Here is a 72,089-nt window from a genome sequence, read left to right on the forward strand (position 1 = left end):
TGACCACCATAGAAAATTTCCTGTGCCTGTCTTTCAAAACCTTTCATATGTTTTAGTAATATGTGTAGCCTTCTAACCTCTACCACTTCAGCCATGAAGTCAAGTTAAGTGTAGACCAATCTTATCTACTGCTCCCCAGGCCACAGTGGTGGAATATGTGACGTAAATTTATGTCATTATATTTATTATGTCCCTGGGATTGTTCAACTAGAAACAGTAGAAAACAATACCTCACTCTTGGTGAAGCTGCTGACATTGAGTATGGGATCAGCCAGGCAGGTATATCTCTGCCTTGAAGTCTGTGTGAAGGAAGCTTGAACAAAGAGCCATGAAGTCTCAGGATGAAAAGGTTTTGACAGCTGTCCAGTCCTTCAGCTATTGTGAGTTAGGATGCTAGTAACAAAAATAACTCAGAAAAGAATTAGGAGATTTCACAGGTTTATGAGACTTATGTTTATCAATTATAAAAAGTATTCACCATTATTCCTTATTCTGTCAAATGAAAATGTAATTATTATTCTTTTAGTATGCATGACATTAATATAGATAGATAGATAGATAGATAGATAGATAGATGGATGGATGGATGGATGGATGGATGGATGGATGGATGGATGGATGGATGGATGGATGGATGGATGGATAGATGGATGGATGGATGATAGAAAGAATATGGGGGCAAAACAAAAACATCCTGAAAAAAAAAAAAAAAACACTAGTACCATTCCTTCTGACTGACCAAAAAAAAATACACTAATTTGTGTTTTAAAAATTTATAAAATATCTTAATTATAAGATCCTTGAAGTCCACATATAATTCCTCGTGTGGTCAACCATCATTAATGGATTTTCCAGATGCACACGAGATGCTCAAGAGATCCGTGGAATATTGACCTCTTCTGATGAGGGATGAAATTAAGGACCTCCACAGAATTACACACGTGTATACACTCACACACACACACACACATACAAAGTGAACTTATTTTCTCTCTTTTAGAACCTGCTGAGGATGAGAGGATAATGGACCATAGAAGTCATTCCTCAGGAACTGAGTTCATCCTCTCTGGGCTAACAGAACAAACTGAACTCCATCTGCTCCTCTTTTTCCTCTTCCTAGGAATCTGTGTGGTCATGGTGCTGGGGAACCTGGGCATGATCACACTGACTGGACTCAGTTCTCACCTGCACACCCCCATGTACTGTTTTCTCAGCAGTTTGTCCTTCACTGATCTCTGCCAGTCCACTGTCATTACCCCCAAAATGCTAGTGAACTTTGTGACAGAAGAACCCCAATTCCTACCCTGAATGCAGGACTCAGAGCAGCTCTACTTCTTTATTATTTTTGCTGTTGCAGAATGTCGCATGCTGTCTGCAATGGCATATGACTGCTATGCTGCCATCTGTAATCCTTTGTTTATAATGTTACTGTTATGTCTTATCACATCTGCTTCTGGCTCACAGTGGGAGTTTATATTTTGTGCATTACAGGGTCGGTCTACAATTCATCAGGCTTTATGTTGGAACTCTTTTTCTGTAAGACCAATGTGGTTAAACATTATTTCTGTGACCTCTTTCCTCTCCTGGAGCTATCCTGCTCCAGTATCTATACCAATGAATTTCTGGTTCTGGATCTGGGTGCATTTCACATATTGACTCCTTCCTTAACCATCCTTGCCTCCTACATCTTCATCATTAGTAGCATTCTCCACATTACCTCCACTGAGGGAAGGTCCAAAGCCTCTAGCACTTTAGTTGTCTCATCTTGGCTGTTACAATGTTTTAAGGTTCTATAGCATTTATGTACCTATAGCCATCAAATGTCAGGTCCATGGACCAAGGCAAAGTGTCCTCTGTGCTCTGTACTATTGTACCAATGCTGAACCCCATGATCTACAGTCAGAAGAATACCAACCAAAAACCAAACCCACTGCTATTGAGTTGATTCCGACTCATAGTGACAAGAATGTCAAATTTGTCCTGAAGGAAAATCTAGAAAATAAAGCATGCTCGTGAATGGAATCTGTGCTACAGTGTCCTATCAGAAACAGGTCCTTGGTTTGCTGATACATGTAATTTGTTCAGTTAATTCTTGAAATTTGTGGGTTCATTGACACTTCTTTCCCCTATACAGTACATGTCCAAAATTGCGCTTCAGGCCACCTCTTTCTTCAAGCCTATATTACAACGACTATATATACAGAAATATGGAGAATAAAAACAAAAACACTCTAGAATTACAAGAACTACAGTTTCATTTTTAAATAATATACAAACAAAAAAGGACTATGATGATGATAATGATAATGAGGGTAACATACATTACTGAGATTTTATAAGATGTCAAACCCTGTACCAAACAACCAAGTGCATCACTTTATTTAATATTTACAATATTCCCCCAGCGCAAGTTCTAGTACTATTCTCCTTTCAAAGACGAAGAAATGAAATCTTAAAGAGTTTGCATAACCTGTCCTAAGTTTCAGACAAAAACCAGTTAAGCCTGGAAACACACTTGAGAAATTTGACTCCATGATTCATGATTTTACTCGAAGTGCTACTTAGGCCAAAGGTAACTGTAGGAGGTCAAAGGACTCCCTAAGGATTCTCTACACACCAAGCATCACTAGCTTCCTCTATGACTGTGCTTCTCCCCACTGAATATGTTGTTGTTAGGTGCCGTGGAGCCAGTTCAGTCGGAACTGAACCATCCTCACGATCTTAATTATGCTTGAGCCCATTTTTGCAGCCACTGTGTCAGGCCATCCCACTGAGGGTCTTCCTCCTTTGTGCCGACCGTCTACTTCACCAAGCATGATGTCCTTTTCCAGGGACTAATCCCTCCTGATAACATATGCAAAGTATTTGAGATAAAGTTTTGCCATCAGGCTTCTACAGAGCTTCCTGGCAGTACTTCTTCAAGGCAGATTTGTTTGTTATTTTGACAGTCCATGGTACATTCAATATTCTTTGCCAACACCATAATTCAAAGATGTCAATTCTTCGGTCTTTCTTGTTCATTGTGCAGCTTTTGAATGCATATGAGGCAATTGAAAACACCATGGCTTGAGTCAGGTGCACCTTAGTCCTCCATGTGACATCTCTGTTTTTTAACAGTTTAAAGAGATCTTTTGCAGCGGATTTACCCAATGCCATAAGATATTTGATTTCTTGATTGTTATTTCCATGGGTGTTGATTGTGGATTCAAGTAAAATAAAATCCTTGACAACTTCAATATTTTCTCAGTTTATCATTTTGTTGCTTATTGGTCCAGTCGTGAAGATTCTGGTTTTCTTTATGTTGAAGTGCTGTCCATACTGAAGGCTATAGTCTTTGATCTTCATAACTTTGTGTTTCAAGTCCTCTTCACTTGCAGCGGAGCAAAATTGCATCATTTTTCTTCTGCATAACACAGGTTGTTAAAGAGTCTTCTCCTATCCTGATACTGCATTCTTCTTCATATAGATCAACTTCTTGGATTATTTGCTCAGCATACAGATTGAATAAGTATGGTGAAAGGATACCACCCTGACGCACACATTTCCTGACTTTAAACAACACAGTATCCCCTTCCTCTGTTCAAATGACTGCCTCTTGATCTATGTACAGATTCCTAATGAGCACAATTAAGTGTTCTGCAATACCGATTCTTTGTGGTGTTATCCATAAACTGTTACGACCCACACAGTCGAATGTCTATGCATAGACCCTAAAACAAAGGTTAACTTGCACTCTTTACTTTCAGCCAAGATCCATTTGACATTCAGCAATGATATCCCTCCTTCCATGTGTCCTTTTCTGAGTTTGGCTTGAGCTTCTGACAGTTCCCTTTTGATGCACTGCTGCAACTGTTTTTTAATGATCCTCAGCATAAATTTTACTTATGTGTGATAAAAATGATATTATTCCATTATATCAAGCACTCTGTTTCATCACCTTTCTTTGGAATGGGCACAAATATGCATCTCTTCCACTCAGTTCACCAGGAAGCTGTCTTCCAAATTTCTCGACAGAGATGATTGGACACCTCCAGTGCTGCATCTGTTTCTTGAAACATCTCAGTTGGAAAGGAAAATAGAGGAATTAAATGGGCAATATAGATTAGAAGCAGAGCCAGAAAGCTCTGAATGTCAGACTCAACATAATTAGTCTTGAGGGCAGTAGAAAATGAAAACATACTGTAGAAATTTTCAGTAAGGGGAAAAAAATGTTTACTTCAATATTTTACAAAGTAAATTCTGACAACAGTAAAAAAAAATGAAGTGAACAAATAGAAATGAAAGCATGATTGAATAATATGAACATTTATTAGTTCTTTTCAGAAATACTTATTAATAGATAATAATAGTTTAGAAAATAAAATACTGCAATCTCTGAGGTGAAGAGCAAGATTGGCTAATTTAATTATTAAGCCAGGGGTGGTGGAAATTCAAACAGAACAAAGCCTAACTGGACAGGCCTGCCCCCACTCTTGAACTATACCAAAGAGAGAGCTTAATTTCAGTGAATCAGTTATATGTAAAGTCTTCTTACTTTGAGAAACTTTTAATAGATACGTAGATATACGTGTGTGTAATATTCAGTTATTCAACAAATATTGACTTCAGAAGAGTCATTAGATCAAAACATTAACTGCCTCATCTCTGAAAAGTAATGGTGAATAATATTATATTCAACATATCTTAAAGCTACGTATTTTAATAACCTATTATATGAAGTGGAGCCCTGGTGGTACAGTGGTTAAAGGGCTTGGCCACTAACCGAAAGTTCAGTGGTTGGAACCCAGCACCCCGATCCACAGGAGAAAGACACGGTCGTCTGCTTCTGTGAAGATGTACAGTCTAAGAAACCATACGGGAGAGTACTACTTTCCTTTTGGGTTTCTATGAGTGGGAATCAACTCAGCAGCAGTGGGCTTGGTTTTCTGGGTTTGGATGATATAAAAAATACATCTTGGGTAGGGGGGGTTTACCAAAAAAAATTGCATCTTTAGGAAATAAATTAGAATTTTTACTTTACAATATTCTGTAATTACAGTCATGCAATGAAAAATTGGATTTTTTTTCCCCTAAGTGCTTTCAAGTAGGAATCAAGAATTTGCTAATCTGTTCTCTTCAACAGAAGAATCAATCCAGGGTCATTTCTTTGGTAAATACTAATTATACAAAGGCAGGGGCAATCATACCTTAAAACTCATAAGGGCGTTCATGACAAAATCAAAGAGGTATGTATAGAAAGCGTCAATTAAAGAATTTCTTACCCTCAAGAAGGTAGCAACCTGCCCCATGTGTGCAGAATAGATACTGTGATTCCCTGGAACACAATTCTGTGTTTTCTATTCTCTGCGTGATATCAAAATTAATTTTTATTATTATAGTTATTGTTAAGAAGCCCTGGTGGCACAGTGTTGAAAGAGTTTGGCTGATAACCAAAGAATGAACAAATCTGTCCTGGAAGAAGTACAGCCAGAATGCTCCTTAGAAGTAAAGATATCGAGACTTCATCTCACATACTTTGGGCATGTTATCAGAAGGTATTAGTCCCTGGAGAAGGACATCATGGGTGATAAATTAGAGAGTCAGTGAAAAAGAGGAAGACCCTCAACTAGATGGATTGACACAGTGGCTACAACAATGGGCTCAGTCATAACCATGACTGTGAGAATGGCACGGAACCAGGCAGTGTTTCTTTCTGTTGTACATAGTGTCACTATGAGTAAGAACAGACCTGACAGCAGCTGACAACATATATATGTACATATATGGAGAGAAAGAAATGGCTCATGTGGTTGTAGAGGCTAGTAAGTTCCAAATCCCTGGGTCAGGCTGTAGGCTTCTCCTGACCCATGTAGCTTCAGGGGTTGATGAACCCAAGATTGGCAGGTAAGCTGGCGGAACTCTGACTCAGAGACTATGAAGGCTGAAGAATACCAAGATTGCCAGCCAAGCAGCTAGCTCAATTTCCAAGAACCAGAGGTCCGGTGAACAGGAGATAGCTGTAGTATCCACAGCAAAGAAAAGCCCTGGGGCTTTCCTGGAAAGTCCACCCATATTGAATGCAGGTGCACCCCAAAAGAAACTCCCTTTCAACTGATTGGCGTCTCATAACAGATCTCATCATGGAGGTGATTACATTATCCAGATCCCATTATGGAGGTAATTATGTCATTACATAGCTGCCAAACTACATCATAATTGCCAAACCATGAGCATCATGGCTCAGCCAAGTTAATACATAATCTTAACCATCACTATTTGCACCAAATCTTTACAGGGATTGACTGAAACGGAATGATGAATGTCAATGTGTTTTCATAATCGCTAGACAATGCAGGGGAAGTACATAACTGAACAGCCCACCACCTATGCACAGCCTTTTGGGAGAAGTAAAAGACACTTAGAGTTTGAGTGTATAAACTATTTATGTCATGACAGGACTGCATTTTCTTCTTTCTTCTTACAAAGAGACCTTTCCTATATAATCAGTGTACAGGGTGATAGAGGTCAACCTGCGGGCTAAAGTTGGCTGGAAAAGCAAATTCTTCCTCCCTCCAGCTGGGCATCTATCCAACTAAAACAGGGAATAACAGAGAATTAGAGAGATTCCCTTTCCATCCATAACAAAGAAACAAGTGGGTCCAAGAGCAAGAGTGAATCTGGTGTCACTGGATGGGTATACTGCTGTTTGTTCTAAATGTAGAGATTATAGTAGATGGCTACAAATGGAACTGACTTACCGTGACCTCTCAAGATACAGAAAAGTAGTCAAAATAAAGGCATCATTGCTGTATAACGATAAACAGTGTTGAAAATTTAGACTTAGTGTAAATATTTGTTTTCTGAATTTTGACTTATACCTAAGAGAATTAAAGTCTGTGATGCTTATGGCTGATAGAGACTCAGATAGTTTTCCTCAATGATTGACAAATTCAGCATCCTCTGAATATTCCAGGGACCTCAGGTGGCACAGTGGGTAAGCATTTGGCTGCTAACCCAAAACGTTGGGAGTTTGAATCTACCAGCTGCTCCTTAGAAACCCTATGGGTCGGTTCTACTCTGGAACTGCCAATCGACCGGATGGCAATGGGCTTATTTATTTATTTTTTAATTCTACTTCTTTGGCCTGAAGAGCATCAGTAGGCTATGATAGGTCTATTATTTAATTTGACTTCATCTCTAAAATGTTGGAGGTCAGAAGACTATGCATATTGCTAAAACATGTGAAGGGTTTTGTAAGTCAAACATGTCTTGTATAGTTGCCAGTTTTTATACGGTATATTCCAGGTGTGTTTGCTACAGAAGGAAGTTACAGATTGCGGAGATGGGGCTTAGTAGACCACATGTAACATGTTGTTGTTGTTAGGTGCCGTCGAGTCGGTTCCGACTCATAGCGACCCTATGAACAACAGAACGAAACACTCCCTGGTCCTGAGCCATCCTTACAATCATTGTTATGCTTGAGCTCATTGTTGCAGCCACGGTGTCAATCCACCTCGTTGAGGGTCTTCCTCTTTTCCACTGACCCTGTACTCTGCCAAGCATGATGTCCTTCTCCAGGGACTGATCCCTGCTGACAACATGTCCAAAGTATGTAAGACACAGTCTCGCCATGCTTGCTTCTAAGGAGCATTCTGGTTGTACTGCTTTTAAGACAGATTTGTTGGTTCTTTTGGCAGTCCATGGTATATTCAATATTCTTCACCAACACCACAATTCAAAGGCATCATTTCTTCTTCGGTCTTTCTTATTCACTCTCCAGATTTCACATGTATATGATGCAATTGAAAATACCATGGCTTGGGTCAGGCACACCTTAGTCTTCAAGGTGACATCTTTGCTCAATACTTTGAAGAGGTTCTTTGCAGCAGATTTACCCAATGGGATGCGTCTCTTGATTTCTTGACTGCTGCTTCCATGGCTGTTGAGTGTGGATCCAAGCAAAATGAAATCCTTGACAACTTCAGTCCTCTCTCTGTTTATCATAATGTTGCTCATTGGTCCAGTTCCGAGGATTTTTGTTTCCTTTATGTTGAGGTGCAATCCAAACTGAAGGCTATGGTCTTTGATCCCCATTAGCAAGTGTTTCAAAACCTGCATTATGGATTTTGGTCTAAGTACAATACTAGTCACCAGTGTGATGTAGATTTTTACTAAGACACACATCTTCGGTCTACATTTGCAAAGGAAAAAAAAAAAAAGATCCTACGAAACAGAAATTTATAGCCTCAGCTTACCAGGCACAATTTTGGTTAGTAAATGTCATCTTTGCACAATTTTTCTTTTTTAAATTGTGCTTTAGGTGAAAGATTACAAATCAAGTCAGTCAGTCTCTCATACAAAAAGCCATACACGCCCCACCGTGTTCTCCCAGCTGCTCTCCCCTTAATGGGACAGCTCATTCTTCCTCTCCACCCTCTATTCCCCTTATCCATTCAACCAGCTCCTGTCCTTTTCTTCCTTCTCATCTCACCACCAGACAGGAGTTGCCCACATAGTCTCGTATGTCTACTTTAGCCACGAAGTTCACTCCTCACCAGTATCATTGCCTATCTTATAGTCCAGGCCAGTCCCTGTCTGTACAGTTGTTTTCAGGAATGGTTCCACTCTTGGGCTATCAAAGGGTCCAGGGAACTTGGACATCAGGGTCCCTCGGGTCTCAGTCAGACTGTTAAGCCTGGTCTTTTTACAAGAATTTAAGATCTGCATCTCACTGTTCTACTGCTCCATCAGGAACTCTCTGTTGTGTTGCCTGTCAGGGCAATGGTTGGTGGTAGCTGGGCACCATCTAGTTCTTTGGGTCTCAGGCTGATGGAGTGTCTGGTTTATGTGGCCCTTTCTGTCTCTTGGGCTCATATTTACCTTGTGTCTTTGGTGTTCTTCATTCTCTTTTGCTCCAGGTGGGTTGAGACCAATTTATTTGCATAATTATTAATACTGTCTTGATGCTCAAAAGTTAATCAACCTTTCTGTGCTTCAGTATCTTCATTCATAAAAGAGGATAATGCATATAGATAAACACGTGAGGACTAAAGCCTTAGAGTACTTCAAACATTATTTGATGTACAAAGCCAAAATAACCCAACCTACTACAGTGGAGTCAATTTCAACTCAGAGTAACCCTATAGGGTTTCCACGGCTAAAAACCTCTATGAAAGCAAGCTGCCACATCTTTCTATCTTGGAGCCAGTGGTGGTTTTGAACCACCAAGTTATTGGTTATCAGGTGATGTCTTTCATCACTGTACCATCAGGGTAAGTGCTATCCAAGTGTTTATAAAATATGTATTAAGTTCAATTTAGACAAATTTGTTTAAAAATAGAGTTTTGTATTCGTAAGGGTATATCCTAACACAACATGGTGTTTTGCACATGGTTAAATGAATGAATGATTTAAATGTATAGCATACTAAATGTAATCATTTTATGCACAAATAAGGTACAAATTAATATCTGGGTAAGTGTAGGCAAATTACCTCTCTGTGCCTCAGCGCCATTATTTTTTTTAATGGCATGATATACTAAGTTAAGTCACACGAAATTGCTACTTGATTCAATCTATTACTGTCTTCCACTTTGGGCTGGGAGAAGCTTAAATGAGCTAATAAATGTAACAAATTTACAGTTGTATGTGGCACATAGTAAGTGTTCAATAAAATATTCTTCACAACTACAAAGAGCAACAGTAGCAAATACAATGAACTATTTCTCTAAACCTTAAATAAATTGAAAAAGATTAAAATTATGGCTTCAAATATTTCAGAAATTATATTCATTTTGGAAGCTGTTGTCATGAGGACCGTCTAGAACAATGTCCGCCAGACCGTAATTTCTGGTCAATAACCTAATGAATGAGAATATTACTACACAAGGACGCTAATGAGAGCATCATAATAAGAAAAAGAAAATTTTAATTGCTCCTTTTTCCCAGTAGCTCATCTCTGGTGGACAGAAATCTTGAGGGACCTTCTGTCTGTATGTGTTTGATGAGACCTCTTATATATCCAAACGCTAGATAAAAACATGCCACTTTGGCAACTGTCTCAGGTGGCACTACAAGGGAGCTACACTAGGGAATCATGACATTTGATTCATAATATTGACACGAGCAACTCAGAAACTGAGATCTGCATTCTGAGCCCTCAGCAAAAGAGACCCAAAAAAAAAAAAAATTTTTTTTTTTTTTTAAGAGAACCAAGGGGTCTCTATTTTCAACTGCCACCACTGACATTACTAAGAGCTATTTCTTTCAGAGGGTACTTGGTCTAAAGTATACAGAGGACCTTGGCTAAGCATTCCACACAGAGAAAAGGTGAGTATCTGAATCCCATGTCTTGTAGAAGCTTTTAATCTTCATGAAGTCTTACCCTCCTTACAACAATATAGGAATTTTCTAAAGCTACCTGTCAAATGGTTACTCTTTTTTCCCTGTAATGCATTCAAAGACAGAAAACTATGTTTTTTCATATTTCAGCATATCCTAATTTCAAATATGTTTATCATTAGCAAGATTCCAATGTGGTAGTATACGTTTTGCAGAAGAGTTGAGAAGAATGCAAATATGGCACGGAAAATGCTTTGTTGTTGTCTTTCTTGTTGGGTGCCATTGAGTCAATTTTAAACGCATATCGATTCCACACAATAGAGCAGAAGTATCCCATAGGGCATTCTAGGCTTTAGTCTTTACAAAAGCAGATTGTCAGGTCTTTCTTCTGCAGAGCCACTGGGTGGGATTCAACTGCACAACTTCCATTTAGCAGTGAAGTACTTAACTATTTTACCACCAGGGCTCAGATCATTCAACATTCCAAGTTACCAGAACAGTTCTTTGGATGTTCAGAGACTGGTCAGTACTAAGACCAACACATAAAACAGAAACAAAAAAGAATTAATCTCATCTGATGTTTATTTGCATGATCTATAAACTGGGACAACAGAGTCTTTAACTTCCAATGTAGAGCAGGTACAGGGAGGGAGAATTGGAGATACCTGAATAATAAGACTTGCATCTATTTCTCACTGCATAAATAACCACCTATGTCTAATTACTTCTTCTCTTCCTTCATAAAATTCCCAGAGGGAAATGGCAGCAAGAAATCACTCCACAGTGACTGAGTTTTATCTTTGCTGGGTTAACTGAAAAGCCAGAACTACAGCTGCCCCTCTTTCTTTTCTTCCTAGGAACCTGTGTGGTCACAGTGGTGGGGAACCTGGGCATGATCACACTGATTGGGGTCAGTTCTCACCTGCACACCCCCATGTACTATTTCCTCAGCAGTTTGTCCTTCACTGATCTTTGCTATTCCACTGTCATTACCCCCCAAATGCTGGTGAACTTTATGACAGAGAAGAATACCATCTCTTATCCTGAATGCATGACTCAGCTCTACTTCTTTGCTTTTTTTGTTATATCAGAATGTCATATGTTGGCTGTGATGGCATATGATCGCTATGTTGCCATATGTAAGCCATTGCTTTACAATGTCACCATGTCTGATCAGGTCTGCTCCTGGTTGGTAGTTGAGGTATATATAATGGGCTCGATTGGCGCCACAGCTCACACAGTTTGCAAGCTAAGGGTGGTTTTCTGCAAGGATAATATAATCAACCATTATTTCTATGATATTTTTCCACTACTGGAGCTCTCATGTTCCAGCACTTATACCAATGAAGTGGTAATTTTGAGCTTCAGTGCATTTAATGTTGTAGCACCAACCTTGACCATCCTTGGCTCCTATGTCTCCCTCATTGCCAGTATCCTGAGAATCCTCTCCACTGAAGGCAGGTCCAAAGCCATCAGCACATGCAGCTCCCACATTTTGGCTGTACAACCTTCTATGGTTCTGTAGCATTCATATACTTGCAGCCATCAAACATCGGCTCCATGGACAAAGGGAAAGTGTCTTCTGTGTTTTACTCCATGATTGTGCCAATGCTGAACCCTATGATCTATAGCCTGAGGAATAAGGATGTCAAAGTTGCTCTAAAGAAAATCACTGAGAAAAGATCATTTTGCAGTAGCAAATATTTAGAATTCTTGAAGAAGATCCAGTAAGGAGGGAGTTCAGAGACAGCAACATATATTCATAAACAGTGAGATTATTGCCATCACTTGATTTTTTGGAAGAAAGGTCTAAGGATACACTAGATACATAGTGTCATGTGCAGGGCTGTCACATGCAGGGCAGCATCAATTGTAGGAAGTCTCAGAGGTCACCAGTAGTAATCCACATTGCCTCTAATCATTTTTAAACATCTTCAAAGGCCTTTGTGTGGCGAGATTATAATTTATATACATGGAATTTGGCACTTTGTTAGATAAGATTTACCTATCATAGTACATAGAATGATCTGTGTGGTCTGTGTCCTTTGATCTTAATACTTTATGTATTATCCCTTGTTTACCAATAAGTGTACAAACAAACTCATCTGGAAAAAAAATCTGTAAAATAAATAATTTTCAATCTCTTGAAATCCATGTGTGCATAATTTTTATAGTATTATTCCTGGCATTGAATGAATACATCCAGTGAAAAGCTTTTTTTTTCACACTGATGGGTGATAAATTGAAATAACTGTTTATAAAAATTGTATATGTTTCAGAGGATTTATTTATATTTATATAGTAAAACTTCTTAAAGAAATTATAAAAAATAATTTTTTGTTAGATGATACAAATCTTTGAATGACATGAAAATCAGTCTGAACTTCATTTATAGACCATGGAGAATATTGATGATTTTTAAGAGTTTAATATCAGTAAAATCATTGTGAATCTCTGTATTACTATGTGTGTTAATGAAAAAAAGACCAAAAAGAAAGTGAAGCTAAGGAAGTAAATTATGGCCATCATTATGGGAATGAACATGTTGAGCAAATGAAAGATATTTTAGAGAGAAACTCAATAAAAAAACCACACCGAACCCACTGCCCTCGAGTCGATTCCGACTCATAGCGACCCTATAGGACAGCGTAGAACTGCCCCATAGAGTTTCCAAGGAGTGCCTGGCAGATTTGAACTGCTGACCTCTTGGTTAGCAGCCATAGCACTTAAACACTACATCACCAGGGTTTCCAGAAACTCAATAAGCTGTGACTAAAACAACAACACAACATTTATTAAGTTTTATTAAGTTCTGATCAACAGCCAATAACGGTACTAAGCACTTTCCAGGTTTAACTTAAGTGTGTTTCACACCACTACCTAGAGATAAATATTAACATCTTTTTTTTTTTCTTTTAGAGGCTTGGAGATTAAAAATTGCCCAAGGCCACACAGCAATTTTGTGGTTGAGCAGAGATTTGAATGCAGCACTGCGTAACAATAGCCCATTGCCTTCGAGTTGATTCCTACTCATAGGAATCCTACAGTACAGAGTAGAACTGCCCCATAGAGTTTCCAAGAAGCAGATGATGGATTTGAATTGCCCACTCTTTGGTTAGCAGCCTAGCAGTTAATCACTGTGTATATAACAGTCCAATTAAATTTATAAAATCATGAAATGCTGGACTTGAAAGAGGTATTAAAGATGACATATCCAGTGTTTTCTGCAGTGCTTTTGTTCTTGAACAATACAAGTGCTAAGTGGTTATGCAGGCTGTGCTTGAACGGCACTAACTGTGAGTACTTGGCTGCATACTAAGGCAGCTGATTTTATTCCTGGTTACGTCTGACTGCTAGAATGTTCTTACTTCTTATGAAAAAAAATATGTCTCTCCATGGTTTCCAGCAGTTTATTTTACTTTAATCTCTTGAAGATACACAAAAAAAGTCCAAAAAAATTAAAAAAAGCCATTGTTGTTGAGTGGATTCAGGCTGCTATCCACCCTATAGGACAGAGTAGAAGTGCCCCCATGGGGCTTCCAAGGCTGTCATCTGTACAGAGCTGACTGCCACATCCAAAAGTCTGGACACAACAATGTCAGGAATGGAAGGGGGGCAGTGTTGTGACAACTAGAAATGGATCAAGAAAGTCTGGCATAAATTGGAATAAATACCTACTACTTGGCTTGCTAAGTCATTTGGTAGGCAAGTCAGAGTTACAGTAGTAATGATGTTATACTCATATTTGTTTATTCAATAGAAATCCACAAGGACATTAATCATGTAAAAAATTGATTAAGTAAGAAATTGAAATAATGTATCAGGATATAGAAAATATACATACATTTAAAATCATATTAAGGGAAATAGATGATTCACAATTAATTGAACTCACTTATTATGGAAAATTAATATTAAACTGAAAGGACATTTAAGAGTTTTTTTGTAGTAGTGGAAAAAAGGCTAATTTTTTTTCCTTTTTTATACTTTTTAAAAAATAGAAAATAATTATATTTTCTCTAAAATTTACCTTGTGATTAAATTGGAACTTTTGTCTGTTTAAGATTGTAAAACTAATTCATGAAACTTAAAGATACAGAAATCATAAGAAAGCAAAAAGATCTCATAATCCCACAGATTATTCATGACAAGCTTCAGTGTCCTATTAATGATCTTTCTTTTATAAATGTGAATGTGCAGACTGTTTTTTTTATGTTTTTGTTTTAACATTGAGAACTGACTCCAGGACATAAGTCAGAGAAGCTTGCCCAGGACGAACAGATGAGAAGAGAGTAGGTCAGAGGAACTGAATTATCAGGGGCCTCCCAGAAAGTAGGGGTCTGATAAAGCACTGGGCAGCTGGCATAGGCTTAAAGGTCAACCAAAAGTTTTCTACACACACATTTAAAAATTTCTAATAAAACATTTGTCTTGAAAGTAATCAGTGACTCAGGAAAGCAGACATAAATTACAGCCACATTTAACTGGGCTGTTTGCTACACGGTCTTGGACACTGGGGCATTCTTGTCCTCAGACTGTAGAACAGGGAAATGAGCATGAGGATCCCTGCCGTGGAAAACACAGGCTATCTTCTCCTGAGATGACAGGCTGGGATTCTGACAAAAATACAGGAGGATGCTTGAACCATCCAAACAAACAACTGCAAGATGAGAGACAAAGATTTTGAGGGCTGGGCTCACTATCAGTTGAGCAAATTCAAAGAGGAAATAAAGATGGAAAAAAAAAAGTGTTACAGCATATTGAAGAAATTTGAGAGTTTTTTTTTTTTTTTTTAGCCAAACACTGTCAGTATATTGGCACTCTAGATCTGATAGATGACATCATTTTAGACTGAAAACAATTTTTAAAAAACTGGACAAAATATATAAGTTAACTGTTTGTAGGCCATGGATGAGTATTACAAAACTACGATTACTGAGTAAAGAAAAACTCATCATCTAAGCTTCACAACAATGTTTGCTCTCTGCTAGGAGACAATTTCCTGACTGCAAAGCAGAAAACTGATGTTCAAAGTATGGCAGTCCCACCTATCTGAAGAGCAAGACCTCACTGACATAGATGTATCTATTATGAAACTCTGTTATTAGGTGCATACGCATTTGTGTTTTCATGTATTACTGATGAGTTGACCATTTTGCCATTGAAAAATATTCTTCTTTGCCCCTGGTAGATTTCTTTTTCTGATATCTAGTTTCACTGGTATTGATACAGCTATTTCAGCTTTGTTTTTACATTGTATTTTTTTTCTATCTTTTTACTTTTTAACTCCGTAACTTTATATTTAAAATGTCTGTGTGTGTGTGAATGTGTGTGTGTGTGTGTGGTTGGTTATTTTATTTGTTTAGAACTCATGTACTTCTATTTTTTTTTTCTCCCCTGACATTCTCTGCTTTTGAATTGGAGTGTTTAGATTATATTTAAAGTAATTTTGATACGATTACGTTTAAACTTACCATATTGCTACCTGTTTCCTATTGGTAACAAAAATCTTTTTTTTTTTTTTTTGTATTCTGTTTTCTCTCTCCTATTGGCTTGTTAGGATCCCCAATGGTACAGTGGTTACGAACTCGGCTTCTAATCATAAGGTTGGAAGTTTGAATCCACCAGCCATGCCTTCAAAACCCTGTGGGGCAGTTCTACTCTGTCTTATAGGGTTGCTACGAGTCAGAATTGACTCCATTGCAAAGAGTTTGGTTTGGGTTTTATTGGCTTATCAAAAAGTCCTGGTGACCTGGAGACGAAAATGGTTAAAGGATCTGCTTCTGAACTGCTAAACTCATCCAGCAGCTGCACTAGAGAAAGATCTGGTGATATGCTTCTGTAAAGATTACACTCAAGAAAACCTTTGGGGCTGTTTTATTCTGCCACATGGGATTGATAGGAGTTGAGATCAGCTTGACGGCATCTAACAACAACATTAAAAACATTGACTTATCAGTTATGCCTTTGTTTTTATTTTTGATGACTGATAAAGGTTTTACAACTTTAGTTTATTATAGTCTATTTTCAAGTAATATCACACCATGTCATGTATAACGTAGGAAATTTATAGTATACTTCTACTTATCTCCTCCCTTGATCTGTACTACAGTTGTTAACCATTTTACTTCTACTTAAGTTACAATATTTATAATACATTGTTATTATTATTCAATAGTATTAACCTTTCAAAGAACTTTTAAGTTGACAAAAATGCCTTTTATATGTCCCTATAAATTTGCTATTCTTTTTTATATTGTGTAGACAGAAATTTCCATTCTGTTTATTTTCTTTGTGTGAGAAGACGTCCTTTAATATTTCTTGAAGTTCGTGCCTAATAGAGGCAATTATTACTTTTTTATTCATGTAGAAATATTTTTATTTTCCAAAAATCACTTTTTAAGTATATTGATAGTTTGCATAAAATTTTAGGTTGATTATTATTTTGTGTAGTACTTCAAAAATGTTTTCCCACTGACTGCTCTGACAGCAATCACAATAGGGGGCCCCAATCAGAGCTGGAGAAAAATGCAGCACACAATTCTAACTCACACACACACACACAAAAATGACTAAACTTACTGGTCTGACAGAGACTGGAGAAACTCTGAGAGTCTGACCACCAGACACCCTTATAGCTCAGTAACGAAGTCACTCCTGAGGTTCACTCTTCAGCCAAAGATTAGACAGGCCCATAAAACAAAACAAGACTAAATGGGCACCCAGCCCAGGGGCATGGACAAGAAGGCAGGAGGGAAGAAAAAAGCTGGTAGTGGGGAACCCAAGTTCAAGAAGGGGAGAGGGTTGACATGTTGTGGGGTTGGTAACGAATGTCACCAAAAAATATGTACATTAAATATTTAATGAGAATCTAATTTGCTCTGTAAACCATCTGAAATACAAAAAAAAAATTTTTTTAATTTTTCTCATTTTGTTCTGACTTTTATCTTTTAAGAATTAAGATATCAAATTGTTGTTCCTTTAAAAATAATAGCCATTTCTTCGCCACATTTATAATTTTCTCTTTGCCTTTACTGTTTTAGTAGCTCCCCTCTGATATACTTCAGTGTGGTTTTTCTTTTCATCATTCTTGGGATTTACAGTGGTTTGTGAAGAGGATTTGGAGCACTTACTGCTGAAGATCAAAGACTACAGCCTTCAGTACAGATTGCACCTCAACATAAAGAAGACAAAAATCCTCACAACTGGACCAAAAAACAGCATCAGGATAATCAGAGAAAATACTGAATTTGTCAAGGATGTCAGGGAAGCAGCAATTAAGAAATCAGATAACTTATTCCATTGGCAAATTTGCTACAAAAGACCTCTTTAAAGTGTTAAAAAGCAAAGGGGTCGGGTAGAGGACTAAGGTGTGCCTGTACCAAGGCATGGTATTTTCCATAGATTCATATGCATTCCAAAGCTGGATAATGAATAAGGAAGAGCAAAGAAGAATCGATGCCTTTGAATTATGCTGTTGGTGAAGAATATTAAATATACAATAGACTGCCAGAATAACAAATAAATCTGTCTTCAGACCTAGAGTCAGCAGAGTCCTGCTTCAAACATAATGTGTGAATTATGGGCTAACATAGCAACAGAATATTTGAGTTTAGGATTCTCCTGGAGAATCCAAGATATATTGCTATATTATTTTGGGAATTAAAATGTAGTTTGGGTTGACTTGTGGAAAAGTCCAGTATGATAGAGAAATTTTGTTGTTGTCATTGTTAGGTGCCCTCGAGTCTGTTCCCACTCACAGAGACCCTATGTACAACAGAATGAAACACTGCCTGGTCCTGTGCCATTCTCACAATCTTTGTTATGCTTGAGTCCATTGTTGCAGCCACTGTGTCAATTCATCTCAAGAAGGGTCTTCCTCTTTTTCTCTGACACTCCATTCCACCAAGCAGGATGTCCTTCTCCAGAGACTCATCCCTCCTGATAACATGTTGAAAGTACGCAGACGAAGTCTTGCCATCATCATGTCTAAGGAGCATTGTGGCTGTCCTTATTCCAGGACAGATTTATTCATTCTTCTGGCAGTTTGTGGTACATCAAATGTTCTTTGCCAACACCATAATCCAAAGGCATTGATTCTTCTTTGATCTTCTTTATTCTTTGTTCATCAATAGAAGGATTCAGGAAAACAATACAAGAAAAAAATGACAGAATAATCACACTGCTAGAAACCATACAGAAACAGAAAATAGAAATTCAAAAGAGTAACAATCAAATTTTAGAATTAGACAATTCCGTAGAAGGTTGTAAGAACAGAATATAGACAAGGGAAGACAGAATTAGTGAGATTTAAGATAAATCCCTTGACACCAATTTGTCTGAGGAAAAATATGAAAGAAAAAAAAAAAGTGAAGAAAGCCTAAGAATTATGTGGGATACTATCAAGAGGAAAAACCTCTGAGTGATCTGAGTACCAGAACAGGGGAGAGTAACAGAAAACACAGACAGAATTGTTGAAGACTTGCTGGCAGAAAACATCCCTAATATCATGAAAGACAAGAAAATACCTATTCAAGAGGCTTAACGAACACCATACAGATTAGACCCCAAATGAAAGTCACCAAACTTTCTAAAACCAAAGAAAAAGAAAGAATCTTGAGAGTGGCTAGGGATAAACAAAAAGTCACCTACAAAGGAGAACCAATAAGACAAAACTCTGACTGCACAGTAGAAACAATGCAGGCAAGAAGGCAATGGGATGACATATAGAAAGCCTTGAAGGAAAAAGAAATGCCAGCTAAGAACTATATAGTCAGTAAAACTGTCTCTCAAATATGATTACATTAAGTAATTTCCAGATAAACAGAAATTAAAAGAATTTGAAAAGACCGTGCCAAAATTACAAGACATATTAAAGGGAGCCCTGCAGTTAGAGAAGTAACATCAGAAAACAATCCAAGACTAGAACACAGGATAGATCAGCCAGTTATCAACCCAGAGGATTCACAACAAAAATCAAAGCTAAAAGACTGAAAATAGGGAACCAGAGGCGTCAATATGTAAACAATGACAATGTCAAATCTAAAAAGAGGGAATAAGCAGTGTAATCACAGAACTTCAATATGTGAGAAAGTTAAGGTGATATTAGGAAATAAAAGACTGGTTTAAACTTAGAAAAATACATGTAAATTTCAAGGCAAACAAAAGGAAGCTACCAAATCTACCCATCAAAATAAAAAGGTGGAAAAACATAAAGGCGGGACCAAGATGGCAGAATAAACAGATACTTCTTGTGAGACCTCTTACAACAAAGACCTGGAAAAACAAGTGAAACGTGTATATTTATGACAAGATAGAAGCCTCGAATATCAAGTGAAAAGTTAGAAAACGAACTAAGCAGCAGGGGGAGGAAGAGACGGTTCAGAAGCAGAGAGGAGTTACTGCACCTGAATTGCTGGGAGCCCTCAGGCTCCATTCCCAGGAGCGGCTGAGGTGGGCTGATACTAGCTTTTGGCTGCAGTTTTCCCAGGGAGAAGCAGCCAGCCACACAGCCTACTCACACATCTGGAACCAGGGAAGAACAGCACTCTTGGCAAAGGCTAAGTACTTGCATATATTTTACCGTGCCCCCCGCCCCCAAGCTGACTTCAGGGACTGTTGATTTTCCTGGGCCTGAGATAGGCCCTGGTGAGCACCGAGAGCCATCCTTCCAGCCTTGGAGAAGGAATAAATTCTCAGCTGGGGAAAAAATAAATTGCCAGCTTCACTAACTAGGGGAGCTCAGGACAGAAGCAGCTCTTGTCTAGGCATATATATGGTCCATGGACTTTGAATACCTTTCCCCCCTTCATGGAACTGCGTGCACCTATTTCAGGAGAGTAGGCCCCTGTTGGCAGACTACAATTGTTTCAGCTGTGCAGTGGAGAGATTGGTATTTGATGTTTGACACCACTTTGCCTATTAAACAGAGTCCTCACCTACCCACATCAGGGGCCTAAGGGCTGGTGGCTCCACACAGGCCACACAGCCACCCACGACAGGAGTCCAAGGATAACTGGTACCTCCCAGTCCTTACAACCAAAACGGGTATCCAGAGTCTGTATGCAGAGCCCACCCACCTATATGCTATAGGGAAGAGGCGCACACTTTCCTCAGAGACATGGGGGATGATGCTCAGTCCCCAGCCTTATTCAGAGCGTGAACCCCTGCTGCAACCAGATACCGGTACCTTCACCAATCACCCCTGCCCCTCTAAGACTGTAGGACAGAGCCCGCACTGCACACGTGATTACCAGCTACCGGGACACCTAAGCTGAATCCATACAAGAAAAGTGAACGGACTCCTAGACTGACATACCTGATAACAGCTCTAGCCATCTGGAGACAGAACATCAGAGCTTTAAAGGTGAAAATAATCAAGCTAGCTCACTCATGCAATGCATTGGGGTATACCAATACAAAATAAAGCAAAGCAAGAAGCTACGACACAGTAAGCAAACATAAAATAAACTCATAAAATAACTTATAGATGGCTCAAAGACAACAGTCAATATCAAATCACATAAAAAAAACAGGTCATGATCATTTCAACAAACTCTCAAAACAATGAATCACGAAATCTTCCAGATGAAAGTGCCTTCCTGGAATTACCAGAGGCAGAATACAAAAGATTAATATACAGAACACTTCAAGATATCAGGAAGGAAATCAGGCAATATGCAGAACAAGCCAAGGAACTCAAAGCTAAACCAGTTGAAGAAATTAAAAACGTTACTTAGAAACATAATGAAAAATTTAATAAGCTGGAAAAATCCACAGACACACAGCAATCAGAAACACAGATTAGCAATAAAATTACAGAATTAGACAATTCCATAGGAAGCCAGAGGAGCAGAATTGGTCAAGTGGAAGGCAGTATTTCTGAACTTGAAGATGAAGCACTTGGCACTAATATATATGAAGAAAAATCAGATAAAAGAATTTAAAAAAAAGAAGAAACCTTAAGAATCTTGTGGGACTCTGTCAAGAAAATAACCCACGAGTGACTGGAGTACCAGAACAGGGAACAGAAAATATAGAGAGAATTATTGAAGATTTGTTGACAGAAAAACTTCCTGATATCATGGAAGATGGGAAGATATTTTTCCAAGATGCTCATCGAACTCAACATAAGGCAGGTTTTAAAGGAAAGTCACCAAGACATATTATAGTCAAAATTGCCAAAAGCAAAGCTAAAGAGAGAATTTTAAGAACAGCTAGGGATAAACGAAAAATCACCTACAAAGGAGAGTAAATAAGAATAAGCTCTGACTACTCAGCAGAAACCATGTAGGCAAGAAAGCAATGGGATGACTTATAAAGCATTGAATGAAAAAAACTGCCAGCCAAGAATCATATATCCAGCAAAACTGTCTCTGAAATATGAAGGTGAAATTAGGACATTTCCAGATAAAAAGATAACCCAAACCCAGTAAAAGAAGATTAGGGGATTCATAAAAACCAAACCAAAACTACAAGGAATACTAAAGGGACTTCTTTGATTTGAAGATCAATATCAGGTATGAACCCAAGAATAGGACATTGGACAGAGCAATCAGATGTCAACACAGACAGGCGAATCATAAAAATAAATCAAGATAAGAAAAAAAAATGTTCAAAACTGGGAAATAGCAATGTTATTATGTAAAAGAAGACAACATTAAAGAAATAAAGAGAGACTAAGAAATGAAGTCGTAGATCTTTCATATGGAGAGGAAGACAAGGTGATATAAAGAAACAACAGTTAGGTTTAAGTTTAGAAAAATGGGAGTAAATATTAAGGTAACCACAAAGGAGACAAACTATTCTACATATCAAAATAAAATAGAAGACAAAAACTAGAGACTCGGCAGAAACAAAATCAATAACAAATATGAGGAGAAGACAATATATAAACTACTTAGCACTAAAAATTAAGTGCGAAAAAGAAACTGTCAACAACACACAAAAAAAGACATCAAAATGACAGCACAAAGTTCATACCTATCTAAAATTACGTTAAATATAAATGGACTAAATGCACCAATAAAGAGACAGAGAATGGCAGAATGGGTAAAAAAACAGGATCCATCTATATGCTGCCTAAAAGAGACATGCCATAGGCTTAGAGATAGAAAGAAACTAAAACTCAAAGGATGGAAAAAAATATATCAAGTGAACAACAATCAAAAAAGAGCCAGAGTGGCAATATTAATTTCTGACAAAATAGACTTTAAAGTTAAATCCATCAGAAAGGATAAGGAAGGACACTGTATAATGATTAAAGGGACAATACACCAAGAAGATATAACCATGTTAAATATTTATGCACCAATGACAGGGCTGCAAGATACATAAAACAAACTCTATCAGCATTGAAAAGTGAGATAGACAGCTCCACAATAATAGTAGGAGACTTCAACACACCACTTTCGGTGAAGGACAGGACATCCAGAAAGAAGCTCAATAAAGACGCAGAAGATCTAAATGTCACAATAAACCAACTTAACCTCATAGACATATACAGAACACTCCACCCAACAGCAACCAAGTATACTTTCTTTTCTAGTGCACATGGAACATTCTCTAGAATAGACCACATATTAGGTCATAAAGCAAGCCTTAGCAGAATTCAAAACAATGAAATATTACAAAGCATCTTCTCTGACCATAAGGACATAAAAGTGGAAATAACAGAAAAAGCAGGGAAAAGAAATGAAACACTTGGAAAATGAACAATACCCTGCTCAAAAAAGACTGGATTAGAGAAGACATTAAGGATGGGATAAAGAAATTCATAGAATCCAATGAGAATGAAAACACTTACTATCAGAACCTTTGGGACATGGCAAAAGCAGTGCTCTGAGGTCAATTTATACCAATAAATGCACACATCCAAAAAGAAGGGCCGAAATCAAAGAATTATCCCTACCACATGAAGAAATAAAAAAAAAAAAAAAGAGAGAGCAACAAAAGAAACCCTCAGGCACCAGAAGAAAACAAATAATAAAAAATAGAGCAGAACTAAATGAAATGGAAAACAGAAAAACAATTGAAAGAATTAACAAGGCCAAAAGCTGGTTCTATGAAATAGTCAACAAAATTGATAAACCATTGGCCAAACTGACAAAAGAAAAACAGGAGAGAAAGCAAAGAACCCAAATAAGAAATGAGATGGGCAATAAGGCAACAGAGCCAACTGAAATTAAAAGTATGGCATCAGATTACTATGAAAAATTGTACTGTAACAAATTTGAAAACGTAGAAGAAATGGATGATTTCCTAGAAACACACTACCTACCTAAACTAACACAAACAGAGGTAGAACAACTAAATAGGCCCATACCAAAAGAAGAGATTGAAAGGTAATGAAAAAACTCCCAACAAAAAAAAAGCCCTGGCCCGGAATGCTTCACTGCAGAGGTCTACAGAACTTTCAGAGAAGAGTTAACACTACTACTGCTAATGGTATTTCAGAGCATAGAAAAGGATGGAATACTCCCAAACTCATTCTATGAAGCCAGCATATCCCTGAAACCAAGGCCAGGTAAAGACACCACAAAAAAAGAAAATTACAGACCTATATCCCTCATGAGCTTAAATGTAAAAATCCTCAACAAAATTCTAGCCAATAGAATTCAACAACATATCAAAAAAAAAAAAAAATTCACCATGACCAAGTGAGATTCATACCAGGTACGCAGGGACGGCTCAACATTAGGAAAACAATTAATGTAATCCATCACAGAATTAAAAGACAAGAATCACATGATTTTATCAATTGATGCAGAAAAGGCATTTGGAAAGGTTCAACACATATTCATGATAAAAACTCTCAGCAAAATAGGAATAGAAGGAAATTTCCTCAACATATTAAAGGGCATTTACACGAAGCCAACAACCAACATCATCCTAAATGGAGAGAGCCTGAAAGCACTCCCCTTGAGAATGGGAATGAGACAAGGATGCCCTTTATCACCGCTCTTATTCAATATTGTGCTGGAGGTCCTAGCCAGAGCAATTAGGCTAGATAAAGGAATAAAGGGCATCCAGATTGGCAAGGAAGAAGTAAAACTATCTCTATTTGCAGATGACATGCTCTTATACACAGAAAACCCTAAGGAGTCCTCAAGAAAACTACTGAAACTAATAGAAGAGTTCAGCTAGAGTATCGGGGATACAAAATAAACTTACAAAAATCAGCTGGATTCCTCTATACCAACAAAAAGAGCATCGAAGATGAAATCGCCAAATCAATGCCATTTACAGTAGCCCCCAAGAAGATAAAATACTTAGGAATAAATCTTACCTGAGATGTAAAAGACTTACACAAAGAAAACTACAATATACTTCTGCAAGGAACCAAAAGAGACGTACATAAGTGGAAAAACATATCTTCCTCATGGATAGGAAGATTTAACATTATAAAAATGGCCATTCTACCAAAAGCGATCTATACATTTAATGCACTTCAATCCAAATTCCAACGACATTCTTTAATGAGATGGAGAAACAAATCACCAACTTCATATGGAAGGAAAAGAGGCCCCTGATAAGTAAAGCATTACTGAAAAAGAACAAAGTGGGAGGCCTTATATTACCGGACTTTTAGAACCTGTTATACAGCCACAGTAGTCAAAACGGCCTGGTACTGGTACAACAGGCACATAGACCAATGGAACAGAATTGAGAATTCAGATATAAATCATTCCACATATGAACAACTGATATTTGACAAAGGCCCCAAAACAGTTAAATGGGGGAAAAGACAGTCTTTTAAACAAATGGTGCTGGCATAACTGGATATCCATCTGCAAAAAAATGAGACAAGACCCATGCCTCACACCGTGCAAAAAAACGAGCTCAAAATGGATCAAAGTCCTAAATATAAAATCTAAAACAATAAAGATCATGGAAGAAAAAACAGGGATAATGTTAAGAGCCCTAATACATGGCATAAACAGTATACAAAACATTCCTAACAATGTAGAAGAAAAACTAGACAACTGGGAGCTCCTCAAAATCAAACACCTATGCTCATCAAAAGACTTCACCAAAAAAGTAAAAAGGTTACCTACAGACTGGGAAAAAGTTTTTTAGCTATGACATTTCAGATCAACACTTGATGTCTAAAATCTACATGATACTGCAAAAACTCAACTACAAAAAGACAAATAACCAATTAAAAAATGGGCAAAAGATATGAACAGACACTTCACTAAAGAAGACATTCAGGTAGCTAACAGACACATGAGGAAATGCTCATGATCATTAGCCATTAGAGAAATGCAAACCAAAACTACAATGAAATTTTATCTCACTCCAAGGCTGGCACAAATCCAAAAAACACAAAATAATAAACGTTGGAGAGGCTGTGTAGAGATTGGTACATTTATACACTGCTGATGGGAATGTAAAATGGTACAACCACTTTGGAAATCGATTTGGTGGTTTCTTAAAAAGCTTGAAATAGAACTACCATGGGATCCAGCAATCCCACTCCATAGAATATATCCTAGAGAAATAAGAGCCTTTACACGAACAGATACATGTACACCCATGTTTATTACAGTGCTGTTTACAATAGCAAAAAGATGGAAGCAACCAAGGTGCCCATCATCGGATGAATGGATAAATTATGGTACATTCACAGAAGGGAATATTACCCATCGATACAGAACAGTGATGAATCTGTGAAACATTACATAACATGGAGGAATCTGGAAGGTATAATGATGAGTGAAATTAGTCAGCTGCAAAAGGACAAATATTGTATAAGACCATTATTATAAGAGCTTGAGAACTGTTTGATGGTTATGACGGGGGGAGGGAGGGAGGATGGGAGAGCAGCATGCACTAATTAGATGGTAGATGAGAACTACTTTAGGTGATGGGAAAGGCGACACAAAATACAGGCGGGGTCAGCACAACTGGACTAAGCCAAAAGCAAAGAAGTACCCTGAATAAACTGAGTACTTCGAAAGCCAGCATGGCAGGGGCGGGGTTTGGGGACCATGGTTTCAGGGGACATCTAAGTCAACTGGCATAATAAAATCTATTAAGAAAACATCCTGTATCCCACTTTGGAGTGTGGCCTCTGGGGTCTTAAACACTAGCAAGCCACCATCTAAGATACATCAATTGGTTTTAACCCACCTCCATCAATTGAGAATGAAGAACATCAAGGACACGAGGTAATTATGAGCCTGAGATAGAAAAGTCCACATAAACCAGAGACCACATCATCCTGAGACCAGAAGAACTAGATGGTGCCAGGCTACAACCAATGAATGCCCTGACAGGGAACCCAACAGAGAACCCCTGAGGGAGCAGGAGAACCATGGGATGCCGAACCCAAATTGTCATGAAAAGACCAGACTTAATGGTCTGAGACTAGAAGGACCACAGTGGTCATGGCCCCCAGACCTTCTGTTGGCCCAGGACAGGAACCATTCCCAAAGCCAACTCTTCAGACATGGATTGAACTAGACAGTGGGTTGGAGAGGGATGCTGCTGAGGAGTGAGCTTCTTGGATCAGGTGGACACTTGAGACTATGTTGGCATGTCCTGCCTGGAGGGGAGATGAGAGGGTAGAGGCAGTTAGAAGCTGGCGAAATGGACACCAAAAGAGAGAGTGGAGGGAGGGAGTGCGATGTCTCATTAGGGAGAGAGCAACTGGGAGTCTATAGCATGGTGTACATAAGTTTTTGTGTGAGAGACTGATTGGATTTGTAAACTTTCACTTAAAGCACAACAAATTTTTTTTAATTTACATAAAATATAAATTTAATAAAAAGGTCCTCAGCATATTTGTATTTCTTCAATTACTGCTTTATATTTTGTGTTAGGGGCTTAAGACTTTTAACATTCTTTTTTTACTCTCAGTTTTTTCAAAGCATCTAGTTTAATGTAATGCACTTTATAGCTCTCAGAACTGCAGAGGGGCAAGGTTGCTGCAGCAAAAAGTGGGTTACAATAGGGTATGGGTTTATTGCTGGAGATGGAAGACCAACAGTCTCAGAAAACAGGGAACTCTTCGGTACTCCGGGGGGGGGGGGGGTGGATGGCATTCCGGAAGGTAAGCGCCCGAGGACCAGCGGCCCGGAAGCCTGGGTGGGCAGCAGAGTCTGGGGGGGGGAAGTAGGGCACCGGCCTGGGCGGCTGACAGAGTCATTTTCCCCCCAGGCAGATGCCCGCGGCACGACACACCGGACCCCCGCCCTAGCCTTGGCGTGGGCAGGAGTTGTGAGCGGCCTCGGCCCCCTGCGGCGCCCCTCTCCTGGGCCACCTCTTTGGACAGACACTGACCTTGCTCCGGGCGGCCAGGCTGGCTCAGTCCCCCCGCGGCAGTGCCAGGTGCTGGCTGGGGACGCCCATTGGCACCTGGGCCGAGGGCTCATGGGAGCGCGACGCCGAGTCCCGGCCAGGCCGCCGCCCTCCTGCGGTCCCTCGGCACCTCGCTCCCCAGCGCCGGTGGCCAGCTGGGCGGGGAGGGGCGGGCGCGCGCGCCGCGGCGGCTGGCGGCGAGGGGCGGGGTGGGTGGGTGTGTTGCGGGCGCGTGCCCGGACGCCGCCGCCACCGGCCCCTCAGCCTGCAGCTCCGCCTGCGCCCTCTGCTCCCGGCGTTGGGACCCAGTACGCAGGCCCGCCAAGCGGCCAATGAAGGCAGGAGGCCCGCGGTGTAGAGCCGGTCAGCCTCGGAGCGGCGTCTCGCACCCCGACATTCTGGTAAGCGGGAGCGAGGACAGCGGGACACGGCGGACACGGCTGCAGGCGACCCTCCGGGGACTCTGAGGTGTTTGTATGGGAGCCGCCCCCAAGGTGCCCCTGGGTAGGAGAATGATCCTAAGTGTCTGCTGCCTCTGGCCCCTGCAGAGAGTTCCTGAGGAGGTGTGGAGAGCCGCCCCCATGGAGCACTCCTGTGTGAACGGAGCCTCCCCAGGAGTCTCTCTGTATTTGTCCCCTTGAGCTCCTCCGTGTAACTACGAACCCCCAAGGGCAGTCTCTGGACTTGCCTCTGTGGAAGAGAGTGCCCTGTTGTGAGGATATTCAGCCTGCTCAATGGATAGGCTCAGGTGTCCTGGTCCTGAAACCTTTGGCCCTCAGCCATGTGAGTGAACTTGGAAGCAGACCCTGTAGCTCCAGTCAAGCTTTCAGATGACTGCTACTCTGGCGGATGTCTGGACTGCAGCCTCATGTAAGTCAGAAGCACTCTTCTAAGCCACTCCCAAATTCCTGACCCACATACTATTTTTTGTTTTAGACTACTAAGTTTTGGGGCAATTTCTTAAGCAGCATTAGGTAACTAATACACCCTCCTCAGTAGCAGTGGCCTTCCTGGGGATTAAGCAGCAAGAGGAAAAACCGAGCCCGGTCTGTTAGGTGAATATTAAGATGATACAAATCCTAAGAATACGGTTTAATTCTAGACCAATCACAAAATTTCTGCAAATAGTTCCAGTGTGGAAGTGAAGGATGTCAGCAGGTTGCTGTAAATCTTCTCAAAAACACTATCTGAAAAGGAAATAAATGTGGAGAGAATAGCTCACCGCAGTTCCATTTGAATATATTCGTTTCAAAGCTGACCAATATCCTTACTGCCTGGATTTTTCAGCTTGTGATCTTCCACATATTCTCTAATTACATTCTTATTCTACTTTGTCACATGTATATATGACACTCTCCCCCACAAACATAAACGAGAGGACCTCCCTAGGCCCATTTCTTGCACTCTTCACTTTTTTTTTTCCCCGTATCTGCCCCTAAATGAATCTTGTTTATGCAAAATGTTTCCTATCTCTTTAGTTTCAAAATCTTTTATCTCCCAATCTCACATGTCTGTCTTCAAGCAGAGCTGCTTGCTTTCTGGTGTCGCCATTTCCCAGATTGATTTACTCTCATTTCTAATAGGAATATCATCAGCCACTCCACGCTTCGATCTCAATGGCCAGGTTCTGTCAGAAATTGCTCACAAGCTTTGAACCAAGACCATCAGTGTCCAGCTGGAGACATGATCATCTTTCCCATTACAACTTTTTCCTTCATCCCCTTCCCCCCTTCCCAGTAATCACCTCAGAGACCCACATGTATTTACTAAGTGCTACCAACTTGCCAGGCACTATGCTAAAGAAGTAAATGTTTTATGCTCTTGAGTTCATATACTGCCAGTTTTTGAGCCATAAGGGGCAAATTATAGCTTTGCAGTGTACTTATAGGAGTCAACGTATATTATGAAGTCCCTAGGTGCCTCAAGGACCCTGGTGGGGCAGTGGGTAAGGGCTCGACTGCTAACCAAAGGTGGGCAGTTCAAATCCACCAGCTGCTTCTTGGAAGCCCTATGGGGCGGTTCTGCTGTGTTCCATAGGGTCACTATGAGTTGGAATCAATGGCAACGAGTTAGGTGGCTCAAATGGTTAAACACTCAGGTACTAACTGAAAGGTAGGTGGTTCAAATCCACCTAGGGGCACCTCGAAAGAGAGATCTGGCGATGTCCTCCTGCAAGGTCACAGTCTTTGAAAACACTACGGAGTACAGTTCTACCCTGAAACACATAGGGTCACCGTAAGTGGGAATCCACTTGATGGCCACTGTTTTGGTTTTTTGGTTTTATGCCTTTTCAAAGGTGACACTGACACTCAGTTACTGTTTTTCCCTCTTCTGGCAGTCACATTCTTAGTCCCCCTGCTGCTACTCTATCAAATTAGTTTGTCCATAACCTTTGGGTAAACTGGCCACACTTGTAGCTTCATTTGATCTGAATCACCCAGATGTGCACTGTGCACTCAGAATGTCTGTGTGTGTATACTAACTTTTTTAGAGGTTCCAGTTATGCTGATTTCCCAAAGTCCCTTGGTCTTCTGTGTTAGATGAAGTTGCTATTCCTGAGGCCTCTGCTTCTAGAAGGCAGTTGTCTGCTACCTTGCAAACTTTTACCGTTATATACAAGTGCTGCTTGTGCTACATTCTTCCAGATCAAATCCAGGACGGAAGAGATGCATTTTCAAGTTTTTGGTTACTGCCTGTCTTAGTTACCTCGTGGTGCTATAAGAGAAATCTCACAAGTGGATAGCTTTAACAAAGAGAAATTATTCTCTCACCGTTTAGGAGGCTAGACGTCCAAATTCAGGGTGCCAGCTCCAGGGGAAGGCTTTCTCTCTCTGTCAGCTTCGGAGAAGGTCCTTGTCATAAATCTTCCCCTGGCCTAGGAGCTTCTCAGTGCAGGGATCCAAGATGCAAAGAACATGCTTCCCTCCTTCTCTTCTTGCTTGATGGTTATGAGGTCCCCCTCCTCTCGGCTTGCTTCTCTCTTTTATATCTCAAAAGAGATTGACTCAAGATACAACCAAGTCCTATAGATTGTGTCCTACCTCATTAACATCATGGAGGTTAGGATTTATAACACATACACAGGTAATTACATCAGATCACGCAGTGGAGGACAACCACACAATACTGGGAATCATGGCCTAGCCAAGTTGATGCACATTTTTGGGGGACACGATTCAATCCCTAACAGTGCCTTTAGGTCAGCTGCTTTCCTGTGGGCCAGGACAGAGTGCTAGAGGATATCGCATAAATGCAGGTGATGTTGACCTCTTCTTATCGTTGTGGTTGTGGAAACTGGCTAAATCCCAAAACTTAGCAGCTCTTCCTATGCTCAGAGAAATCACCCATAGCTACTGTATGGGTTACCTGTTCTCATCCCTCCTAGCCTTGATTCACAACTTAGGTTCCACCTCTGAGGAAGCAGAATGGATGTGATGAGCTGGTGACTGTGTAGTTTCTAGAAACAAGTTCTGAAGATTTGGTCTGATGAGCCCCTTTGGGGATACTGGCACTATGATCTCAAGTATACCCTTTGTTTTCTCCAATCATCTTTGCAAAATTTATTCAACAAATATTTATTGAACATTTTCTCCTTGTGATCCTATCTAGATTGTTCCTCCCTTCCGAGCTCAAAGAAAATCTGGAGCTACCTGTTAAACCTACGGTTTTTTTTTCAAGTTTTCGTTACTTTATTGCCGCTGGGGAAAACCTCCCCACCTTCTTCTACAAGATCACTATCAGTTTTGTTGTTGCTGTTGTTTTTAGCTTTTTCCAACATATGCCACGCTTATATCAATTATCAGGTGAAGGCACTCAAGGTTACTTTCCACTTAACATGCAGGACAAGGGAGCCATGGCTTATTAGGAAGGCTGTGGACCCTCCAGAGCTACTTATTTTTATAGAGAGCTGAAGGAGAAGGGTTCCCTAGATGCCTTCTCTTTCCCTATTTTTTCCCTATTTCCTGCTGCATAAGAACGTACCACAAACTTGGTGGCTTAAAACCACACCCATTTATTATGCCGTATTTTCTGTGGTCAGGAGTATAGGCGGGGCTTAGCTTAGTCCTTTGCTTATGGTCGGTCTCACAAGACTACAATCAAGATGTTCACTAGGATGCGTTCTCATCTGGAGGCTTGAAGGTGGAGGAATCCACTTCCAAGCTCACTCAGGCTTTTGGAAGAATTCATTTCTTACCTTCCTGAGGTACAGTTGTTCCAAAGTTTGCACTGAAAAGCACTGGGGGTTTAGAGTTGTCCCTGGAAATAGGTTTGGAGTAGGGGTTAGGGTTGACAGGTGTGGAATCCTGGTTTAACATTAAAATTTGGGCTAGAACTACACACGTAGTCATGCCATGCGTCATGGCCTCTGTCCTGGGGAACCAAGGCCTGCATCTTCATGGTGCCTTGAGAGTGCCCTTGGTGGGTGTGTCTATCTGCTGTGTTGAAGGGGCTGGGGGGCAGGGCCCTGCAGGGATGGAGGCAGTAGTAAATTGGTGGCCCTTGTGGAGATGGGTGCATAGGTGAAGGATGAGGGCAGTAGATCTACTGCAAGCTCTTGACATTTTTTAAGAGCACGTAGAGAAGTTGGTGAGACCAGGGGTATGCACATGAATCCACGGCTGTCTCTATTAAAGAACAAGCAGTGAAACAGAAATTACAAAGCAGAGTTTAGAGGAGGGATAGGCAGGTCTTGTTCTGAGATGGCCTAGGAGAATTTATAGAGGAAAAGGGCTTTGAAGGATGAATTTGAACTGCATTTTTGTTTGTGAGTCTACAAGATGGGCTGTATCTTTTTGTTATGTGTGCAAGTCAGCTTTGTATGTGCTTGTGTATTTCTGCTTGTGTCTACTTGAGTATTTCCGACCCAGGGGGTTCCCTGGTCTATGTAGATGTGTATTTCTGGTCAAAGTTTCTTTGTACTCTGTAGTATTTTTGTGTGGCATCTTTGAATCTGTGTCTTTCTCTTTATGTACATGTGTGACTGGGTGTCTGTGTGTCCACGTGTTATTCACTGTGTGTAGTGAGATCCTAGTCTGACGTCTGTCTTTAATCATCCTTCCCACCCCCCAGTGTACTGCAGCTGCCAGTAATATTTACCTCAGAGATAGGTTTCCCTTCCCGTGGTCTGGATTCCCACGGGTAAGACTATCTGCCCAGGGTCCTGACCCTGTGGCCTCTTTACAGGCTTGACCTTGGAAGTAAAACATTCTGGAAAGCCCCCAGCATGTCCCTTGCCTGGCCATGGACCCAGAGGAGTTACTGTGGAGGAGAGATACAAATCGGGGAAGGGAGGCTGTTGGCAGAACCCATCCCTCCTTCTTGGAATGTATATCTTTGTCTGTCTCCTTCTCAGGGCCCCTTCTTCCCCTGTGCTCTCATACAGACCAGGTATTCAGGGGCCTGACCTCAGTGTCTCTGGGGATGGGAATGGACATCTCTTTGGAAGCCCAGCCAGGTGTGTCAGGGATATGGGACTGTCTCCCAGCACCTTACCTGTCTGCATGGTGCTCTTTCTCCATCTGTCCACTCTAGCTCAAGATTGTCCTTCCTCCTTTCCTATCCCTGCAGTGGACACAGGAACCTTCTTGGCCTTTCTTTCATGATAGCCCTGGCTAATGCCATAGGCCCCTGAGCACAGGTAGAGCATTAGGGCTTGATGGCCAGTAAAAGAGCAGAGGCCCAGTGACCTCTCTCGTGGTGCAGAAAATAGCATCTCAGTGGGGTCTTACCCTCTCACTCCTGTGCTCAGTGTGTTTTTGTCCTTCCCTGGATGGGACAGGGTGAGCATGTACAAAATGAGTCAGGCATGGTCCCTGTCCTCAAGGACTCAGCGATTCACAGGCAGAATGATGTTTGGAGAAGACATGCTTCTCTTACTACTGTTACTCAGTACCCTAAGTTACGTTTATAGAATTCTCAAGTACTCACCCAGACACCCAGAAAGCCCAAAGGAAGGGCTGGAGAAGGTCAGGGCTGTTCACCATGGCATGTTACGTCAAAGGCCCTGCGGTGAACTCCAAAGATCCCGAGCAAGCAATGATGTATTCCAAGCATCTACCACCACTTCTGGGGTATATTACATTTTTGGAGTTTGTGCCCTGCCCTGAAGCATTTATTTTGCTCTTATTTTAACTCTCTCAAGCTCGAGGGGGAGGAGGAAGGTAGGGGCTGTGCTAGGGTTGTGGGATAGGATGAGCAAAGCTACATCCACTCAACAACATCCTTCATGAGTTCATAGGCTCTCACCCTGTCTCTTCTCAGCTCTTGATTTTGCTGAGAGCTCATAATCCTGAAGGTATTGGTTCCAGCTCATCTCATTGGCCCAGCCCTTTGGCACAGGACTTTGGTCAGCATCATGAGCCCATGCTGGGGTGGGGCAGGTAGGAGCCTGCAGGGACCACAGGAAGGACCTGCTCCACCATATGTCAGGTTGTGTGCACACTAACCCTTGTTTCCCACCTAACGCTGTTTTGACCCTTTTGAGTCACTTCCCTTCACTCTTGCCTTCCTCTGTTTCTCTCCCTGTTCCATGACTCTCTATCCAACTCCCACCAGGCAGGGAGGATGTGCCTGCCACAAGACCTCCTTTAGATCTCCTTCGGGGATGCATTAGTAAAACACATAGAAAATGTTGGCATGGCAGGCATAGGGCTTGTGCCTGCCTCCTCTGGTGGCCACAATAGGAGCTGGGTCCCCATGCTTTAGGCACAGAATCCCCATTCTCAACAGGGATACATCCATGCTTCTTCCCATCCTGGTTTTTCTGCATCCTCTCAGTGGACACCTTGTGCTAAGCATCAGAATCCTACAGAGGAAGTGAGTGCAGCCACCACCTCCTCCTGGTTTGATGGGATGGTGAGTGATCCTGGCTTTCCTTAGGAACCAGTGAGGCAGGGGCATCCCACAGTCCCCTGTACCACATCATGAAGAAGCCACATTTCCTGCTCTTTCTCCAGCTCTTGGCTTCTCTGTGGTAGGTCAGAGGAGGACACAGGGATGGTACCTTTTGAAGGCTACTAGGTGGTGGCCAAAATAGTAGTCTATCCCACATGCTTAGGGTAACCTCTTTGTCTTTTTGTTTCCCAGTTCTTTCTTCCTGGCCCCAAACCTCTCTGATCACTGAAGGCTAGGATGCCACATCTGCCCTCTTTCTGCATCGCTAGGCCCATGTTCTTTCTCAGGCTCATAAATCTCAGAGTTTGCTTACCTCCCTTCACCAAGAGCACTTAGTCTGTGGGTTGACTTTCTGACTCTGGACTTTTTTTAATTCCGAAAAACCCAGCTTTTCTCCATTATCATGCCCTGGTCAGGAGCATGGTGTGCTGTGCCAGGTATTCATACTACCATTTACATTCTTTCCCTACTGGCTTCCTTCTCTGGCAGCCTTAGGGCTGGGGGGCAAACCTCTCTACCTTCTACTCTGATCTTCATTCTAGTAGGCATTCCTTCCATGTAGCTCAGAGGCACTGGAGATGGGAAACAGGCAACAGAGCCACAGCAGGCTCCCAGATTGTTTGAAAGATCTTGTTAGTACCAACCAGGGAGCAGAGAGGGGAGATTCTGTATTTTGGTTTTGACCTCTGTCATAGAAACTGCTTTTTCGAATCACAAAAGCACATCTTCAAGGATGAAGTACTGTGGCACTCTCCTAAAAACCTTCCAGATTGCAGGCGTATGTATGTATCAGCCATCAATTAATGATTTTTGCCTGTGGGTGGGCAAACAATGCATTGATTTCCAGACCACTCCTTCTTGTCAGTACTGTTGTCATGGGGTTCAAGATCATCATGGGAAGCTTTGACTGAACTCCACCCTGACCTTTACCCTCAGTGTACCTTAGACAAGGGCCTTGCCTTCCCTACTCAAGTCCCTTTATCCACAGTCCAGGATAGGGCTGGGAGGAGTTATGTGGAATGCTAACACATCTGAACTATGGGTTGAAGGTTATTCTCTAATAGAAAAGACTGTATACGTCCCGCTCAACCTTTAAAATATCACAAGGAGACAAGAAGGAACAAGCAGGCATGTATCTTTGCCTAGGGATATATTTGGGCTATGCTTTGCACAACCTGTACATTAAAGAAAATGACAATACAGGGATTTGATACCCTACAGACTCTTTTAATGAACTGGATCTTCTTGAAGAAAGCAGTGTTTTTCTCTGAAGTAAGGGTTGGGACGTATGGTGGGTTCTCAGGTTGGGTGGCACAGGCCTCTCGAGGATGGTGCCAAGCAGCTGTGGAAGTGGCCTATCATAGAGCCAGAGCAAAGATGATGAGAGTAGTGCCAGAGCTGATTGTCCAGGGCCTCCAGGCCATCCGAGAAGGCCAGGCTCACCTGTTTCTCAGTGGGGAGAGATTGGGCTTCGGATCCTTTGTTGTCTTCTCTGTCTTAGCTTGTCCCACAGGCCTTTGGCTGGGGCCAGGCTCTTCTTAAGACGATTTTTTCGCGTTTTGGTCACTTTCTCCTCTGAGGAAAACATGGATTTCTCATCTACTGTCTTGGAATGAATACAGCTAAAAATGCACTTCACCTTATTTCTTAAGCCAGGTTCTGGAAGGCCAGGGCTCTTCTGAGTATGGGCTAGTCTCATTCCCTCCTCTGGGGTCTCATTCCACAAAGGTTTGTCCTGCAAAGGCTTACCCTGAATTAGTGGGCCCAGCGAAGACTGGCCCTGTGAAGCCTGGGGCACCACAGGCTGGGCAGTCCCAGGAATCCTGCCTGGTTCTGTAATGACATTCAGGTTGTTTTCACTGTCCTCCACATCATTCTTCTCAGAATCTTTCCCCCCAAGAGCCCCTGGAGGTAGTTTTGGGAGCTTAAACTGAGGACAGTACTGAGGACTGTGCTGAGAGGGGGCTGTAATATCAAAGCTCACACTCCTTTGCCAGGGACCTCGGGGTGTCCTGTTCACAGATAACCCTGCTGGCTTCTGGTCTTCAGCAGGGGGTCTGTTTTCTGTGGGTGAGGGCAGCCCAAACCCTGGATTCCATTCTGTAGTGTCCTCTTGTGGTTTCGGTTTCCGTGGGTACTCTTTCTTCACTGCCAGTGTGGGTACTTGGGCCGAGTCATTGGTCTTGCTGGGGCCTTGAGACTCAGGGCACCAGGCCTCTTCCAGGCTGGGGCTGTTCACTCTGGCTTCTAGCTGAGCACAAAGCTCCTGGACATCTGCCATGTCCCTGCTGAGATGTGAGATCTTGGAGACCCAGTGGTTAGAACCATGGGGCCCTGCTCTGGAACTGCCTTGTTTCTTCCTCTCCTGTACTGTCTTTAGCTCAAAAATCAGCTGTTTTCTGAGGCAGGTCAATTCTGGATCTGGGGCATATGGACTGTTTGGTGGGATGTGGAGTTTCTGGAGCCATGTTTTCCCTTCACTGTTTAGACTCCCAGATGCCTCCTGTGTGGGTAATTTCTCTGAGACTACTACAGTTTGGTTCCGAAACTCCCTTGCTTTTATGGGAATTCCCATCTGTATCTCTAGGACCTTTTTTCTCAGATGGAAATTTAGTTTGGTCAAGATGGGTGTTTTGAGTGCCTTTAGAATAACAGCATCTGTTTGACTTTCTAGATGCACCATCTCCTTTGTTTGTTCCTCCTGCACTTCAGCAAGGAATTCCTGTGCACCGTCTGCACCAGTCTCGTCATCTTGAAGACCTGGCCCAGGACTTATGCACTGTTCTTCGTAGGAGATCATCTCAGTCAGAGGCTCTGGTGTGATTTCAACAGGCTCAGGCATTATCTCTGCAATTTCAGATTGGCTAGTGATTGGCAGGCCTGTGGCCTTGGAGGGAGCCAAATAATAGAGATCAGGCAGCCCTGACAGGAAGGCTAGATGTTTGTCCTGTAAATTAGTTCCCAGCTTCTCCACGGGTCCCTTGGGCAGGGATCTGGACAGCTTAGTGTGGTCAATGACAGCACCTGGTGAGGTCTGTGAGGGCATAACTTTCTGATATATCTCAGGATCAGTTGCTGCCTTCAGCTCTAAGAGCTTGTTTTCTGGAATGCAGGGGTACTGAGCTACCTCCATACTCCCTGGGATTCCACTGTCCTGGCAGATAAATATATGGGCAATGACAGTACCCTGGAGGGTCTGCCAACCTTTGTAATCGATGTGTTTCTGCAGTATTGCTGTGGTTTGGGTGAGCAAGCGTGGCATGGAGTCTAACACTGGGGCCAATGTGAGTGAGGTCATGTCACTAACCCCACTGACCTCTGGGGCTGCAGACCAGGAGGCATTCACATTGTCCAAGGCTTTACTTCTCAAGAGCAGAGGCTGTTGGTCAGCACGGGACAGGAGCAATGTAGTGGACTGCTTGATCCTCTGAGACATGCCACCGTGCTGGGGAATTAACTGCTTTTGGAGGTGGAACTCCAGCAGCCTCTGGGCATGGTCCGGGAAGAAGGGTAGTTCCCCCCTGAGGAGTGAGATGGGCTTCCTGGACCAGGAAGATCTCAGGGTCTCTGGAGACGGGGTTGTGTCACCGGTCTTATATTGCATGAGACTCTGGGCATACTGAGATCTCTCGAAAGCAGCTGGCAATTGCCACCTAACCTGGAGCTGCCTCTGCAGCAGGTTCCACTCCAACACTCTGAACTTGGCCAGAGCCCGAAATGGGATATTGATCTGGTTTCGTTGATGGTCAGTTGGAGACACCAAGTTTGGGACAGATGTGGAAGAAGGTGAAGCTGACTGGGGTGGATTATTAGGCAAGAGCGGGAGGAAGGAGTGCTCATTGAAGAAAACAAGAACATTCAAGGGAAATTGGGGTATGTGCCTGTTTGTGGAAATCCCTTGAAACTCAATGTCAGTGACAAGCAGGGACTCACTGGTTAGACAAGAGAAGCTACAGAATTGCTGGCTGTGCTTCTGCTTCAGACGATCAATGTCAGTGACAAGCAGGGACTCACTGGCTAGACAAGAGAAGCTGCAGAATTGCTGGCTGTGCTTCTGCTTCAGATGATCACCTGAGTCTTCAGCCTGTCTCTCAGGCTGTGGATAGAGGCTATTTAGAACTTTAAGGGCTGGAGAGGGCAAGGCCAGAGCCAGAGGGCTTGGGGTTCTCTGGCAGTGGCAGCTTTGGTCTTGGTCCCTGATGGACCACTTAAAAAGCCAGAAGGCCTGAGTAGGCTGGCTGAGCATACAGGAACCCCACGTCTTGTGGGAAATGGTCCCAGTTGTTTCAACATAAGCATTCAAATTATCATTCATAAGCTGCCTCAGGGACTCTTCCACATGCCTGGGGTGTCCCCACCTCTGGAAATGCATCCATTTTTTTACGTGGACCTCAAGAAACCTGAGAAGTTCAGGACTGAGTAATGAGAGGTGGGTGGGGAAGATAGTGACCGTATGTATGGCTATAGCATGTGTCAGATTCGTGAGGTCTGTGGTCAGGAACAGCAGAGAGACATGGGATCTCAAGGGCTGCTGGCCTTGGTTCCCATGGGAAAATTTGTGGTTGCTATACAGCATCTCTTGCTGGCTCACAGGAACTCTGGTCTCCCCAAGGCTTGAAGAAGGTATAGTTCCTGGGTTCCTGGGCACATCTGGCAGTTGAAATCCCTTCCCTAGCTGCAGGTGTTCATCCCAGTGATCTTGGATGATGACCAGACTGGTTGATGGGGCAGCCGTCTGGGTTAAGGATGTCTGATTCGTTAATTGTAACAGTGTGGAGGTTACGGATGCCGGTAAAAGTTCTCTGGAGTTCTTGGAACGCAGTTGCAGACTCTGCTTAGACACTCCAGAGATGGACAGAATTTCTAGGCAAAAAGAGTGTTGTGAGGTCCCTGCCGACGTGGGGGTGATCAGGGTGTTTTTACCTGTCACCAATTGTTGAATATCCAGAGCCGTGGCATTGGAGACCGGATAGTAGAGGTCTCCATATAGGAGCTGCAACACACGTCCTTCTCGAGGAAGCCAGGCCTGCCTGGAAAGGGACGCATGGCAACCGTTACTGATGCAGTGTCATCTGCCTCCTTGGAAGAGTGTGGTCTGGGGGATTGGCCTTTCCTTTCCCCTAGGCCTGTAAGCCCTGGGCCTACCCCTGGGAATCTCCCACTTTGCTTGTTAGGCCTGGCTGAGCTGAGGCTCTTGGTCTTGTCGGGCAAGGTCTCAGACAGCTGCTGGGTGGCCAGGGCCCTCAGATAGGACTGGGAGGTAGGGTGAATTCTCTGCTGAACTCTGTTGAGAAGCTGAACTAGAAGGGAACAAAGCAGGTGAGGATGTCAGGTAGTTAGCAGAATGGCCATCACCAGGCACATCACCGAGTATAACCTAGAGTCAGTCTCATTTGGGGCTATGAAAACAATGTCCGTTATCCATATTTGTGGATAATGACATCTTTGTGCGAATACTGTATTCTGGGGACTGTGGATTGTCCCTGGTGCTATATACAGCATCTCTTGGGGACTAGTCCTGTCCTCTGGAGATCTTATTAGGAGGATAAGATGACAGGCTTCTGTCTGAAGACTGTCCTAGTGAGTGACCTCCCTATATTTCCAGGCTGAGCCAGACTCAGTGGGGTCTGCCTTTGAAAGGGTGTAGAAGCAAAAGGAATATGACAGTGATGACTTAATTATGCAAAATCCAGACTCTAGGCCAAATAACGTGTCTCCTTGCTGAGTTCCACTTCATGTAAAATCTTTTATAAATTACGTACTAGTCAGACCTGAAGTCCAGGAATAATGTGACTTTTTTAGCATAGAGTAGATTGGGAGACTGTTCTCTCCTGTGATGTCTGACCACTTCTGTCCTGGCAACTCTCTCAACCAGTGAACCAGCCTCTCTCATGTATGGTTCCCTCCCATGCATTGTCCCTCTCCTCTTCCTTGTCCCTGGCCAAACTGAGAAATCATCACAGCCCAGGCTGGGACTTGGGAGACAACAAAGGACAGAGAGCAAGAGATCACCTTTTTGGGACAGCGAGACCCTTTTGGAGCTTTTCAGCTTCTTCCTTGGAAGGTCTCCTAGCTGAAGAACCAGGAAACAGTGTTACATGGACAGGAGAGGGTCGGGGCATTCTATAGGAAGCTAGTAGTGAGGCCTTGGACTCTCAGTAAAGGAGACTAAAGGCCTCAAGAGTCAGGCTCCAAGGCATGTGTGTGTATAGCTTAAACATTTACACTATGTATCTCATTCCTAATCTCATTTGATGTTCACAATCACAGTGTGAGTGCAGCAGGATCATCAGTGTTATGCCTGTTTTATGGATAATAAGACTGAGACATGGAATGACTTCCACAGTGTCATAAAAACTAGTAAATAACACAGTTAAGGACCTCTGTCTTATTTCCTCATTCCCAGCAGGTTAAGGTAGAGAAATCTGGACATGTCCAGGCTCTGATTTCCTATCCAAGGAAGTTTCTATAAGAAATTGTCAATTTGGGAAACTTCAGCCTTTAGTGGTTAGAGTAGCTTGCTCCTGGCACCAAGGGATAGGGTTAGTATCCATGAGAACCTCGCTCATGGTGAAGGGGAATCAGAGGAGAGATTGGGGCCTTACCTCTTGATGGAGCATCTCTAGCCCTTTGGGTGACCCTTTGGTGTTGCTTAAAGACAAAAAGGGTTAGAATGTGAAGCTTTGACACAAATTTCTTTTCATGCCCAAAATGGGATAAAAGCAATAACATTTTCTAATCCCTTTTATATACCTTTCTATATTTTATACTTTTACTACATTTCCTTTCCTTAGTCCCCCTTTTTTACCCCAACATTTCTCTTTTCTGCTTATTTGACTCACTTCTAGGCTCTTCCAGACTCCATGCCTTATACCCCATTTCTAGGAGAAGTTCTGTGGGCGGGTTAGGATGACACAGGAGGAAGAGTGGAACAGATTAAAGGGTGAATGGTTCCAGTAGCCAAAAGCTTCAGCTTACAAAGGCCTTAAAGAACCACCAACTAGAAAAATCACCCAAACTGGGAGGTCCAGTAAGGTAGACTTTATATCTTTGACCCCTCAACCCGAGTCAGCTAATGTCCTTGGCGTTTCAATTAGAGTACATTCCATGGAGGGCTGGCAAGGCATTGTTCTAGGCTCTAAAAAGTAAATGACTATACAAGAATAACTGAAGTTTTGATTAAAAAAAAACAAAAAAAAAAACTCTCAAGCAGGGATAAGGAGAGAAACTGGGGGTTTAAAAGCTTCTTGTCTGAGACTTAACAGATCAATAGTGTTCAGGGTGTTTTCCTACCTCATGGGCACTCCTGTTAGATTCCAGTCTGAATCCATGGTATTTCTTTTTCATTTGCCAAATATTTATTATAAGGCAGAAAACAGAGGCATATTTATATAAGGGATATCCAGCATGCCACCAAAGGAAAGTAGGGCACAACATGGTCTTGCCTCAATACACTGAGGAGACCAGTATTCCCACTATGTAGGCATCCAGGATACTGGTGCCTAATGATTCTCAGCACTGAGCCTTGTCATCTCCACCTCACAGTCATCGACTGCGTCACAAAGGCCTCCCGTGTCATAAAGCAGATGTGGCATCAAAGCCCTGTAGCTGTCGTAGGGAAGTTTATGTGGTGATTCAGTCTGTAGATGAGGGCATCGGGTTATCTCTGAGGGTCTCAGAGCTTGCAACTAAAGATGCCATGGCCAGGCCACAGGCAGTGTCTACGCTCCCTTTCTCTCTCCCGTGTCCACACTCTACAGCAGCCTGATGACTCAGCTCTCTCTGTTACAACAGTCTGAAACTCCCCAGAAACTGAGTGTTTAAGCACACAGGGCACCTTATAAGAAAGAGTAGCCAGGGCAGAGAGCCCTCCACCAGCTCTTTCACTTGTAGTAGAAACTTACCTAAAAGTACACAAGAGGTTAGGGCGGGCAGAGTCGGGTTAAGGCTTGGAAATGGAGAGCTTTGATGTTACAAGTAATGGGTGATTGGTAATCAGAGGTACAGGAAGGGGACCAAGGTTGATGTGACAGGAAAAGACCAAAGCAGCAGTATCTTTAAATGACATTGTGAGAACAAGAAAGGGTTGCCTCCAGGCTGTGTGCCTGAGAAGAGATTGTAAACACTACTTCTATGGAGGCGGAGGAATGAGCCTCACCTCTGGAGGCCTGTCCAAGGCCTGGTTTCCCAGAGCTGCCCTTTCAGATGTTCCAGCCTTTGCCTCCTCAGGGAGATGACTACCTGCAGAGATGGGTTGGTGGCCACTTTCAACTAAGGGCCACAAACTAGTTGCTCGTGGTTAGATCTACTCATCTACTCTGGATGCATGCTGTTTGACTGGAGAAGTTTTTTGTGCTGTTTTTTTTTTCAACCTGGATTCTGGAAAGCTTTAGGCAAGGTAGGCGTTTTCCAATTCAGTCCCAGGACCCAGCGTTTCTACCGTCTACCCTTATTTTGCACATTTACATTACCTGTTTGGCTTGTTTCGATATTGTGATATGCTTCTAACACCCCAGGATTTCTGTGTTTCCTTGAAAAGGCCTTTCAGTGAGACTGGTCTGACAGCCAAACAATTCTTGGGCTGATAATCTCTGAAGAGGGTATTTGTTCTTCCTCCAGCCTCCAGTCCTCCACCAGCAGGTATGGTGAGTGCTTATTTTCAAATGTTAAAACAACCTGCATTTCTGCAATAAACCTTGTCTTGATGGTTAAGGCTGTGTGTCAACTAGGCTAGGCCGTGATTCTCAGTGGTTTGGCAGCTGTATGATGTTGTGATGACTTCCATGATGAGATTTGATAGAATGTGATCACAGCTGATGGGATCTGTTGTGAGTAGCCAGTCAGTTGAAAGGGAGTTTCATTCGGCCTGTGACCTGCATAGACATGCTGGTAGAGCTCATGGGCTTTTGCTTGCTCTGTATCCTGCAGCTGGCACCTGTTCTTCTTACCTTGGTTCCCTGGAGTTGAGCTACCCGCTTTCCTGCTGTCTTGTCTGGCGATCTTGGGATTTGTCTATCTTTGCCGTTTGTGAGCAAGAGCCTTTCTCTCTGTCCTGCCGGTCTTGGGTTCATCAGCCCCTGTGGCTACGTGAATTGATAAACATCTCTTTCTGTATATATTTATATGTTTTATTGGTATAAAGCTTCCCTAGAGAACACAGCCTAAGACACTTGTTTAGTCATAATTTTACTTGCTAAAATTTTGTCAAAAATTTTTGCATCAGCAGTCGGGTTGCACAACCTATTAATGCAATTGCTGTCACTAAGTTGTACACCTGTTAAAAGTAAAATTGGCAAAAATTGAGTTATAGATATATTTATAACAATGACCAGAAAAAAAAAAAAGTATAGCTGCTGGAGCTGCTTAGGTACAACCACATACCTCATGGGATTTGGTTGCTTGGTTTGGAGGTTTAGGGTCCTGGTTTCATGGGACATTTCAGTTAATTGGCCTGATAACGTGGTTAGTGCTTCTGTTGCACTCCCAAGTTCACTGAATAGTGCCTGTAGTCTTAAAAGCTTGCAATCAGTCATACAAGGTCCAACAGCTGCCGCCTTTGCCATGAGATCAGAAGAACTGGATGGTGTCTGGCTACCATCACTGAACATTTTTTTTTAAATAATTTTTATTGTGCTTCAAGTGGAAGTTTACAAATCAAGTCAGTCTCTCACATAAACACTTATATACAACTTGCACATATTCCCCATTACTCTACCCCCGCCATGAGACAGCCCGCTCCCTCCTTCCACTCTCTCTTTTCGTGACCCTTTTGCCAGCTTCTAAGCCTCTCTACCCTCCCATCTCCCCTTGAGGGAGGAGATGCCAACATAGTCTCAAGTGTCCACCTGATCCAAGAAGCTCACTCCTCACCAGCATCCCTCTCCAACCCATTGTCCAGTCCAATCCATGTCTGACGAGTTGGCTTTGGGGGTGGTTACTGTCGTGGGCCAACAGATGGTCTAGGGGCCATGATCACCAGGGTCCTTCTAGCCTCAGTCAGACCATTAAGTCTGGTCTTTTTATGAGAATTTGGGGTCTGCACCACACTGTTCTCCTGCTCCCTCAGGGCTTCTCTGTTGTGTTCCCTGTCAGGACAGTCATCGGTTGTGGCCAGGCACCATCTAGTTCTTCTGGATGATGTAGTCTCAGGATGATGTAGTCTCAGGATGTAGTCTCTGGTTCATGTAGCCCTTTCTGTCTCTTGGGCTCGTTATTATCTTGTGTTCTTGATGTTCATTCTCTTTGATCCAGGTGGGTTGAGACTCATTGATGCATCTTAGATGGCCACTTGCTAGCATTTAAGACCCCAGACACCACTCTTCAAAGTGGGATGCTGAATGTTTTTTAATAGATTTTATTATGCTAATTGACTTAGATGTCCCCTGAAACCATGGTCCCCAAATCTCTGCACCTGCTTCGCTGACCTTGGAAGCATTCAGTTTATTCAGGAAACTTCTTTGCTTTGGTTTAGTCCAGTTGTGCTGACCTCCACTGTGTTGAGTGTTGTCCTTCCCTTCACCTAAAGTAGGTCTTGTCTACTATCTGTTTGGTAAATACCCGCTCCTGTCTTCCCTCCCTCCCCACTCCTGTAACCACAAAAGAGAGTGTTCTTCTCAGTTGAAACTGTTTCTCAAGATCTTATAATAGTGGTCTTATACAATATTTGTCCTTTTGCAACTGAGTAATTTCACTCAGAATAATGCCTTCCAAGTTTCTCCATGTTATGAAACGTTTCACAGATTCATCACTGTTCTTTTTCGATGCATATTATTCCATTGTGTCAATATACCATATTTTATTTGTCCATTCGTCCAATGATGGACACCTTGTTTTCCATCTTTTTGCTATTGTAAACACTGTTCCGGTAAACATGGGTGTGCATATATCTGTTCGTGTAAAGGCTCTTATTTCTCTAGGATATATTCTGAGGAGTGGGATTGCTGGGTCTTATGGAAGTTCTATTTCTAGCTTTTTAAGGAAGCTCCAAATCGATTTCCAAAGTGGTTGTACCATTTTACATTCCCACTAGCAGTGTATAAATGTACCAATCTCTCCACATCCTCTCCAACATTTATTATTTTGTGTTTTTTGGATTAGTGCCAGCCTTGTTGGAGTGAGATGGAATCTCACTGTAGTTTTGATTTGCATTTCTCTAATGCCTAATGATAGAGAGCATTTCCTCGTGTATCTGTTAGCCACCTAAATGTCTTCTTTAGTGCAATGCCTGTTCATATCCTTTGCCCATCTTTTAATTGGTTAGCTTGTCTTTTTGTGGTTGAGTTTTAGCAGAGTCATGTAGATTTTAGAGATCAGGCGCTGGTCACAGATGTTGTAGCTGGAAATTTTTTCCCAGTCTCTAGGTGGTCTTTTTACTCTTTTGGTGAAGTCTTTAGATGAGCATAGGTGTTTGATTTTTAGGAGCTCCCAGTTATCTGCTTTCTCTTGGGCATTTTTAGTAATTTTTTAATTCTGTTTATGCCATCTATTAGGGCTCCTAACGTTGTCCCTATTTTTTCTTCCATGATCTTTATTTTTTTAGATTTTATGTTTAGGTGTTTGATCAATTTGGAGTTAGATTTTGTGCATGGTGTGAGGTATGGGTCCTGTTTCCTTTTTTTGCAGGTGAATATCCAGTTATGCCACTGCCATTTGTTGAAAAGAATATCTTTTCCCCAATTAACTGACACTGGGCCTTTGTCAAATATCATCTGCACATATGTGGATGGATTTATATCTTGATTCTCAGTTCTATTCCATTGGTGTCTATGTCTGTTGTTGTACCAGTACCAGGGTGTTTTGACTACTGTGGTGGTATAAGAGGTTCTAAAATCAGGTAGAGTGAGTCCTCCCACTTTGTTGTTCTTTTTTAGTAATGCTTTACTTATCCGGGGATTCTTTGTCTTCCATATGAAGTTGGTGATTTGTTTCTCCATCTCATTAAAGAATGTCGTTCAAATTTGGATCAGAAGTGCATTGTATATATAGATGGCTTTTGGTAGAATAGACATTTTTACAATGGTAAGTCTTCCTATCCATGAGCAAGGTATGTTTTTCCACTTATGTAGGTCCCTTTTGCTTTCTTGCAGTAGTACCTTGTAGTTTTCTTTGTATAGGTGTTTTACATCTTTGGAAAGATTTATTCCTAAGTATTTTATCTCTTGGGGGCTACTGTGAATGGTATTGATTTGGTGAGTTCCTCTTCGATGTTCTTTTTGTTGATGTAGAGGAATCCAAGTGGTTTTTGTATGTTTATCTTGTAACCTGAAACTCTGCCGAAGTCTTCTATTAGTTTCAGTAGTTTTTTGGAGGATTCCTTAGGGTTTTCTGTGTATAAGATCATGTCATCTGCAAATAGAGATAATTTGACTTCTTCCTTGCCAATCTGGATGCCCTTTATTTCTTTGTCTAGCCTAATTGTTCTGGCTAAGACCTCCAGCACAATGTTGAATAAGGGCAGGGATAAAGGGCATCCCTATCTGGTTCCTGTTCTCAAGGGGACTGCTTTCAGGCTCTCAACATTTAGGATGATGTTCGCTGTTGGCTTTGTATAAATGCCATTTATCATGTTGAGGAATTTTCCTTCTATTCCTATTTTGCTGAGAGTTTTTATCATGAGTGGGTGTTGGACTTTGTCACATGCCTTTTCTGCATCAATGGATAAAATCATGTGGTTCATGTCTTTTGTTTTATTTATGTGGTGGATTACATTAATTGTTTTTCTAATACTGAACCATCCTTGCATAGCTGGTATGAATCCCACTTGGTCATGGTGGATTATTTTTTTGCTATGTTGTTGAATTCTGTTGGCTAGAATTTTGTTGAGGATTTTTGCATCTATGTTCATGAGGGATATAGGTCTGTAATTTTCTTTTTTTGTGTTGTCTTTAGCTGGTTTTGGTATCAGGGTTATGCTGGCTTCATAGAATGAGTTAGGTAGCATACCGTCCTTTTCTATGTTTTGAAATATCTTCAGTAGTAGTGATGTTAACTCTTCTCTGAAAGTTTGGTAGAACTCTGCAGTGAAGCCATCAGGGGCAGGGCTTTTATTTTGTTGGGAGTTTTTGGATTACCTTTTCAATCTCTTTTTTTGTAATGGGTCTATTTAGTTGTTCTACCTGTGTTTGTGTTAGTTTAGGTAGGTAGTGTGTTTCTAGGAATTCATCTAATTCTAGTTTTCAAATTTGTTAGAGTACAATTTTTCATAATAATGTGATATGATTCTTTTAATTTCAGTTGGATCTGTTGTGATATGGCCCATCTCATTTCTTATTCGGGTTATCTGTTTCTTTTCCTGTATTTCTTTAGTCATCTGGCCAATGGTTTATCAATTTTGTTAATTTTTTCAAAGAATCAGCTTTTGGCCTTGTTAACTCTTTCAATTGTTTTCTGTTTTCTAATTCATTTAATTCTGCTCTAATTTGTATTATTTGTTTCTTTCTGGTGCCTGACGGTTTCTTTTGTTGCTCTCTTTCTCTTTGTTCAAGTTGTAGGGACAGTTCTTTGATTTTGGCTCTTTCTTTAGGTATGTGTGCATTTATTGATATAGATTGACCTCTGAGCACTGCTTTTGCTGTGTCCTAAAGGTTTTGATGGGAAGTGTTTTCAATCTCGTTGAATTCTATGAATTTCTTTATTTCCTCCTTCATGTCTTCTATAACCCAGTCTTTTTTGAGCAGGATATTGTTCAGTTTCCAAGTATTTGATGTCTTTTCCCTGGTTTTTCTGTTATTGATTTCTACTTTTACGGCCTTATGGTCTGAGATGATGCTTTGTAATATATCGATGTCTTGGATTCTGCAAAGGCTTGTTTTATGAGCTAATATGTGATCTAGTCTAGAGAATGTTCCATGTGCACTAGAAAAGAAAGTACACTTTACAGCTGTTGGGTGGATTGTTCTGTATAAGTCTATGAGGTCAAGTTGGTTGATTGTAGCAATTAGGTCTTCCGTGTCTCTATTGAGCTTCTTACTGGATGTCCTATCCTTCACCAAAAGTGGTGTGTTGAAGTCTCCTACTATAACTGTAGAGGTGTCTATCTCACTTTTCAATTCTGTTAAAGTTTGTTTTATGTATCTTGCAGCCCTGTCATTGGGTGCATAAATATTTAATACGGTTATATCTTCCTAGTAAATTGTCCCCTTAATCATTATGTAGTGTCCTTCTTTATCCTTTGTGGTGGATTTAACTTTAAAATCTATTTTGTAAGAAATTAATATTGCCACTTCTGCTCTTTTTTGATTGTTGTTTGCTTGATATATTGTTTTCCATCCTTTGAGTTTTAGTTTATTTGTGTCTCTAAGTTTTTTTTAAGTTTAAGGTGTGTCTCTTGTAGGCAGCATATAGACAGATCATGTTTTTTTTTTTATCTAGTCTGCAACTCTCTGTCTCTTTATTGGTGCATTTAGTCCATTTACATTCAGTGTAATTATAGATAAGTATGAGTTTAGTGCTGTAATTTTGATGCCTTTTCATGTGTGTTGTTGACAATTTCATTTTTCCACTTACTTTTTTGTGCTGAGAAGTTTTTCGTTGTAGAATGTGTTTTCCTCCTTTTCACAGTAGTTGAATTTATTTTTGCTGAGTCGTTATGTTTATCTTGGTTTTTATTTTGAAGTATGGAACCGTTAGACCTCTTTGTCGTTACCTTAATATTTACCCTTATTTGACTAAGTAAAAACCTAACTTGTATCTCCCTATATTGCCTTGGTTTCTTCTCCATACGTAAGATCAATGCCTCCTCTATTTAGTCCCTCTTTTTTGATTATTGTAATCTTTTACATAATGACATCAATGATTCCCTGTTTTAAGCAATTTTTTTTTAATTAATCTTATTTTGTTTTTGTGATTTCCCTTTCTGAGTGGATATCAGGATGTTTTGTTCTGTGACCTTGTGTTGTGTTTGTATCTGATATTATTGATTTTCTGATGATAGAATTTCCTTTAGTAATTCTTGCAGTTTTGGTTTGGTGTTTGCAAATTCTCAAAGCTTCTGTTTATCTCTAAATGTCTTAATTTCACCCTCATATTTAAGAGTTTTGCTGGATATATGATTCTTGGCTGGCAGTTTTTCTCTTTCAGTGCTCTATATATGTCATCCCGTTGCCTTCTTGCCCGCATGGTTTCTGCTGAGTAGTCTGAACTTATTGACTGTCCTTCGTAGGTGACTTTTTCTTTATCCTTGGCTGCTTTGAAACTCTCTTTATCTTTGGTTTTGGCAAGTTTGATAATAATATGTCTTGGTGATTTTCTTTTGGGATCTATCTTGTATGGGGTTTGATGAACATCTTGGATAGATATCCTTTCATTTTTCACGATGCCAGGGAAGTTTTCTGCCAACAGATCTTCAACTATTCTCTCTGTATTTTCTGTTATCCCTTCCAGTTCTGGAACTCCAGTCACACATGAGTTATATTTTTCTTGATAGAGTCCCACATGATTGTTAGGGTTTCATCTTTTTTTAAAATTCTTTTATCTGTTTATCTTCAAATGTATTGGTAACATTTGCCTTATCCTCCATCTCCCCCACTCTGCATTCCAATTGCTTGATTCTGCTCCTCTGACTTCCTATTGAGTTGTCTTATTCTGTAATTTGTTAATCTTTTGAATTTCTGAATGCTGCCTCTCTATGGATTCGTGCAACTTATTAAATTTTTCACTATGTTCTTGAGTAATGTTTTTGATTTCTTCAAGTGCTTTATCTGTGTGTTCCTTGGCTTTTTCTGTAGTTTGCCTTGTTTCGTTTCTGAGGTCATCCCTGATGTCTTGAAGCATTCTGTATATTAGTTTTTATATTCTACATCTGGCAATTCCAGGAATGTATCTACATCTGGGAATGATTTGATTCTTTGATTTGCTGGAGGTATGTAGAAGCAAGCATGGTCTGCTGCTTTATTTGATTTGATACCGACTGCTGTCTCTGAGCCATCAATAAGATATTGTAATATTTTCTTTTCTATTTGCTCACTGAGTCTTATCTTCTTGTTTTCTTTTGTTACAGTACACCCAGATGGGCTACTAGATTGCACTATTTTGATTGCTGTAGCTTTTGCATCCCTATATCCTGTTATCAGCTGGTCTGTGCTGTTACCAGGTATATAAGCCTATGAGTCCATTCACTGTTCTTGAATAGAATCAGCTCAAGTGTCCTGATAGCAGGTCACCTAGTGTGTGGTGTAGGCTCTCACCTATTAGAGGAGTAGTGTTGATGGTTGTATGTGCCAGTTTCTAGTAGCAGAAGGGGTCACATTCCGAGGAGGGTAGGATGCTGACAGCCTTCCCCCAAGTATCAGTGAGGTAGGAGTGGCTTTATTCTCTAGAGCGCTCTGCTGTGTGGGCTCTGCAGCTGTACCTTAGGCTCCCAATGCTTGTACCTCTATAGATTGGTAGGTGTCACTATCCTCAGACTCCTTTAGAAGGTGGCTAGGTGGTGTGGGTGGAGCCTCAGTCCTAAGTTCCCTCATGTGGATCAGTGAGAGCTCTGTTTAATAGGTAGAGAGGTATCTGACCTCCAAAACTTGCCTTTCCTCTGCTCAGCTAATACAATTACAGTCAGATCTCTATCAGAATTGCGTTTGCATTATACTAGCCAACTAGTTCCCTGTAGGGATGAAAGCCAAAGACTGTGCGTCTCTAATGCCTGGATGGAGCTGGTTCTGTATTGTTATTCCGGTTTACGAAGTCAGGGAAGGATTTTTCCTTTGATTGTTAAATGCTGCTTTTATCAGGGCAGGAGAATGGGTTAGAAAAGAAAGAAGAAAAAAAGAAAAAAAAAACAGCAGTGCACTTCACTCTGTGGCCCAGGGAATTCCAATGTTAATATAGCCAGGTGGGACAGGGAGGGAAGGGATCAGATAGACAGTAGAGAGTAACGTGGCAAGATAAACAAAGTTACTTAGCTTGTTTGATGAGGACTGTCTTTCCTGAGATTCCAGAAGGGTGCATAGCTTGTGTGCCCTGGCTGGATCCCTGCTGAGACTGCCCCAGAGGGTTAGGGCTGCTTTCCGTGCTTGCACCATCTCAGGAAGCTGCAACCCCCTCTCCACACTTAGTCCAAGCCCAGTGCCAAGGTTTCCTGTCTGGGACGCTGTGCTCCAGGCTCCAAAACAAATGCTGCTTCCCCATGGTTTTTTGTTTGCCTGTCAGCTGAATCAGTGTGTAGCCTGCGTGCGCTGGCTGGGTCCCCTCCGAGTTTGGTCCCAGGGGTTAGGCCTGCATCCGTGCATGCCCGTCGCAGTAAGCTACAGTCAGCCCCACCACTCTGGCACCAGAGAACTGCGAGGACTCAAGGCTGTGGCATGGCACGCTAGCTCCGGAAGTGGACGCTGCTTCAGCATGTGGCATTTCGCTCTCCTTTCACTCAGGTCAACTCCTTAGCTCTGTGTTTGATGGTCAGGGTTCGTAGACTGTCCTGTATGTAATCGATTCACTTGTTTTTTCGAGTCTTTGTTGCGAGAGGTATAAGTGGAAGCTTCTACCTAGTCAGCCGTCTTGGTCCCGCCCCATCACTGAACATTTTGATCAAAGATTCTGTAGAAGAATCTTGATCAAAGGGGCAGAAATGCAGAGTAGCATTTCAAGTTTTCATAGAATCCATAGTTTTTGGAGCCATGAAGGCTGGATGGACGCCTGAAACTCTTGCCCTGAGATCATTTTTAGACCTTAAACCTAAAACAAAAAATATCCCCTGAAGCGTTCTTAAAACCAAGCAATAGTAAAGAATGTCTGCCTTGAGCACTGGTATCAAACTGACAATAGCAACTCAAAAGATTACATGGGATACTAAGGGGGCACTGAATTTATGTTAATGCAGGAGAAACAACTTGGAAAAGAGAGTGAGAATGGTTTCACAACCTGAAAAATGCAATCAGTGTCACTGAATTGTACATGTAGAAATTGTTGAATTGCTGTATGTTCTGCTGTGTTCATTAACAATGACAAAAGCAAAATAAATTAGAAAAACAATTTTTGCATCTATATACATGAGGGATATCCGTCTGCAGTTTTCTTGTGATGTCTTTATCTGGTTTTAGTATCCAGGTTATTTTGGCTTTAGAGAATGCATTGGATGTGTGTTCCAGCTATCACTGTTTACCTTCAAATGATATTATGCCACTTCACATATGTAAGAACCTTCGTGCCAGCCTTTTGGTACTGTTGCCATATTTTGACATCTACGTATGTTATAAATTCCCCAGTGCAATGTTATTTTTTCTTTAAACAGAAGATTATCTTTTAAAGGTAATTAAAATATTAAGAAAACTATTCCTGGGGGGGCAGGGCCAAGACTGTGGAGCAGTCAGACTCTTAGTCCCTCTTAAAACAAAGATCCCAAAAAACAGGTCAATCGATTATATAGGACAATCTAGGAGCCCTGAACATCAAAGACAAAGTTAAAGAATTGGACTGAGCAGCAGGGGGAGGAAGAGACAGTTCAGAAGCAGTGAGGAGTTGCAAGACCTGACCTGGCGGGAGCTGGCACCCCTCAGACTGGATCCACTGATGAGAGCATGATGAGAAAAGCAGTGGCATTTGGGACGTGTTTTCCACATCAGGAGAGACAGAGCAAGCGATGGAGAGTTCACTCAGGCCTCCAAAATCAATGAAAAGCGGTGCCCCCCACATAGGATAAGTACTAGTGTCTAATCTACTGTGCAATCCAAAAAACACCCCTTTGGAAAAAGTTCCCCATTTTCTGACCCTTCCCCACTCTGCACTGGGTCCTGAGCCAGCTCCCATGATAACCACTTTCCCTGTGCTGGAAGTAGGACCCATTGTGTGCCATGAGGCATCCTCCCAGCCTTGGAGATGGAAGTAATTTACAAACAGGAAAAAATAGTCTGTCAGCTCGCCTAAGCTGGGAACTTAGTGCCAAAATAGCTTCTTTGCCTAGGCACAAGTATAAGCGGTCCACAGTCTTTGAATGCCTCTCACACCTGCATAGACCTCTGTGGGCTCATTTCAACAGTGTAGGCCTTCATTAGCACAGTACAACAGGGTATATATCTGAAGTCTAATGTCAGCTGTTTCAGCTATATGGTGGAGAGGCAGATTTGTGATGTTTGACACCACTCTGCCTGTTAAGCAGGGTCCTCACCTTCCCACATCAGGGGCCTGAGGACTGGTGGCTTCACCCATGCCACCTAGCCACCCTCAAAAGGGGTCATCCAAGGATAAGTGGTGACTCCCAGTCCTTAGAGCCAACAGCATTGGGTGTCCATAATTGCTTGCCAAACCCACCCACCTAGGTGCTATAGGGAACGGGGACATGCTTTCCTCACACTCATGGGCGGTTGTCAGTCCCCTGCTTTTCTCAGTACATGACCCCCTACTGATGCCACATACCTGTGGCTTACCAATCACCCTCGCTCGTCTAAGACTGTAGGTTAGAGCCTGTACCACACATTTGATACCAACTACCTCAACACCTGAGCTGAATCCATACAAGAAAAGTAAATGGACTCCTGGACTCATATACGTAGTAATGGCTCTAACCATCTGACGACAGGACGTTAGAGCTTCAAAGGTGCCAATAATCATACTAGCTCACTCGAGTAGCCTATTTGGCCTATCAAAACAAAATACGAAGCTAGGACACAGTAAGCAAACATAAAGTAAATACAATAACTTATTGATGGCTTGGAGACAACAGTCAATATCAAAACGCATAAAGAGGCAGACCATGATGGCTTCAGTAAGCTCCCAACACAAAGAATCAAGAAATAATCTGGAAAAAGAGAACTTCCTGGAACTACCAGAGGTAGAACACAGAAGATTAATATATAGACCTCTTCAAGAGATCAGGAAGGAGACCAAGCAAAATGCAGAACAAGCTAAGGAACACACAGACATAGAATTAGAGGAATTGAAGAAGATTAGGGAAGAGCATAATGACAAATTAAGAGGCAGCAAGAATCCATAGAGAGACATCAAATAGAAATTCAGAAGATTAACAATAAAATTTCAGGATTAGACAACTCAATAGGAAGTCATAAGAGCAGAATTGAGGAAATGGAAGTCAGATTAGTGAGACTGAAGACAAAGCACTTGACAACAACTCATTGGAGGAAAAACCAGATAAAAGAATTAAAATGAAGAAACCCTAAGAATTATGTGGGATTTTATCAAGAGAAACAACCTATGAGTGATTGGAATAAGCAAATGGGCGGGGGGCAGGGAGTTGAGACAATAGATTACAGAATTGTTGGAGATTTGTTGGCAGAAAACATCCCTGATACCGTGAACGATAGAAGATACCTATCCAAGATGCTCATTGAACCCCACACAAGGTAAATCCCAAGCCAAAGTCACCAAGAGATATTATAATCACCCTTGCCAAAACCAAAGAGAAAGAGAAAATTTTAAGAGGAACAAGGGATAAACAAAAAGTCACCTACAAAGGAGAGTCACTAAGACTAAGCTTGGACTACTCAGCAGAAACCATGTAGGCAAGAAGGCAATAGATGAGCTACATAAAGCCTTGAAGAAAAAAATTGCCAGCCAAGAATTATGTATCCAGCAAAACTGTCTCTCAAATATGCAGGTGAAATTAGGACATTTCCAAATAAACAGAAGTTTAGGGAATTTGCAAAAACCAAATCAAAATTACAAGAAATAACAACGCAAGTCCCCTGGTTAGAAAATCAATGACACCAGAGAACAACACAAGACTAGAACACAGGACAGAGCCACCAGATCTCAACCCAGATAGGGAAATCACAAAAATAAATCAAAGCTAAAATGCTGAAAACAAGAAAACAGAGATGTCATTATGTAAAAGATGACAACATTAAAACAATAAAGAGGGACTAAGAAGTGTAGGCATAGATCTTCCATATGCAGAAGAAGTCACGGTGATATAAAGAAATAAAAGTTAGATTTCAACTTAGAAAAATAGGGGTAAATATTAAGGTAACCACAAAGGAAACTAACAATCCTACATATCAAAATAAAAAACAAGAAAAACATAAAGACTCAGCAAATACAAAAGCAACAACAATGAAAAAGAGGAAAAGACAATATATGAAGAACTACTAAGCACAGAACATTAAGTGGAACAAAGAAACTGTCAACAACACACACACACACAAAAGACATCAAAATGACAGCACCAAACTCATACCTATCAATAGGTATGCTGAATATACACCAGTCAAGAGACAGAGAGTGGCAGAATGTATATAAAACACGATCCATTTATATGCTGCCTACAAGAGGCACACCTTAGTCTTAAAGACACAAACAAACAAAAACTAAAAGGATGGAAAAAATATATATCAAGTAAACAACAATCAAAAAAGAGCAGGAATGGCAATATTAATTCCTGACAAAATAGACTTTAAAGTAAAATCCACCACAAAGGATAAGGAAGGACACTATAGAATGATTAAAGAGTCAATATACCAGGAGGATATAACCATAACAAACATTTACACACCCAATGACAGGGCTCCAAACTACATTAAAAAAAAAAAAAAACGCATTGACAAGAGAGATCAACAGCTCCACCATAATAGTAGGAGACATCAACACACCACTTTCGGTGCAGGACAGAACAGCCAGAAAGAAGCTCAATAAAGACATGGAAGATCTAAATGCCACAATCAACCAACTTGACGTCATAGATATATACAGAACACTCCACCCAACAGCAGACAAGTATATTTTCTTTTCCAACACACATGGAACATTCTCCAAAAAGGACCACGTATTAGGACACAAAGCAAGCCTTAACAGAATTCAAAACGTGGAAGTATTACAAAGCATCTTCTCTAAACATAAAGCCATAAAAGTAGAAATCAATAATAGAAAAAGCAAGGAAAAAAAATCAAACACATGGAAACTGAAAAACATCTTGCTCAAAAACTACTGGCTTATAGAAGAAATTAAGGATGGAATAAAGGAATTCATAGAAGCAAATGAGAATGAAAACACTTCCTACCAGAACATTTTGGACACAGCAAAAGTAGTGCTCAGAGCTCAACTTATAGCTATAAATGCCCACATCCAAAAGAAGAACTGGCCAAAATCAAAGAGTTATCCCTACAACTCGAACAAATAGAAAAAGAACAGCAAAAGAAGCCCTCAGGCACCAAAAGAAAGCAAATAATAAAATCTAGAGCAGAATTAAATGAAATAGAGAACAGAAAAAAATTGAAAGCATTAGCAAGAACAAAAGCTGATTCTTTTTTAAAAGATCAACAAAACCAATAAACCATTGGCCAAACTGACAAAAGAAAACAGGAGAGGAAGTAAATAATGCAAAGAAGAAATGAGATGGGCAATATCACAACAGACACAACTGAAATGAAAAGAATCAGAATAGTAGGAACCCTTGTGGCGTAGTGGTTAAGTGTTACAGCTGCTAACCAATAGGTTGGCAGTATAAATCCACCAGGCGCTCCTTGGAAACCCCGTGGGGTGGTTCTATCCTATAGCGTCGCTATGAGTCAGAAATGACTTGATGGCAATGGGTTTGGTTTGGTTTTGGTATAACAGAATACTATGAAAAATTCTACTGTGACAAATCTGAAAACCTAGAAGAAATGGACAAATTTCTAGAAACACAATACCTATCTAAATTAACACAAACAGGTAGAACAACAAAATAAACCTATAACAAAAGAAGAGATTGAAAAGGTAATTTAAAAACTCCCAACAACAACAACAACAACAAAAAGCCCTGGCCCTGACAGCTTCTCTGGAGAATTCTACCAAAATTTCAGAGAAGACTTAACACCACTACTACTAAAGGTATTTCAGAGCATAGAAAAGGATGGAATACTCCCAAACTCAATCTATGAAGACAGCATAACCCTGATACCAAAACCAGGAAAGACACCACAAAAAAAAAAAAAAAAGAAAATTACAGACCGATATGCCTGATGAACTTAGATACAAAAATCCTTAACAAACTTCTAGCCAATAGAATTCAACAATGTATCAAAAAAAAAAAAATTCACGATAACCAATTGGGATTCATACCAGGTATGCAGGAATAGTTTAGCATCAGAAAAACAATCAATGTAATCCATCACATAAATAAAACAAAAGCCAAGAACCACATGATCTTATCAATTGATGCAGAGAGCAGGTATTTGACAAAGTCCAACACCCATGTATGATAAAAACTCTCAGCAAAATAGGAAGAGAAGGGAAATTCCTCAACATAATGAAGGGCATTTATGCAAAGACAACAGCCAGCATCATCGTAAATGGAGAAAGCATTCCCCTTGAGAACGGGAAACAGACAAGGAAGCCCGGTATCACCACTCTTATTCAACATTGTGCTGGAGGTCCTAGCTAGAGCAATTCGGCTAGAAAAAGAAATAAAGGGCATCCATTTTGGTAAGGAAGAAGTAAAAGTATCTCTTTTTGCAAATGTTATGACCTTATACACAGAAAACCCTAAGGAATCCTCAAGAAAACTACTGAAACTAAACGAAGATTTCAGGAGAGTATTAGGATACAAGATAAACATACAAAAGTCAGTTGGATTCCTCTACAACAACAATGAGAACGTTGCAGAGGAAATCACCAAATCAATACCATCTACAATAGCCCCCAAGAAGATAAAATAAAATACTTAGGAATAAATCTATCCAGGGATGTAAAAGACCTATACAAGAAGCGGAGCCAAGATGGCAGAATAGACAGATGCTTCTGGAAAGCCCTCTTACAACAAAGACCTGAAAAAAACAAGAGAAATGAGTATATTTATGAAAAGCTAGGAACCCTGAACATCAAAGGCAAGCGTGGAAAACGAGCTGAAGGGCGGGGGAGGACTTACTGGACCTGAATTGCTGGGAGCCCTCAGTCAACATTCCTGGGAGAGGCAGCAGCAGGCTGGTACTAGCATTTGGCTGCAGTTTCCTCAGGGAGAAGCAGTCAGCCACACAGCCTACTCACACCTCCAGAACCAGAGAAGAACGGGGCTCCTGGCAAAAGCTAAGTACTTGCATATATTTTACTGTGACCCCCCACCCCCCACTCCTAGGCCGGAATCAGGGGGCGATTTCCCTAGGCCTGAGATAGGCCCTGTTGAGTGCCTAGAGTCATCCTCCCGGCCTTGGAGAAGGAATAAATTTCAATTGAGGGAAAAGATAATTTGCCCGCTCCACTAACCAGGTGAGCTCAGGACAGAAGCAGCTCCAGTCCAGGCATAAATGATCTGTGGACTTTGAGTACCTTTCCCCTTGCACGGACCTGTGTGGGCCTATTTCAGGACAATAGGCCCCTATTGTCAGGCTCCAACCACTTCAGCTGTGTGACCGAGAGGTGGGTGTTTGAAGTTTGACGTTGCTTTGCCTATTAAACAGCGTCCTCACCTACCCACTTCAGGGGCCTAAGACCTGGTGGCTCCACTCAGGTCACCCAGCCACCTGCGACAGGGGTCCAAGGATAACTGGTACCTCCCAGTCCTTACAACCAAAAATATTGTGTGCCCGTGACCCATCTGCAGAACCCACCCACTTGTATGCTCTAGGGAACAGAGACACACTTTGCTCAGAGACATATGGGAGATGATTCTCAGCCCCCTGCCTTTTTCAGAGTGTGTCCCCCTGCTACCACCAGATACTGGTACCTATGCAAATCACCCCTGCCCCTCTAAAGTCTGTAGGACAGAGCCTGTACCACACACTTGTTGATCAGCTACCTGGACACTTGAGCTGAATTCATACAAGAAAAGTGAATGGACTCCTAGACTGATATACCTGATAAGAGCTCTAGCCATCTGAGAACAGGACATCAGAGTGCCAAAGGTGAAAACAATCAAGCTAGCTCACTCAAGCAACCCATTTGGGCATATCAAAACAAAACAAAGCAGGAAGCTACAACACCGTAAACAAACAAAATAAACTAATAGAATAACTTACAGATGGCTCAGAGACAACAGTCAATATCACGTCACATAAAGAAACAGACCATGATCGCCTCAACAAGCTCTAAAAACAAACAATCAAGGGATCTTCTAGATGAAAGTGCCTTCCTGGAATTACCAGAGGCAGAATACAAAAGATTAATATACAGAACCATTCAAGACATCAGGAAGGAAATGAGGCAATACACAGAACAAGCCAAGGAACACACAGATCAAGCAATTGAAGAAATTGAAAAGGTTATTCAGGAACATAATGAAAAATTTAATAAGCTGGAAAAATCCACAGACAGATAGCAATCAGAAATTCAGAAGATTAACAATAAAATTACAGAAGTAGACAACTCAATAGATGTCAGAGGAGCAGAATTGAGCAAGTGGAATGCAGAATTCCTGAACTTGGAGATAAAGCACTTGGCACTAATATATTTGAAGAAAAATCAGATAAAACAATTTGAAAAATTGAAGAAACCTTAAGAATCTTGTGGGAGTCTATCAAGAGAAATAACCTACGAATGATTGGAGTACCAGAACAGAGAGGGATAACAGAAAGTACAGAGAGAATTGTTGAAGACTTGTTGGCAGAAAACTTCCGTGATATCGCGAAAGATGAGAAAATATCTATCCAAGGTGCTCATCGAATTCCACATAAGGTAGATTTTAAAGAAAGTCACCAAGACATATTATAATCAAACTTGCCAAAACCAAAGATAAAGACAGAATTTTAAGAGCAGCTAGGGATAAAGGAAAAGTCACCTACAAAGGAGAACATTAAGAATAAGCTCGGACTACTTGGCAGAAACCATGCAGGCAAGAAGGCAATAGGATGACTTATCTAAAAAACTGAAGGAAAAACATTGCCAGCCAAGAATCTTATAACCAGCAAAATTGTCTCTCAAATATGAAGGTGAAATTAGAGTATTTCCAGATAAGCAGGAGTTTAGGGAATTCTTAAAAACCAAACCAAAACTACGAGAAATACTTAAGGGAGTTCTTTGGTTAGAAAATCAATAATATCAGGTATCAACCCAAGACTAAAATACTGGGCAGAGCGATCTATTAAGAAAACATTCTACATCCCACTTTGGAGAGTGGCGTCTGGGGTCTTAAACGCTAGCAAGCAGCCATCTAAGATGCATCAATTGATCTCAAGCCACCTGGATCAAAGGAGAATGAAGAACACCAAGGACAAAAGGTAATTACGATCCCAAGAGACAGAAACGGCCACATAAACCAGAGATTCCATCAGCCTGAGACCAGAAGAACTAGATGTTGCCCGGCTACAACCGATGACTGCCCTGACAGGGAACACAACAGAGAAGCCCTGAGGGAGCAGGAGAGCAGTGGAATGCAGACCCCAAATTCTTGTAAAAAGACCAGACTTAATGGTCTGGCTGAGACTAGAAGGACCCTGGTGGTCATGGCCCCCAGACCTTCTGTTGGCCCGGTACAGGAACCATTCCCAAAGCCAACTCTTCGGACATGGATTGGACTGGACAATTGGTTGGAGAGGGATGCTGGTGAGGAGTGAGCTTCTTGGGTCAGGTGGACACTTGAGACTATGTTGGCATCTCCTGCCTGGAGGGGAGATGAGAGAGCAGAGAGGGTTAGAAGCTGGCGAAATGAACATGAAAAAGAGAGTGGAGGGAGGGAGCAGGCTGTCTCATTGGGGGAGAGCTATTGGGAGTATGTAGCAAGGTGTATATAAGTTTATATGTGAGAGACTGACTTGATTTGTAAACTTTCACTTAAAGCACAATAAAAACAATAAAAAAAAAAAAAAAACAAAAGGAATTTAGTGCAGGAGTGTAAGAGGAACAAAGAAATCCTCAGCACCACAAAGAAACTACTGCAAACTGACAGCAATAAACTCACACCTATCAATTATTACACTGAACATAAATGTCCTAAAAACAAACCAAACTCTTTGCTGTCAAGTCGATTCCGACTCACAGCGACCTTATAGGACAGAATAGAACTGCCTCATGGCGTTTCCAAGGACCACCTGGTGGATTTGAACTGCTAACCTTTTCAATAGCAGCCATACCTCTTAACCACTATGCCATCAGGGTTTCCAAATGGCCTAAATTCACCCATAAAGAGACGGAGAGTGACAGAATGGATTGAAAAATAAATAAATAAACCAGCATCCATCTGTATACTGTCTACAAGACAGATGCCGTAGAAACAAAGACATAAATGTATTACAAATGAAGATTGGAAAAAAATATATACCAAGCAAAAGCCACCAAAAAAGAGCAGGAGTACAATACTAATCTCAGATAAAATAGACTTTAAAACAAAATCTACCACAGAAGGCAAATAAGGGCCCTATACAATGATTAAAGGGACAATCCATCATGAAAACATAATCATAATAAATGTCTACACACTCAATGACTGGGCTTCAAAATACATAAAACAAACGAATATCATTGATTAGCAGTTCCACTATAATAGCAGGAGACTTCAACACACCAATCTTGGTAAAGAACAGAACATCTAGAAAGACACTCAAAGATACAGAAGATCTAAAGGCTGCAATCAGCCAACTTGAACTCATATACAGAACAGCCCACCCATCAGCTGCAAAGTACACACTCTTTTCCAACGTACATGGAACATTCTTCAGAATAGACAACATAGTAGGCCACAGAACAACCCTCAACAAAATCTAAAACATTGAGATAATACAAAGTATCTTCTCAGACTGCAATTTCATCAAAGTAGAAATTAACAACGTGAAGATCAAGTAAAAGAAATCCATTCCATGGAAACTAAATAACAAGGTGCTTAAAAACCACTGGGTAATAGAAGAAGTCAAAGATGGAATAAAAAAATTCTAGAATTAAATGAGAATGATAACACATCATACCAAAACCTTTGGCAGTGATCAGAGGTCAATTTATAGCAATAGGAGCACACATCACAAAAAAAGAAGAAAGGGAGAAAATCAAAGCATTAGCTACACAACTTGAACAAATAGAAAGAGGACAGCCAAAGAAGCCAGAAGTAAGGAAATAATAAAGATCAGAGCAGAAATAAATGAAATAGAGAATGGAAAAACAATAGAAAGAATCAACAAAACTAAAAGTTGGCTCTTCAAAAGGATCAACAAAATCAACAAACCACTGGCCAAACTGACAAAAGAAAAACAGGAGAGGATGCAAATAGCCCAGATAAGAAATGAAATGGGGGACATTACAACAGACCCAATGAAATTAAAAGAATATTAACAGAGTATTATGAAAAACCGTACTCTAAGAAATTCGAAAATCTAAAGTAAATGGACAAATTTCTAGAAACACACTGTTTACCCAAACTATCACAAATCTATGTTGAAAATCTGAACAGACCCATATCAACAGAAGAGATCGAAAAGGTTAAAAAAAAGAAAACATACATACAAACAAAGCCCTGGCCCAGATGGCTTCACTGAAGAATTCCACCAAACGTTCAGAGAACTTACACCAATACTACTCAAATTATTTCAGAACAGAGAAAAGGAAGGATACTTCCAAATTCATCTGATGAAGCCAGCATAACCCTGATACCAAAACCAGGCAAAGACACCACAAAAAAAGAAAATTGCAGACCAATATCTCTCATGAACATAGATGTAAAAATTCTCCACAAAATCCTAATAGAATTCAGCATCATATCTAAAAAATAATACTCCATGACCAAGTAGCATTCGTACCAGGCATGCAAGGATGGCTCAATATTAGAAAGTTAATCAACGTGATAAAACTCTCAATGAAATAGGTATAAAGGGAAATTTCTCAACATAATAAAGGGCACTGATACAAAACAAACAGCCAACATCATTCTTAAGGGAGAGAGGCTGAAAACATTCCCCCTGAGAACAGGAAGAAGACAAGGATGTCCTTTATCATCACTCATATTTAACGTTGTGTTGGAAGTCTTAGCTAGAGCAATAAGGCAAGAAAAAGAAATAAAGGGCATCCAAATTGATAATGAAGAAATACAACTGTGCCTATTTGCAGATGATATATACTATACATAGAAAACCCAAAAGACTCCACAAGAAAACTACTGGAACTAATAGAAAGATTCAGCAGAGCAGCATGATACAAGACAAATATACAAAAATCAGTTGGATTCCTATACACCATTAAAGAGACTGAACAAAAGGAAATCAGGAAAACAATACCATTTATAACAGCCCCTAAAAAATAAAATACTTAGGAATAAATCTAACCAGGGATGTAAAAGACATATAGAAAGGAAACTAGAAAACACTGCTGCAAGAAACCAAAAGAGATCTACAAAAAAGGAAAAACATAGCAGGCTCTGGATAGGTAGACTCAACATCCTGAAAATGACAATTCTACCCAAAGTAATCTACAAATACAATGCAATCCCAATCCAAATACAACAACATTGTTTAAAGAGATGAGAAAAACAATCATTAACTTTATACAAAAAGGCCAGAGGCCACGTATAAGTAGAGTATTATTGAAGAAGAAGAAAGTAAGAGGACTCGCACTACCGGATCTCAGAACCTAGTATACAGCTATAGTAGTCAAAACAGCCTGGTACTGGTACAACAGATACGTCGAACAATGGAACAGAATTGAGAACCCAGATGTAAATCCACCCACCTGTGAACACAAGGGTCCAAAGTCCAGCAAATGGGGAAAGACAGTCTTTTTTAACAAATAGTGCTGGCAAAATTGGATGTCCATCTGCAAAAAAAAAAAATGAAACAGAGCCCATACCTCACACCATGCACAAAAACTAATTCCAAATGGATCAAAGACCTAAATATAAAATCAAAAACTCTAAAGATCATAGAAGAAAAAACAATCAACACTAGAGATCCTATGACACGACATTAACAGGATACAAACCATAACTGACAACATACAAACTCCAGAAGATAAGCTAGATAACTGGGATCTTCTAAAAACTAAACACTTATGCCATCAAAAGACTTCACCAAAAGAGTAAAAAGAGAACCTACAGATAGGAAAAAAAAATTGGCTATTACGAATCCAACAAAGGTCTAATTTCTAAAATCTACAGGAAAATCCGACACCTCTACAACAAAAAGGCAAATAATTCAATTAAAAATGTGCAAAGGAAACGAACAGATACTTCAGCAAAGAAGACATTCAAGTGGCTAACAGACATATGAAGAAATGGTTGCAATTACTAGGCATTAAACAAATGCAAATCTAAACCACAATGAGATACCATCTCACCCCAGCATTACTGTCAAGAATCAAAAAAAAAAAAAAAAAACCAGAAAATAACAAATTTTGGAGAGCCTGCAGGGAGATTGGAACTCTTAGCACTGCTGGTGGGAATGCAAAATGGCACAGCCATTTTGGAGAATGATATGGTGCATCCTCAGAAAGCTAGAAATAGAAATACCATATGATCCAGCAATCCCACTTCTAGGAATATACCCTAGGGAAATAAAAGCTGTTTCATGAGTAGACACACGTGCACACCCATGTTCATTGCCGCATTTTTCACAATAGCAATACAATACGGTGGAAATAACCTGGGTGCTCATCAACAGATGAATGGATAAACAAACCATGGTATACACACAATGGAACATTATGCAACGATAAATAACAATAATGAATCTGTGAAGCATCTCACAACATGGATGAATCTGGAGGGCTGAGTGGAATAAGTCAATCACAAAAGGATAAATATTGTATGAGACCACTACTATAAAAACTCCAGAATAGGTTTACACACAAAAAGAAACAATCTTTGATGGGTATGAAGGAGGGTAGGGTCAGGGATGTAAAACACTAAATAAACAAATAGATAAGTGGTAACTTGGAAGGGTAAGACAGTATGCAATACTGGGGAAGCCAGCACAACTTATTCAGGGTAAGGTCATGGAAGCTCCATGGACAAGGTTCATCCTTTGCCCAAAGATTAGACAGGCCCATAAAATGAAACAAGACTAAAGGGGCACAACAGCCCAGGTGCAAGGACTAGAAAGCAGGAGGGGACAGGAAATAGGGAACCCAAGGTCGAGAAGGGGAGTGTTGAGATGTCCTGAGGTTGTTAACCAACAACATAAAACAATATGTGTACTATTTAATAAGAAGCTAGTTTGTTCTGTAAACCTTCACCTAAAGTTCAATAAAAATAAATAAATAGATTAAAGCCTGCATCAATCAGTAATTAAAACATTTAAGGTAAACTCAACTAAGCAAATTATTGCAATTATTGCACTTACTAATTGTAATTACTATATGATAATGAGATAATATTTAACAAATACTTTAATTGGTATTTAAAAATATAAATTTTATACATAACAATGTAGTTCAGTCTTTATAAAGAATTAAAATAACCTCTATAATGCATATATTTCCGGTTTTTAAATACAATTCTCTTTTACTTTTAAAAGAAAAAAGGTATTATCTCTCTATGGTAGGCTTGTTAGGAACTCAATGGCAATATTTGCAAGATGCTTTCATTCAGAATCTTGCAGATATGCTGACTGAAATTAAAATATTAAATTAAAATATTCCAAGTACTCTTGTTATGTGTACATCTTAATGCCTAAATAGCGTTAGCAGAGATCACTGGGAAAAAAAAAAAAAAAAAACTTTTAAGTGTTATATTTTAGGTTGTTTATTTTCCCCATGGGGAATAGCTTTGTTGTTGTTGTTGTTAGGTGCCGTCGAGTTGGTTCCGACTCATAGCAACCCTATGCACAGCAGAACGAAACACTGCCTGGTCCTGAGCCATCCTTACAATCGTTGTTAAGCTTGAGCTCATTGTTGCAGCCACTGTGTCAATCCACCTCGTTGAGGGTCTTCCTCTTTTCCACTGACCCTGTACTCTGCCAAGCATGATGTCCTTCTCCAGGGACTGATCCCTGCTGACAACACGTCCAAAGTATGTAAGACGGAGTTTCGCCATCCTTGCCTCTAAGGAGCATTCTGGCTGTACTTCTTCCAAGACAGATTTGTTGGTTCTTTTGGCAGTCCATGGTATATTTAATATTCTTCGCCAACACCACAATTCAAAGGTGTCAATTCTTCTTCAGTCTTCCTTATTCATTGTCCAGCTTTCACATGCATATGATGCGATTGAAAATAACATGGCTTAGGTCAGGCACACCTTAGTCTTCAAGGTGACATCTTGGCTCTTCATATGTGAATACATATGTGAGTTTTCATGTATTACTGATGAATTAACCTTTTGTCATCATAAAATATTACTCTTTGCCCCCGGTAGATTTCTTTTTTCTGATATCTAGTTTCACTGATGTTAATATAGCTATTCTAGCTTTGTTTTTTACTTTGTATATCTTTTTTATCTTTTTACTTTTTAACCTCCATACCTTTACATTTGAAGTTTGTGGTTTTTTTTTTTTTTTTTTTTCGCTTGTTTCTTTGTTTTGGTTGGTTGGTTATTTTATTTTTTAGACCACATGTATTTCTTCTTTTTTTTTTTTTTCTCCCCTGACATTCTCCTTTTTTTAATTGGAGTGTTTAGACTACATTTAATTTTTGATATGATTAGGTTTAAACTTACCACATTGCTGCTTGTTTTCTATTTGTAATAAACAACCTTTCTTCATTTTTCTTGTATTCCATTTTATCTCAGGAGCCCTGGTGGCCCAGTGGTTAAGAATTCAGCTGCTGACCAAAAGGTTGGCAGTTTGAATCCACCAGTCGCACCTTGGGAATACTATGGGGCAGTTCTACTCTGTCCTATAGTGTTGCTAGGAGTTGCAATCGACTCAATGGCAATGGGTTTGCTTTTGGGTTTTTTGGCTTATCATGGAGCTCTGGCGGCACAAATGTTTAAGTGCTTGGCTTTAAAACTGCTAAACCCATCCAGCAGCTTCACTGGAGAAGGACCTGGTGATATGCTTCCATAAAGATTATAGTCAAGAAAATCCTATAGGGCTGTTTTACTCTGTCATGGGGTTGATATGAGTTGAATCAGCTTGACGGCACCTAACACCAATAATAGAACATTGGCTTATAAGTTATACCTTTGTTTTTATTTTTGGTGAATGATAAAGGTTTTACCACTTTAACTTACCATAGTCTATCTTCAAATAATGCCATATCATGTCATGTATAATGTAAGAAATTTACAGTATACTTTGCATTGACTCCTCCCATGATCTGTACTACTGTTGTTATCCATTTTACTTCCACATATGTTATAAAATCCATAATAAACTATTATTATTATTCATTAGTATTTGCCTTTTAAAGAGCTTTTAAGATGATAGAAATTGCTTTTATATTTCCCTACATATTTGCCATTCTTTATTATTTTGTGTAGATAGACATTTCCATTTAGTTTATTTTCTTTTTGCCAGAAAATGTCTCTTAACATTTCTTGAAGTTTGTGCCTAATAGAGACAATTATTATTATTATATTTATTCATCTGGAAATGCTTTTATTTTCCAGCTATCACTTTTAAAGTATATTGGCAGTGGCTATAGAATTTTAGGTTGGTTGTTATTTTGTTTAACACTTTAGAAATACTTTCCCATTGTCTTCTGACTTTATCATTTAAGAAATGAAATAATCATTTCCTTAGTGTGTTTATGATTTTCTCTGTTTTTTTTTTCCTTTTTTAGTAGTTCCCCTCTGATATGTGTGAGATTTTTCTTTTCATCCTTCTTGGGATTATAATGTTTTACAAAGAGGAACTTGACGTACTTACTGATGAAGATCAAAGACTACAGCCTTCAGTATGAATTGCACCTCAACATAAAGAAAAAAAAAAAATTACAACCAGACCAATAAGCAATATCATGGTAAACGGAGAAAATATTGAAGTTATCAAGAACTCCATTTTACTTCGATCTATAATCAACACCCATGGAAGCAGAAATCAAGAAATCAGGTGATGTATTGCATTGGGCAAATCAGCAGCAAAAGACATATTTAAAGTGTTGAAAAGCAAAGATAGCGCTTTGAGGACTAAGGTGTGCCTGAACAAAACCATGATATTTTCAATTGCCTCATATGCCTGTGAAAGCTGGACAATGAACAAGGAAGATCAAGGAAGAATTGACACCTTAGAAATATGGTGTTGACAAAGAACATTGAATATACATGAACTGCCAGAAGGATGAACAAATCTGTCTTGGAAGAAGTAAAATCAGAGTGTTCCTTAGAAGCAAAGATGGCGAGACTTCATCTCACATACTTTGGATATGTTATCAGGAGGGACAAGTCTCTGGAGAAGGACATCATGCTTGGTGAAGTAGAGGGTTAACGACAAAGAGGAAGGCCCTCAATGAGGTGGATTGACACAGTGGCTACAACAAACATAACAAAGATTGTGAGGATGGCACAGGACCAGGCACTGTTTCGTTATGTTGTACATAGGGTACCTATGAGTCAGAACAGACTCAAAGACACCTAACAATAACAATGACAATATTCCCCTTTTATACTTGACTTTTCTACAAGTCAACCCAAACTATTTTAAAATTCTCCAAAATAATGTAACAATATAGCTTGGATCCTCCATGACAATCCTAACTTAAAATATTCTGTTGCTTTGTTAGTCCATGTTTCACACATTATGCTTGATCCAATGCCATGGTGATTCTGGGTCTTGGTATTATCCCTACGATATACAATGGAATCAAGTTCTACTAAGTTCGAGAAGTTCATATAAAGTAAGACCAGAATGGTGCTTATAGCAGAATGTCTGATGCTCAGTTTTGGCAAATTGTAAGAAGAGTTTGAAGTACGCTACAAACTCTGACAAGCAGTTATATATTTAGGATGCCATGAAAACTAAAAATATGTATTGGTAATTGACCCATAGTGTTCATGACAATTACGGAACCAGTGGTCATCACTGGAAAGTACTTGTATTCATTGTGGCTAAACTGAATGCCTCGTTTTAGAGAACAGAAAGCCTTCGTAAGTTTTCTTAAAGTTCTATTTATGATTATCCACTTAGGTAAAAGGGAAGTAACAAATACAGAATATGACAGATTTTAGACAGTATACTTTAAATTTATATTGAATCTAAGATTTGTACTAATCTTCAAGCCCTGATCACAAAAATATTCCTTATGTTTTGCTTCTAGCAACCCTAGGAGCTGGGGAATTTGGACCTTCCCATGGGCAGATATGTCAGTCATGGGATCTAATCCTCGTCTTTAGAGTCTTAAAAAAAAATCCTGTAATATGAGAGAAAGTATGACCACATTGGGCTTCATGCCTTCAGGTTGCGTTTAGAAAAAACTTTTTTTTTTTTTTTTTATTTGTCACAACAGGGGAATGAGGAATGAAAAGGATGTATGTCTGGGTGGTCATAGTGACCCCACTTGTGACCTACCGCACCAAACTGAAAGCAAATCAGTGTGTGCAGTCCCCATTGCAAGCCCTGAGCTGACTGGAGGGTGGAAGGAAAACTGATCAAGATGAGGAACTCGCTTTTATCTTCTTGCTTTCTGGGCCTGTACTTTAAAAAAATGAGGCATACAGACATCTCTTTTGGTTCTATAAATCTTTCTTGCCCCTTCTGGTCTGTTTCTCTGCACTAAGATGTCCAGTATGGTCGCCTTCTTCTCCACCTTAGCCTATATTAGCTCTACAGATAGTAAAGATTCAGGCAGTGTATGGGACACGTGATACAACCTAATATGTCAGGAACTAGTGAAAATAAATTTCTCCTTCCACCTATTCGTAGTCTGGAAGCTGTGCTTTTTTTCCCCCTGGTGGAAGTAAAACCATCTTCATTCTTAGCACATGGGAATAAGGATTCTCCCTGGTTTTAAGGATCATGATGGTGTTTGTGTTTGGATGGGTGGGGAAAGGGAAAGAAAAATTGTTTTTCAAGGTACTTGAGAATTCGGAAGAGATATTAATATCTGCATAAATATTTATGTACAGAGATATTTATCATTATGTTACTGACAAGATTTGGAAAATTGGAAACAATAGAAATATTGAAAAATGTTTAAAAAAAAATCAAACCCACTGCCATCGAGTGAATTCTGCATCATAGCCGGCCTATAAGACAGAGTAGAAATGTCCCATAGGGTTTCCAAGGCTGTAAAATCTCTGTGGAAGCAGACAGCCACTTCTTTGTCCTGCAGAGCACCTGGTGGGTTCATATCTCAAATCACTAACCTTTTATTTGGCAGCTGAGCATGTTAACCACTGTGCCACCAGGGCTGTATGTTAAAAATAGTTACATCTAATTAGTTGGATTTTGAGCATTTCTTCTAATATGCATTTTTAATGAATTCCTTATACATCATATATGTGATTATTTTTGGAATCTCTAAAATTCTAAAATTAATTTTATTTCTTTAAGTAGTCAAATATTTTTAAAAATCATTTTTATCCATTTATTTGATAGCAAATATGATGTTACTCCCTTGCTGTAAAATCTTTCACTGACTTCCTATTAACTTTAAAGTCTAAATTCTAATATATATACAATGATTTTTATAATCTGATCGTATCTAAATGGCAACCTCACTTACTATCTAGTTTTCCTTTCCTCCTTGCACTCTCAGATTACCAATTTATTTGTTATTCCTCCAGAACAGAATCTATCACGTTAGTGTCTTTGGATATGCTGCCCCCATCCTCTGGAACGCAATTCACTCTATTTTCATCTGTCAAAATTCCTCTGCAGAAAGCCTGTCTGCCCTGATTCGCACAAGATACACAGGCTGTGTTTCTTTTGTGCTCTAATTGTAGATGGTGAATACCATGCTATTACTTGTGGTACAGTGCTTTCTGAGTTTCCTAAGGGTCAAAGGTGTGCTTCTGATTTCTGTATGTTACTCTTCACAATGTGTGCTGGGTTCACAGAAGGAACTCAATAATTGGAGGAAGAGGAATTACACATTATCAAAGAGTGGGAGAAGTAGACATAATTCAGTATATTTCCAATTTTTCCAATGATAGTATAAAAATTACACATAGATCAAATTTGAATACAAAAAATCAACATATCAATATAATAATGTCAAGCATAAAATAATATATAATATAGCTCACATGAGATAAAACTAAGAGTTCACTATTAGTTTTTTTTTTTCTTATACTAAACAGTGGATGCTATGGTACCATTTTACATTTATTCCATTAGAAAAATAATATTAAACAATCAAAATACATATTAACAAGGCTGCAGAAATCCTGCAACATTCATAAATCATGGAAGCATTTCTTTATTCATGCATCCATTCAACCTGCATTTATTATCTATTCTGTGTTATGCGTAGTGACAGGAACTGGGGATACGAATTGAATAAGATATTGGCCATGCCCTCAAGGAGATTATTGCAATGGTACATGAACAGACAGATTTTAGGAGATAACTCAAGAGTGATATTTATGTCAAAATAGGGGCTACATCAGGAAAAAAATTCCAATGAGGAGAGAAACCTTAAATTAACACTTAAACTAAGAATAAAAAAAAAAAAAAGAAGGGAGGGAAAAATGAACAAGATTAATGAAAGCACAAAGTAATAAAGTGGGATGACTCACTCAAGGGCTTAAATATTGGTGCATCATTTAGAAAAGTAAATTTAAAAAAGAATAATAAATATGTTCATACGCTTTGACTCAATGAGTTTTGTGTTGGAAAATTATGATGCTAAAACATTCCAAAGGACAAAATATAATGCCAGTTCATTTCTAAAGCTAAAGGAAAAGGAAATAGCTTAAATGTCCAGAATCG

General features: G+C 40.4%; 1 protein-coding gene and 1 pseudogene across 1 annotated transcript; one reads left to right on the forward strand and one right to left on the reverse strand.

Moving 5' to 3' along the window:
* The first annotated feature begins 5,776 nt into the window (after positions 1–5,776).
* LOC135227699 (olfactory receptor 8G50-like) lies at positions 5,777–13,392 on the forward strand (annotated as a pseudogene).
* Positions 13,393–35,968: 22,576 nt separating this feature from the next.
* On the reverse strand, positions 35,969–44,081 carry LOC100671615 (protein SPATA31F1-like). Its single transcript, XM_010601652.2, has 2 exons — positions 43,900–44,081; positions 35,969–39,548 (listed from the first exon to the last, which is right to left on the reverse strand). The coding sequence occupies exons 1-2, from the start codon at positions 44,079–44,081 to the stop codon at positions 35,969–35,971; spliced, it is 3,762 nt and encodes a 1,253-aa protein (XP_010599954.2).
* Between the last annotated feature and the right edge of the window lie 28,008 nt (positions 44,082–72,089).

Source organism: Loxodonta africana, chromosome 15, assembly GCF_030014295.1.
Source record: "Loxodonta africana isolate mLoxAfr1 chromosome 15, mLoxAfr1.hap2, whole genome shotgun sequence".
Classification (NCBI taxonomy): Eukaryota; Metazoa; Chordata; class Mammalia; order Proboscidea; family Elephantidae; genus Loxodonta; species Loxodonta africana.

Bases quoted from the DNA above. Each gene is read 5' to 3' on its own strand.
- LOC100671615 (XM_010601652.2), bottom strand. From the start codon at position 44,081: ATGGCAAAGGCGGCAGCTGTTGGACCTTGTATGACTGATTGCAAGCTT. The intron at 39,549-43,899 runs GTATGTGGTTGT...GTCCCTTTCCAG, and splicing joins AAGCAACCAAATCCCATGAG to GCAGGCCTGGCTTCCTCGAG.